This window comes from Apodemus sylvaticus, chromosome 1 (genome assembly GCF_947179515.1).
Source record: "Apodemus sylvaticus chromosome 1, mApoSyl1.1, whole genome shotgun sequence".
NCBI classification, from domain to species: Eukaryota; Metazoa; Chordata; class Mammalia; order Rodentia; family Muridae; genus Apodemus; species Apodemus sylvaticus.
Window position 1 is genome coordinate 140,877,658 of NC_067472.1, and position 60,948 is coordinate 140,938,605.

Here is a 60,948-nt window from a genome sequence, read left to right on the forward strand (position 1 = left end):
TCCCGTCGCATGCGTGTGCATGTGTTCTGTGTGCTTGCTTACATACAGGTCTACATGTAACCCGTGCGGAGACCCGAGGGTGATGCTGGGAATCCCCCTCTTCTTCACCGAGGCAGGGGCCCTCAATCAAATCAACAGCTCCCAGATAAGGCTCTGAGCAACCTTCGCATCCCCTTCTAGGCTGGGGTCACAGGCCGGCCAGCGTGCCCACCACCTATTTACCAAGCTTTCTGGGGACCTGGACTCAGATCTGCACACGTGTGTGGGAAGCGCTTTAACCACTGAGCCATCTCCCTGGCTCCACTTTCTCCTTTCTGTTCAGACCAAGATGCATACCAAGGAGTGGTCTACCACAGTGAGCGGGCTCTTTCTACAGCTGAGGTAGTCAAGACAACCCCTCAGGCTTTCTCACCCACTGGTCTTCCAGGAAGTCCACCAAATCGGCGATTAGCATTAGCGCTCACGAACTCCAACTCTAGAAGGTCTGTGGGCTGCTCTCAGAGCTGGCAATGCAGACAGAAGTACCACACAGCCAACAAACAAACGCGCCTGCGCCTGCGCCTGCGTGTGGGCGGGGCAAGGGCTATCTCTTCTGCTCGCTGAAGCATCTGCCTTGGAAAGCTGAGGTTCCAGTCTGAGGTCCTCAAAGGCCGTGTGGCATCTTGTGGCCTCAGGCAGTGGCTACACGTGCTGCGGCAGACTCCAACCAACCATTCCTCCGACCTGACGTTCACAGTCTCGCCGTCTCTCTGTTGTGTTGTCATCTGCGGTTTGCCATTGCTTTTAATAGACCTTCAAACATCACCTGGCCCTGTGTGTTTTACAGTTCCAAGCTGGGGCTAGGTACAAATCGGGACAAAGACATTCTCTGCTCAGAAGTTCTTGATGAAGCCACAAGGCCAGTGTCTGGAGACGGGGTGCTGAGGGTTGAACGAGGAACTGTGTCACATGAGTGTGATGGTTGGTCAGGTCCACTTGATTAGACTGAAACACACCTATGAAATCAGAAGCTCACACTCCTCGGTGTGTCTACAGGGAGCCTAGAGATAGGCCGAGGCTAAGGGCTGTGAGCTACTGGGTGGTTTCATTCAGAGTTTTAATAACTTATAAGGAGATGGTAGACTGTGGAAGACAGGCCTTCGGGGAAGTGGGGCGCTGGGAACATAGCTTCTGAGAGTGGCTCTCAGTGTCCCTCTCTGCTTCCCGGATACTACAAGGACAACCACTCATTGTCTCCTACTGTTCCTTGCTTCGTGACAGCCACCAAACAACAGAGCCAGCCAACTGCGAGTTAAAACTGGGTCCAGGAGCCAGAGAGAATCATTCCTTCCTTAAGTTGTTTATTTCAATTATTTTATTGCGGCAGAGAAACACTGAGCGGCGTGGTGAGTTTGGAAAGCTTTGCAGAGCGTCGCCGTCTTTTGAGTGACCGTGCAAGCACGCAGGCGTATTAGAGGCTCTGAGAAGGTCCTGCAGGAAAAGGCTTTTGTTTAACAGTCTTACCCAGGACTTCCCAAACTGATTTGACACTGGAACTCTGGGTTCCAGATTGCCTTTATAAACATCCCAGGGAACTAGAATCTGGTGGCACACCCTGGGGCAGTGCTTTTAGGATACCATCCAGTGCATTGGTGACTTGAACTGAAGAGAGCTAACTCATCACCCAGCAGTCACCCCCTGATTGGAGCTAAGCTGAAACTTAGCTTCCATGGCTTTCCTGACGTAACCCACCATCAGCTCGCTGGAGTCTCCAGTTTGCTTACGGCGCTATGGCCTCCTCAGCCTCCATAAATCCATTATCCAATTCCTCGCAATCGATTAATTATTCACATTCTACTGGTTCTGTCTTCTCTGGAGAATCCTGACTAATTGGATTTGGATAGAAAGGTCCACCGGGCCTTAAAGCTCAGACTAATGAGTGAACGGATGGCCGCGAAGGTTGTCTCACGTCCATCTTGGAGATGTAGCCAACATCAGTCAGGAGTGCTCGAGCTGGCTTCAGAAATCCAGAAATTACACAACCCACCAAACTGAATTTATTATAAATTTTGATGGAAAAAAAATCCAAATGGCAGAAACACCGATACAGTGATTGCACTTTGTTTTAAAGCTAATTTTATTACAAAAATTGTCTTGAAGTTGTTTCTCTGGACTTTGCCCATAATCACTGCACGTTGAGTTCTTACAGGGAATCAGCAGATGGCTCTTTAATGAACCAACAGTGCACGACCAAGAAGTGTGGAGGCTGGTGTTTATTTTCAGATCAAAGGGAGAAAAATTAAGCCCAGAGGTACTTGTTTTCCGGAAAAATCACACTCTTGTGTGTTAGGGTGACAGGAATCTTCTTGATTTCACAATTTTCTCCTACCCGCCCCATTTACTCCCACACTAATCTGAATCTATAAATAGGGCTTAAACGTTGCTCTTCTGAGGCCGGGTGTGTTGCTCTGTGGTAGAGCAATTCACTTAGCTTGCAAGAGGCCTCGAGTTTGATTCCCGAATGAGCAAGTCAGTGATAAATACATAGTGCCTCTTGGCTATTTGCAACAAGGCGAACTAGCTATTTTTAATTAAAAGGTTTCCAAAAAGTCGCTCTCCAAATAAAGGGTGTGGTCTTTCCATAAAGAATGCCTTGCTGTAATTTACACCCAAGAAAAAGAGGTATGCCAGGAAGAAGAGAGAGACCGCCTCGCTTCGACTGCGGGTCGAAGCCCCGCAAAAGCCAGGGTTGAAAAGATCTGACGGGTTCGTTCCTTCCCTTTCACCTTTCTGTGCCCCTCAGAACTTAAAAAAAAAAAAAAAAAAAGATGTCAGCCAACGCGGTCTAGAATCACTCTCTCTCCTAGCTTCCTGCTTGCCCACCGAACCGTTCTGGAAACACCTGGTAGTTGAAATGCTGTCGTGTAGACAATCCGCCATCTAGTGGCCAGAGAGAGAATTGCAAAAACAGCTTTTGGGGTCATTTGCCAAAACTGGCCTTCAGACCAAAGTTATTTATGCCAATAATTCTTAGGCTTTGCTTCACATTATAACGTCTCAAGGAGCTTGTAAAAGTCTGATGCCAAGGCTACACCCGCATACCAATTATGTTGGAATTTCTGGGAATTCCAGTCGGTCGTGCTTGTGAGCTGGGATCTTTGCAACCATAGCAGTTGATTAAAACAAAGAAAGCGTCAGACAGTATCCAGTGTTTATGTGAGATACTTCGTGTGCTGATTTCTTCTCCCTTCTCTCTCCCCCGCTTTTTATTTTCAGACAAGATCTCTTGTGTCCTGAGCTGGTCTTGAGTTTCTGATAGTCTTGGCTCCACCTGCCCCCTCATTACTAGGATTATAGGTGTGCACCACCATGCATGGGTTTGATTTCCTCCCTCCCTCTTTCCTCCCTCCCTCCCTTTCTTTTTGTTTCATCGTTAAACATGGGACCAATATACAGAATACTAGATCGATCGTTGGCAAGCACAAACTTGAAGTTTGACTCCTTGGAGTATCAAACATGTACTTTACCTAAACACATTTGCTATGGGGAACTTTGGTGACTGGTTCTTATGAGTCCCTGGATCATTGTGTAGGTCCCATGAGAATCACTGTGTGTTATGGTTTGAATGTAAAATGTGGACCCCTGTCCCACCTCCCTTGTGTGACTGAATACTCAGTCCAGAGACAGTGGAGCAGTTTGTGGGGGCTCTGGAACTTTTCAGCCATAGGTCTAGTTAGCATAGGCCCCAGTACCCCATGGGCAGAGCTACTGAGGTCTAGCACACAGTTACTTGACCTACATGGGGGTGTAAGGAACTCATGCTCCAGGTTTCCACCACTCCAATCTGGTGTCAAGGGCTGACGGGCAGCTCTCTGATGGCCTGTACCCCTTAAAGTGTGAAGTGAAATATATCTTCTCTTTCTTCCATTGCTTTAGCTGGGTATCTTAACGAGAAAGTTAACCACACACAATGAACTGCTTAGACCTGACCTGACTGCACAATAAATTCTATTTAGATGAATTTTATTAAGGGTTTATAACATTACCTTTCGCTCGCTTTTTTTAAAAATATGTATTTTTATTTTTAAATTACTTCTATGTGCGTCTGCACACAAGGGTGCAAGTACCCTCAGAAGCAAGAGGTGTCGGATTCTCCTGAGCTGGGGCTGCAGGCACTTTGAGCTGCCCAGTGTGGATGCTGGGGAACTAGGCATTCTATAGTCTCTTGACTGTTGGGTCATCTCTCTAGCACTTTAATTTTGATTTTTTAATATGTATTTTTATTATATTTACTTATTTTGTGTGTGTGTATGCGGTGTGTGTGTGTGTGTAATGTGTGCATGCATACACATATACTGGGGTAGGTAGGCAGAAGTCAGAGAACAAATGAGGAAGCTATTTCTCTCATTCACAACCTGGGTCCTGGGGATTGAACTCAGGTCATCCTGCTTGGTGGCAGGCCCCTTTAACACCAAACCATTTCTCTGGCCCACTTTTGGGAATTAATGTTATGGGCATGCCATAAAGCAACAGTAATTTCAACTTCTTTCCAACAGGTGTGTGGAAACTATCTATGGACATATGTCCCTTGAAGTCCAGCCTCCACCAGGACATTGCCTGGGTTAAATCCCACATGTGTCTGACCCTGATGCCAGTACTGTGAGCCTCCTTCAGCTAAAGCAAGCCCCCCTCCATCTCTTCTGTCACTTCCTGTGTACTGGGCTCATGGAGCAATTGAAATCTTTCAAAATGGTCGTCGAGGGATGTGAATGTGTTTGTCGGTGTACGTTGTATTTCCCTGGCAGGCAGATCAGAACATCTTCCCACAGGATGGTGAAAACTTGCCTTCTACTTCCCGAGGACTTGATGATTAAGTCCCTGAGATCTAAAGCAAAAGACTCAACAAATGGCAGACTTTGTAATTATGTTCATACCTGTGCGTGTTGCATAGAACACTGGGTTCATGAGTTGTGTGGTTAAAGCAATATATGTATATGTGTATGTGTATATATATGTGTGCATATATACATACATAGCATGTATGCATTATATTATGTTTTGTTATGTGTTATATGTTAAATGCTATATATACATATATATACACATATATACACATGTATATACATATATACACATACACGTATACATACACATATACATAAGACAAGGTTTCACACTGTGGTCCAGGCTGGCCTAGAACTCACTATGTAGCTCAGGGTTGCAACTGATGGATTAAAAATGGCACCCACTAGTGAAGCGGGATGGTGGCATCAAACTCATAACGCTTCTGTCTCAGTCTCCTGAATGATAGGGTTACAGGCAGGAGCCACCCCATCCAACTTTGGTTAAAGCCCAGTGGAATCCTGAGCTATGAAAAGGAGAGGGGGCAGGACAGTGACAACTTAAGGCAGGGCGAGGGAGGAGTTGTCTAATGAATAAAGCTCTGGTGTGCGGAGAAAAAGTGTCTTGCTTAGACAAACCCTTTCTCTAATGTCCGCTTTTCTTAAAGACCTAAGTTTCTTTGACCCAAGGAAACCTCAGTGTCTGCAGCCAGAGTTTCTCAGATAGGCAACTCTAAATGTGCAGCAGAGCCTTGTTTTAGGGGAGTGTATCTTGCTACATTTTAACCTGTTTATTAGTAGTGTGCAGCAGCTGGGTCTGTGTGTTGCCCAGCACCTCCCACTTTTCTAGTGGGCACCATTTTTAATTCATCAGTTACAAAGAACTGGTGGAATTATAGTCCACCAGTCAATAGTGGTGCAAAAGGCTGATTTTATGTTTTAATGTTTTATCGACAAATTTCTATTTCTTCCTTATGAAATCTAGCTTTTCTGCATTTTGCACTCCCCCTATCTTGAGCTTTTGTCAATTTGATAGAACGGAGTGGCAGGAGAAACATGGAGCCAATTCAAATTTCCTGATCAAGGCTTGAAGTTTAATGGGGGTCTCCAAATATATAGGCGGGGGTGGGGGAACCCTTTACCCAAAGGCTGGAAACTCACAGAACTGGTTTGCTTGCTCCGCAGGTGGCTAGTGTCAGGTGGCTAGTGCCTCTCAGGAAACTGCAGGTCCTTGGAGAACAATGAGCTTCACCTTGGTCTGAGCACTCCACCCTAGGTGGAGGGGACTGTGACTAGCACAGGAATTCCCGCTCAAAGGCTGCGAGAGGAACTTTACCTTGGTCAATGTCAAGTTCCTGCCAAGTGGCATGGCACTCCAATACAGCTCTCTACACTCCTAATTCTGTTCTTTTATTTATTTATTTATTATTTTATTTTTTTATGTTTTAGATCAGGGCTGGTCCATTCAAGGTTTTACTTGTGCCTGATGTTATTTTTCAAGTCAATGACCAATTACAGCAACAGCACTAATTAAACACACTGTTTCTCTGATCTGCACAGGAATGCCATCTTTCCTGTGTTTTACCTCCAAATGGACTGGGCATGGTGGCACATGGCTTTTAGGCCAGACCTCTGGAGGCAGAATCAGGTGGAACTCTGTGAGTCTAAGGCCAGCGTGTCTGGAATGAGAGTTCCAGGACAGCCAGGAATACACAATGAAACCCTGTATCAAAACACAACCAACAAACAAGGAAATGGGTCTTGAATGGCTTTTATAGTTCTTGGTCTCCAAATTTACAAACTTGCTGTGCCAAAGCCATGCTGCTTTTCACGTTATTACATCAGCTTGGTCCAGAGTTTAGCATCTGGCACAACCATTCTACATCAGTGTTTTTCCCAGATAAAATGTTACTCATGAAATGGAGATATTTAGAACTGCTTCGACATAAATGTTAAATGCTTTTATAGGACCCAAGGAAAGCCCTGTTGATGTTCTGATTAAAATGAAGACTCTTATCCCTTTGGGAATCTCTGACACTCGTGGTTATTAATCTCTCCAATCCAGGGGCATTTCACACTTATCCCGTTAGTTCAAATCTGGCTTTTATAACTTGTAACAAAATGTCATGATTTTCTCTAAGAAGCTCCTCTAACTTTTGATATTTTAACAGCTAACTTTACAATGTAATAAAATAAACATTTCCACAAAGAACTGAACACAAGAATCCCATGCTCTCCGACTGTGTTGGGTGTCATTACCGCCATTATATCCGTTATTGTTTTTACTTGTCCTTATTAAATACAATCATAAAAATGATAAATCTTTTAAAAACTGCACAGTAGTGAAACTTACCACAGTGTCAATATTATGAAAATCTTATTTCTCCCCTAAGTGGCTCTATCACTGCACTGTAGTAAAAATTCTAGGCGACTATGTTTATAAATTCACACGTTGATTGTAAAACATGTGGAACTACAAAACACCAAGAGTAGCCGCACAGATCCTGACAGGGTTTTACGCTGAAGGGTGCCAAGCTTCGTAAAGATGCTCTCTGAATGAGGGAACACAGAGTCTAGACGAGCAAATCTAGACAAGTGTACAGCCGAGCCAAGCGCTGTGAAGCTCACACACTGTTCAGTCTAGCAAGGTGACACGATGACATTCCAGTCTCACTTATTGCTGGGATAAAACTTGGAGACCTAAAGTAACTTTAGGGACAAAGGGATTGTTTGACTCAGTTTCAGGTCCCGTCTGATCCCTGAGGGAGGTCAGGACAGAAACCGAAGGCAGAAGCCTGGAGGAGGACCATGGAGGAGGCCTGATGCCGGCTCGGTTCCTGGCTCCCCAGAGGCTCATGATAGGTAGCTTTCTTGGTTATTTTTACTTAATTTTTTTTTTTTAGAAAGAAATATGTTTTTAAGCTGGGTAGTGGTGGATCATGTCTTCAAGCCCAGCACTCAGGAAGCAGAGTTCAAGAACAGCCTGGTTTACAGAGTGAGTTCCTGAATATCCAGGGCTATACAGAGAAGCTCTGTCTCAACAAACAGACAAAAAAAAAAAAAACAAAACCAAAATCATTTAAAATGAAATAGAATTGTATCACTCCCTCCTTTCCAGCACCTTCCAGCTATCTTCCTTCAAAGCCCTTCCATGGTTCTCTACTCTGGAGTTAATAGTCTTTTTATTAGTTATGTGTATGTATATGTATGTGTATATATATGTGTGTGTGTGCATGTATATGTATGTACATGTATATATGATATATATGTATGTGTGTATGTATATGTATATGCATGTATATGGTATATGTGTGTATGTTTGTGTATGTATATGGTGTATATGTGTATGTATATGTATATGATGTACATGTATATGTCTATGTGTATGTATATGTATGTATATGATGTATATGTATACATATATGTATATGTATATATGACACAAATATGTATGTATATATGTGTGTGTCTGTATGCACAAATTCATATATAAATACAATCTGGTGGGCCTTTTTGTTATTTGTGTGAATATGGTCTCAAGGCTGTCCACTCAGCCGTGGACAACCAATCAGAGGCTCATCCCTGGGTAAGGCCGACTCCCCTTCTTCCAGTAGCCATTAGCTGTCCGTAGTTCTTTGTCTAGGGTGGGACCCCATGAAAGTTCTCTCTTTCATATTACCTTTCCACTCATACTGCCACTGTTCCTGTCTTGCATATGCAGACATGTCTGTGAGAGGCTGTTTCATATCAGACTTCCTAGTGTTTTGGCCCTTGGAAATCTTTCTGATTCCTCTTTTATATCCTCGAGCAAAAGACTCAGGAGCTGGGATGCCGATGTATGGACTAGGGTTATGTCTCCCCTCCCCCCAGTCTGTCTCTCCCTGCAGTGAAACCAGTTGCAGTTGTCTGTGACATTCTCCATTTGCTCTAAAGAGAGGCTTCTTTGATAAGAGGTGGTAGCTACACTTACCTGTGGGCATAAGGAGAAGACTTAAAGTGTAGGTTGCCCCGGTCTAGCAAAATGATGATGGCAGATTATTTTCTAAGGTCCATGACGTCACTAGCTCTGGGTAGTTGGCTAGGTTTCCAGTACCAGGTGTGGTTTCCTCCTGTTGATGGAACCCTGAGTCCAATAAGGTAGCTGTTGTTGTCAGCAAACCTTTTCATTAAGCAGGACTGGGTCAGTTCAGAGTCGGTGCAGACAAAAGCGGCGTCTGCCTCCAGGAATACTTTCAATGAAAATTAATCCCAGATTGATGTGGGTATAGATACAAAAGCTCAAAAGAGAAGACAAGTCACATCTTTGTGATCTTGAAAGAAGCAGCTATTTCACAATCAGAATACAAAACCAAAATCTCTAAGATAAAATATTGGTAAACTGTTCTATATTAAAATTAATATTCCTTAGAGCTGGAGATATAGCTCAGTGGTTAGGAACACTTGCTATTCTTGTAGAGGACCCAGGTTCAGTTTCCTGTACCCACACAGAATCTCATAACCACCTGTGACTCCAGGTCTAGGGGTTCCAATGTCCTCTTCTAGCCTCTATGGGCACTACACTCACATGGTATAGTGTGTGCGTGTGCATGCAAACACACACACACACACACACACACACGTCTCTTTTTATAAAACGTTTTTTTTGTTTGTTTGTTTTGGGTTTTTTTTGCCTATCAAAACTTGATTAGTTGGCTCTCTGCTCCTCCCTGTTCCAGAGACAGCCACATCTTCTTGTGCAGTGCCAGCCAGTCTCATGTAGTAGACAAGATGGTGAAGGTCGGTGTGAATGGATTTGGCCGTATTGGGTGTCTGGTTACCAGGCCTGCTTTCTGCTCTGCATCTGGCAAAGTGGAGATTGTTGCCATCATTTACCTCAACTACATGGTCTACATGTTCCAGAATGATTTCACCATGGCAAATTCAATGGCACAGTCAAGGCTGAGAATGGGAAGCTTGTTATCAATGGGAAGCCCATCGCCATCTTCCAGGAGCGAGATCCCACTAACATCAAATGGGGCAATGCTGGTGCTGAGTATGTTGTGGAGTCTACTGGCGTCTTCACCACCATGGCGAAGGCCGGTGCCCACCTGAAGGGTGGGGCCAAAAGGGTCATCATCTCTGCCCCTTCTGCCCATGCACCCATGTTTGTGATAGATGTGAACCACAAGAAATATGACAACTCACTCAAGATTGTCAGCAATGCCTCCTGAACCATCAACTGCTTAGCTCTCCCAGCCAGGGTCATCCATGACAACTTTGGCATTGTGGAAGGGCTCATGACCACGGTCCATGCCATCACTGCCACTCAGAAGACTATGGATGGTCCCTCTGGAAAGTTGTGGTGTGATGGCTATGGGGCTGCCCAGAACATCATTCCTGCATCCACTGGTGCTGCCAAGGCTGTGGGCAAGGTCATCCCAGAGCTGAACGGGAAGCTCACCGGCATGGTCTTCTGTGTTCCTACCCCCAATGTATCCGTTGTGGATCTGACATGCTGCCTGGAAAAACACACCAAGTATGATGACATCAAGAAGATGGTGAAGCAGGCATCCAAGGGCCCACTGAAGGGCATCCTGGGCTACACTGAGGACCAGGTTGTCTCCTGCAACTTCAACAGTAACTCCCACTCCTCCACCTTAGATGCTGGGGCTGGCATTGCTCTCAATAACAACATTGTAAAGCTCATTTCCTGGTATAACAATGAACATGGCTACAGCAACAGGGTGGTGGGTTTCATGGACTACATGGCCTCCAAGAAGTAAAAAGCCCTGGACCGCCCACCCCAGCAGGAACACAGTAAGAGAGAGGCCCTCGGTTGCTGAGGAGTCCCTGTCCCAACTTAGCCCCCAACACTGAGCGTCACAATTTCCATCCCAGACCCCCACAATAACAGGAGGAGCCTAGGGAGCCCTCCCTATTCTCTTGAATACCACCAATAAAGTTTGCTGCACCTCACACACACAAAAACCCTCAATTAGTTGGTTCTACACTTGGAGATGAAGTATGTGAATGGTTATATATCACCATATTTTTAAAAGAGTTGTCTTTATGTTTATGAGTATGACTATTTTGGCTGTGTGTGTGTGTGTGTGTGTGTGTGTGTGTGTGTGTGTGTTTGTGTGTGTGATATATATTCCTGATTCTGTTGGAGGCCAGAAGAGGGCATTGAATCCTCTGGAATTGAAGTTACAAACAGTTGTAAGCCACCATGTATTTGTGCTGGGTGGTGTTCTAGAAAAGAAGCCAGCGTCCTTAACCATTGAGCCATCTGTCTAACCTTGTATAAAACATCATATTAATGGAGGGAGCTAATGAATTATTTCGATAGTTCAGGAAAATCATTTAACAAAATCCACCATCATTTTATAAGAGAAAGAAAACACACATACAGAGAGAGAAGGAGAGAGACAGAGACAGAGATGGAGACATAGCAACTCAACAAACTAGCAATAAAAAGTGATTATCTTTAATCCAATAAGGAACACATAAAAATCCAAAAATTACATCAAACTTAAGAAAGACCTAGTGGTGAGGATGACAGAAGCTGAAAGATTCCCCAAAGATCAGAAAGAAAAGAATGTTGTCTCTCTCTGTTTCTACTCAGTGTTGTTCTGAAGTCTGTAGCCAGCAGGACCAGCAAGCAAGAAAGTGAAATTGCACAGACGTGGTGTTGACAGAGAAGATCTGAAGGAATGTATCCCAGAGCGAGACACTGGAGTAATTGTTTCAATGGCTTCACAGGATGTAAGATCAATGAATAAAAAATCCAGTGGTGTTTCTACATACTAATGCTAATGGATCTGAAAATGAAATTAAGGAAACAATTGCCTGGATGTTGGCATCACAGAGATTGACACTTAGGAGCAAATTAAAGGAAAGAAGGGCAAGATTTGTATCACAAAACCTTTAATATCCTGACAACTATGCTAAAGAGGTTGTAAAGAAAGATGACATTGAAAGCAACCTCTCCTCGTGGACTGAAACATCTCATATTGTTGAGATGCAACAGTCTCCAAATTGTTCACTATATTTTTCTTCAGAAGTTAAAAATCTGGAAATCGGTGTGGAATCTTACGTTTCAAAACAGAATAATCAGAAAGAGTTTGAGGAAAAATAAAGCTGGGAGATTTAGTTCCTCATCTAAAAGCTCATGACAGAACGTTAGCAACAACTTGGTTGCTCTGATGCAGGGTGGCTGTGTGTATCAGTGAGTGGAATTCAGGGGCAGGAAAAATAGATCTATAGCTTATCATGGTTTTTGTTTGTTTGTTTGTTTGTTTGTTTGTTTTGCACAAAGTTGACTAGGTAGGAAATGGTGGGAAAGTAGGGCCCTTTCCAAAATAATGCTGGGACTCACATACAAGGAAGAGATTAGATCTCTGCTGTGCTAGTTCGGTCAGTCATTGCTATGACAAAACACCAGAGTCAAACCAGCATAACAGAGAGAGTTTATTTTGGCTCACAGTCATTGTAGCCAGGAAAGCATGGCATCCAAGCAGAGAAATGTGGGTGCCAGCCCTCTCGGTCTCTCCTTTTCACTGAGTCTAAGGCCCCAGGCTACAGCGCTGCGCTTATCCTGTGTCTTCTTTCTATTGCAGTCAGGTCTCCCTGCAAACGCCATTGTGGGTCTCTTCGGCCAGACCATGTTCAGTCAAGCTAACAACTTTAACCATCATGCTTACCTTACATTATACAATAAATAACTGAAAATAGATCATAAAGCTAAAACGCAAAACCCCTTAAAATATAAAACCTAAAAATCATGGCCACAATTTCTTTGATATGATGCTAAAAAAAAAAAAAAAACCCACAAATAAGCAAAGAACAAGATAGATATGTTAGATTTCATTAAAATGAAAACCTAGCCCATGACTGGAGAGGTCGCAGGCCCTAGGAGGGAACCTCACATTGTCTTGCTAAAAGGACGTGTTGTCAAACTGCCTCCCAAATATTGATGCTCACACCCGTAGATTAGAGCTGCTCTCAGCCTTTGCCAGGGAAGCTTTCTGCAGGTGACAAAACGCAAAGACTCTCATTGTCACTGTAGTGAGAGTAAGTGAGTGTTGAGCGCTCGATTCTAAACGAAACATCTGTGTCAACTCTCGCAAGGCTCGGGGGACATCTCGGAAGAGTGGACGGGAGATGCAGAGTCACGTGAGATACTAACTTCTGCATGCCCATGATGAGATTGTTGAATTCGTGGACTTACAGGGGCCATTGCTCCCTACACACAGTGAGAGAACAAGGCCCACCGGCACTCCCGCAGGCAGTGCTAATGGACTCCTGGGTTACAAGGAATAGAAAAGAGGACATGACCTTTTAACTCCCTGGGAGCACTTTAGAGGCAGAGGCAGGCAGATCTCTGAGTTCGAAAATCAACCAACATAGAGCAAGTTACAGAGCAGACTATGGGGCTGCACAAAGGAAGAGACCCTATTCCCTGTCTCCCCCCTCCAAAACCATGAAGGTGGGGGGAAACATGTTGGGGGTGAGTATGATTAAAAAAATAAATCAAACCATTCTAAGAATAGATTGAAATATTTGAACCTTTTATGCTTCCATGAATATTATCAACAAAGTAAAACAAGAACCCACAGAATCGGAGAAAACATGTCTGGTCCTGGATGTGATAAGGAACTTGTGTACAAACCTTACAACTCAGCAGAATAAAAACAAACATCCCAATTAAAAAAGCAGAGAATTTCAACAAATATTTCCTCAAAGAAGAAATGAAGTGGCCAATAAGCGCCTCCCCCCAAAGACATTAAATATCATGAATTAGAAAACTGTAAATGAAAACAACAAAAATGTCACCTCATGTCTTCCAGGATGGCCAAACCTTCTAAAAGGCAGTTACGAATGTTGGTGAGGACAGGAGAAGCTGGAACCTTCTTGCTAGTGGGAATATCAAATGTGGTAGCCATCTTGGAGAACAGTGTGGCCACCCTTTTGTTGCTATTGTTTTGGGGTTGTTTGTTTGGTTTTGGTTTTGGTTTTGTTTCAGACAGGGTTTCTCTGTGTAGCTCAACTCACTCTGTAGACCAGGCTGGCCTCAAACTCAGAAATCTGCCTGCTTCTGCCTTCAAGTACTGGATTAAAGGTGTGGGTCAACACCACTGGCTTGGCCACATCTTTGAAAGTTAGAGTTGACATAAAATACAGAGGCTCCATTCTCAGATATAAATCCACAAGCAATCAAAACATACACTACACAAAGCCACAGTCATGACTGTCACAGCACCGTTATTTATAATAGGAAAAAGACAGAACAGACTGAGATGCCCATCACTGATGAATTGGTAATCAAAACGTATTCATCTCTAGAATGGGGATGAACATGGAGAATTTGACACATGGAGAATTTTTGAAAATATTTTATTTGTGAAGTAATAGAAATAGGACACAAAAGATGGCATATTGTATGGTATGATTTATAGAAGTGTCCAAAATAGGCAAATCCACGATGATTAAATATTATATTCGTGGTTGGGAGGGGTGGAGGATCCGAAAGAAACAAATGCTGGCAGTTTAAGGTATGATTTTCTCTCTGAAGTGAATGATACGTTCTGGGTTAGTGGTTCATACAGAACTCTTGTGAATACATCAAAATAAACTGTGAACGATGCCTCAATTTCAAAGCGGAAATATTGAGAAAGGATCAGCAATCTCTGGAGTTCTGGGGAGGTGGCTCAGTCATTAAAGCTCTTACCACATAAGCACAAGGACTTTACTCCAAATACCTAGCACCCACATAATAAGCCAAGTATGGTTGCTTCCAGCCCTGGGAGGCAGAGGCAGGGAGATCTTCAGTGCTTACTAGCTAGCTAGTCTAGCCAAATGGGTGAGTTCCAGGTTCAATGAGAAACCTTGCCTTGAAAGATAAAATAGAGGACAATGAAGAAAGACATCTAACATCAACTTCTGGCCTGTTTACTAGCACATACAGGTGCACACACCCATACAAACATGTGCACACACACACTGCTGTGTGTGATAAAATACTTGGAATCCACATCATCAAAGGGATATAGCCATAGGTACACAAGAGGAATTGCATGCAGAACATACAAAGGCAGACCGATGAACAAGGAGAGACAGAAGCATCATCTACAGCAGGAGCTGCAGGGATGGCTCAGGGACCAAAGCTGGCTTCCTACCTTCATTATTGGCTCTTTCCACATGAAAGTCTAATTCTGCACTCCTCTCCTCCAGTGATGAAAACAATATACATATAGCCTGTCTTAGCCGGGGTTTCTATTCCTGCACAAAACATCCTGACCAAGAAGCACGTTGGGGAGGAAAGGGTTTATTCTGCTTATACTTCCACACAGCTGTCCATCATCAAAGAAAGTCAGGGCTGGAACTCAAGCAAGTCAGGAAGCAGAAGCTGATGCAGAGGCCATGGAGGGATGTTTCTTACTGGATTGCTTTCCCTGCCTTGCTTGGCCTGCTTTCTTATAGAACTCAGGATCACCAGCTCAGGGATGGCACCACCAGCCCCTAATTGAGGAAATGCCCCACAGCTGGAACTCATGGAGGCACTTCCCCAACTGAAGCTCCTTTCTCCGTGATAACTCCAGCCTGTGTCAAGTTGACACACAAAACCAGCCAGTCCACAGCTCCATGGGTGTGTATGGGGGAACAACAGGAAAACCATATGGATATATATACTGTATATCCATATATATATATGTTCCACCTTATTAGTAGCCAGCAAAATGTAAAATCCTGACCCTAGTTCTATTAGCACTTTCTATTCCCAGCCCTTGGCTCTAACTGCTGGCTGCCCACTGTGGTTAACTGTGATATAAGATACCAGCAACCTCTGTGGCACTGCTGATGATCCCTGTACCTGAGAAGGGAGTCACAGCTCTGATCTCTAGCCACACAGCTCGGTTGTGTTTCGTTTTTAATATGTCTTTTTTTCCGCTCAGCCTTGACATCCGTGGACGTCACCTTCTCTTCTGTGTGAGATGACGGGTCGTTTATTTGGGTTTATTTGGAGCGCTATGCTGGATCCCACCGGTCTGCCTGAATCACCATTTGCTTGTTTGTTGTGTCTGTTGTCTAGATCATTCCCAGTGTGTGGCTATGACAACGCTCTCTTGCTGACTGAGAGGAGTCTGATACGTGAGAATGCGTGGTTCATGGCTCCGTTCTATAGGCTGAGCTCCTCTGCGGTTTAGGAGGAATCACGCCGGTGGCTTTTGGATGTTTCTGGGTGGAGCATGAGTGTGAGATCTCTGGCAATGTGGGCAGTGAACACACTTAAGATTCAAGCGCTTCCACACATCAAGTACAGCCTACTTAGGAAACTTAAAACCCACTTGGGACCAAACCAGGCAATATATTTTCCTCGCTGTCCACGAGCTCCTGAAGCTACTTTACAAAGGCAGGCAAGCAGCGGCTACTCTGGGGAGAAGCTGGTCCCAGGGGCATTGGTCTCGGCGTAGTCCCAGGCCGAGCACTCCTACTAGGCTCCTCTGCCTTTTGGGTTCCTTCCAGGAGATCCTTTTTTTTTTTTAATTTTTTTTATTCGATATAATTTATTTACATTTCAAATGATTTCCCCTTTTCTAGCCCCCCACTCCCCGAAAGTCCCGTAAGCCCCCTTCTCTTCCCCTGTCCTCACACCCACCCCTTCACACTTCCCTGTTCTGGTTTTGCCCTATACTGCTTCACTGAGTCTTTCCAGAACCAGGGGCCACTCCACCTTTCTTCTTGTACCTCATTTGATGTGTGGATTATGTTTTGGGTATTCCAGTTTTCTAGGTTAATATCCACTTATTAGTGAGTGCATACCATGATTCACCTTTTGAGTCTGGGTTACCTCACTTAGTATGATGTTCTCTAGCTCCATCCATTTGCCTAAGAATTTCATGAATTCATTATTTCTAATGGCTGAATAGTACTCCATTGTGTAGATATACCACATTTTTTGCATCCACTCTTCTGTTGAGGGATACATGGGTTCTTTAGGATTCCCCACCATGTAATAAGGATACATGCTCTACTATGTTCATAACTTCCAGGAGATCCTTGATTCACAGGAGACATGCAGTACTTCTTTGTGTCTTTGCCCTTTCCTCAGAGCTGTTGGTGATTGCTTTTGAAAAGATATCCCAAACTATATGTACTGAGATTTCATCGTCCAAACGAAAGCTGGGTCTCCCATTTTTTATGAACTTCTTCTACTGTAAGGAAACTCTCAGCAATGACAGACATTGTTAAAATGGCCTCAAGAAGACCAGATTTTCCTTCTCCTCCTTCTGCTCTTTCAGCTCTAACTTCCTCCCTTTATTTATTTACAGTGCTGGGGTCAAACCCAGAGCCTTGTATATGCTAGCTAGCAGGTAGTCTACCACATAGCTACATCCCTACCCCTGAAAATGTCTTCATTTATTGACATATATTTTGAAAAGATCTTTTTATTGTTTTTAACTATGCTTTTGCAGGGGTTGTATGCCCTAGAGTGCAAGTTCCTGCAGAAGCCACTTGGCTTCCAAGGTCTGCTTTCTTGTCAGGGTGTCCAGGCAGGAAAGGATAAAGTGGGGAGGAGAAGGCCTTCCCCAAGGATTTAGATGAAATGGCTCTCTTAGGGGATATTTAGTGAAACAGCTAGTGCACTTTATTTGGGATGAATAAGGGCTATATAAACCTTGGGGAGAGGGAAGGGTTTTTAAGGGTAAATAGACATTGACTGGGGCTCAAGCTACTGAGAATGTCTCATCTGCATGGAGGGACATTCCAGGTGCTTGCCAGACAGGTTCTTACCTGGAGAGAGGAAGTTGAACATGTAATTTCCAACAAGGACTACGTGATATTCCTCAGGTAGAGGATGTGGGGGTTGGGCTCTCCAGATAAGGTCAGGAAGAGACCAGGAAGCCCCACTGAGAAAGGTGCTCACTGAAGACCTTAACAGCAGGGTTTTCCAACACGCCAGAGGTGTTGGATCTCCTGGAGCTGGGGTCACAAGTGATTGTAAGCCTCTTCACGTAGGTGCTGGGAACTGAGCTCGGCTCTCCTGCAGGAGGAGGTACGGGCTTCGTCACTGAATCCATCTCACCAGTGACCCCCTTTTAATTCTTCGTAGCTCTGGGACTGAACCCACCGCCTTTGCATGTGATAGGCAAGAGATGATGTGGAATTGTATCCACAGAAGGAACATGTCATAACTCCTAAATCCTGTTACACAGACACAAGATAGTTGCCCTGTTGTTATAAATTTTGAAAAAAGTCAGAATTAAAAGCCCCAGAGCAGCGTTGTTTCTGCTCTGAAGGACAGTGCTCTGTGGGAGCACCTCCCAGTGTCTTCACGCACAGGGCCCCTCTCTGCTCTCCCCACTTGACATCTAAGATGTTCCATCGTATATTTTATTAGAACAAGTATTTTTAAAGCCGGTGACTGTAAATGCAGCATATGGGTTGACTGTCATTACACAGTCATGTAAGACAATTCACTGTTCTAAATTTGCTGTCTTCCAGAAGACACACTAGCCCTTTGGAAACTAATTAAGCTCATTTTATTGCACAGTCATATCTCAATCATGCCTCAGATGGGTGAGCATTTACTAAGAACATGAAGTATTTTTAGCTCCAAATGGCCCCAAATCTTTGCAGACACCTTGACTGGTCCTCTCCTCCATTTTTGCTCATAATGTCCACTGACCACTTACAGCCCCACCCCACCTCACTCCCATCATGGCCCCGAGATGATGCCTGACGTATGCTGCTGGCTGCTAGTCTATCCTTTAGAAGATGCAAGTCACCCTGGACTCTCTTGATATCTAATGTCCAAACAACTGAATGAATGGATCCCTAAGCTATGCACATTAATTTTCTTTGCCCTTCTAGAAAACTGCCCGTGTGTTTGAACAACTGGACCTTTTGCCTGGGTCTTCAGGGCTCGGTATTCACTCATTCTCAGAGTATAAAGCAGGACATGCTGGTCAGCTTGCTGCCCCACTCCCTGCTCCCTTTGAAACTGGGATGAAATAGACATCCGGTTCACTTTCTATAACACGTTTTACTGAGTTCAGCAAAGCCTAAGAAATAGCTTCAGAAGGATAACAATGGACACAATGGGGGAGAGTTGTTTTTTTTTTTTTAAGGAGTCAGAGAGGCACAAAGTGGACTGACTGGTCACCCACTGGAGGTCCAGCCTCAAACTGCAGCCCAGAGCCACACCTGATTACAAGGGCAGCTCATCACTGCCAGGGCAGTGTTATCTGGAGCCAGGTGCCAGGTTTTACCCTCAATCTAAACCCAAAGCACAGGAGCACAACATGTACCATCATCCTCTACACGGCCATCAGAGCTCTTCTCCTGTTCTTGAGTATTGCTGGAGGTGAGGCTGGCAGATGTGGAAGTGAGCCTAGGTAGCAGAAACCAGGAACAGAGGCTCTTTCAGGGCACTAAGGAAGATGTTCCCTTGTGCCCCCTCTGGGCATGTGTGTGCATGTGGGGGGGGGCATGCACACATGTGTGCACATGTGTGTACATGTGTGTGTGTGTCTATGATAAGACACCATGACCAAGGTAACTTAGAGAAAGCAGAGTTTACTGGGACTTACCATTTCAGAGGGTTAGTTACAGTCTATGACCATCACAGAAAGGAACAAAGCGGCAGGCAGGCAGGCAGGCAGGCATGGAACTGGAGCAGTATCCGAGCGCATATTGTTATTTGTTTTTGTTTTGAGGCAGGGTCTCTCTATGTAGTCCTGACTGTCCTGGAGCTCACTATGTAGACTACCGTGGCCTCAAACTCACAGAGATCCTCCTGCCTCTGCTTCTTGAGCTCTGGGATTAAAGATGTGAGACATGATGCCTGGCTGGGAGCATACATCTTGACCAATAAGTAAAACACAGAGAGAATGGAATGGGTGGGCTTTTGGAAGCTTGCCAGTGACACATATCCTCTAATAAGGCCAAACCTCTTAATCCTTTCCAAATAGTTCCACTGACTTGGGACCAAATATTTAAAAAAAATGAACCTATAGGGATTGTTCTCAGTCAAACTATTACTACTATTTCTTCTTCTTCTTCTTCTTCTTCTTCTTCTTCTTCTTCTTCTTCTTCTTCTTCTTCTTCTTCTTCTTCTTCTTCTTCCTCTTCCTCTTCCTCTTCCTCTTCCTCTTCCTCTTCTTCCTTCCCCTTGTCCACCTCCTCCTCGTCAGCTTCTTCCTTCTCCTTCTCTCCTTCCCTCTCCCATCACTGCCTCCCTCTTTCTCTCTCCTCTTCCTTTCTCCCCCTCTCTCCATCTTTAGAAATAAGATCATTCGGTGGCAGTCTGGGATCCAGCTCAAGACCTTTCTATACACATTCATTTCACAGTGCTGCTTTCCATCTGAGATCCTGCTGCCATTCCAGACTGGTCCCCCATCTTCCAAGAAACAGCAGCTTCGTGAAGGTTCCTCTGCCCAGCACGCTGTCCACGGAAACAGGGCCCAGAAGCTCCTCTTGGAAACTACGGCACTGCTGCTGACCTTCACAATAACACTTCGATGACTCCATCAAGTGTGGGAAACTGTCTGGGCTGGGGGCCGAGGGTGAAGGGCAAGGCAGTCCACTGGACCTCCGGGACTGTCTCCTGGGTCTACAGCGTGTGTGTGGACCCTTCTGTGACTCTCAGTCACCAGTCACTGACAAACCTTAGGCTGCTGCCTGGATCTGGTTTCCCTTACATCTGCAGTCTTGCTTCCAAATGGCATGGCAAGCCTGCTGGTACAGTGAGGAGGAAAAGATTTGACTATTACTTCAAATATTACACGCATGTTCCCCAGGATAAGCCCTAGACCCTTCGTGCCTGTGACTGATTAACTGGCAGGTAAGGGCGGGGCCCAGCTGACCCAGCCATTGTTCTGGCTTCCTGCTTTATGAAGCCTAACACGAATGGCTTGACTTGAGCTGTGGCCACGGGCATTTCTGTACCAGGAGCTTACACCAGCTCTGCAGAGGAAGCTATGATGGTGGGTGGTGGTCTCTGTACCTCTCACTGAGATCCCTGGGCCCAGACCCTCCATGGCACCAGTGAAAAAGGTACAGATGGGACCCAAGATCTCTTGGAACTTGTCTGCACGTCACTCTCCCCAAGATCCTTTGACACGGAACATGTTGTTTAAAACCCCAAGGCTTGGTCCTTGCAACATGAATAACCTTTGCGTCTTCCCTTACTGACAGCTATGTGGCAAGAGTCACCGAAATGCCAGGTTTATTGGACTCAAGGTGCTTTGGTATCTATTGCCACAGCATATGGCCACGTGGTTTCACTCCCCATGCACAACTTTATCACATTCACAAAGGAAGACCTGCTGTTGCAAAGCTAAAGTGTGTTCAGCACCATGTGGGGCAGTCACCAGAAAGAGAAAGGGCTCTCTGTAAGGAGCTGGGACTGCCTCAGTGGTGTGGTGTAGTGGACAGAGAGTTGGCAGCTGAGCCAAAGAATTCTCTGGTCTCAAGTGCCCTGAGAAGTGAGATCCACAGGCTGGGCTTCTCTTGGCTGCTCACACTGCTCCTAGCCTCACACAGCTTAACATCTGCCCAGATTGCTTCTTTATTCTGTATAGCAAAAGGTCCTAAAATCCCACCTAGCAAAGAACACTTTGGTCCTTCCTCCCTCCCTCCCTTCCATTATTTCCCTCCCTCCCTCCTTCCCTCCCTCCCTCCTTCCCACTTCTTTCCCTCTTTCTTTTATTTTCCTCCTAGGTCCTGAGGATGAAACCCATGGCTACCCCTAAGCTAAGCCTGTCCTCTCCTGGATTCCGTTCCCAGCCCCCACTGACCTTTCATCAAATCTACATCGAGGGTCCCCTCCATGATGGTCTAAATCTGGAGACACACTCGACAAAGAAGACTCTGGCCTTCTCAATGCCCGCTCCTCCACGCCTTCCCAGAACTGCTCTGTAGTCTCCCTAAAGTCTTGACAGGTTAACCCTCCCTCTTCGAAAACTCTGGCATCTAGAATGTTACAAAATCTAAAGTGTTTTGAGCACTAATGTTATGCAACAAGTAAAAAAAAAAAAAAATTCACCCCTGACCTTGTGTGGTGAGTTTTGATCAAACTACAGATAAAAATATTGTATAAAATTACCTCCAGGTTATGCATCTAAGAGGGTGGGGGCACAGAATACAGATCCGAGTCAGTTTTAGACTTAGGCCTCACGTACCTGATGGCCGTCTGTGGGCATGCAAAGCTCCCCATATCTCTTGGCTCTGCGAGCATTCCAGATAAAAGAAACTTGAGTCTGCTCTGCTCACTCTAGGAGCCACCACCTGCTCATTTCATTGAGGAGTTCTGTCAGAGGCCCCACCCACAGCCAGAGGTGACTAAGTGGGTCTCCTTAACTAACCCTCCGCCTCTGGATTTTCTTCTCCACAGAGTACTTCAAGGCCTCGTAGAACTCTTTCCTCTAAACTGAAACATTCCTTTCTGAAGGAATGAGGGAGGCCCACAAGACATGGAAAATAAACTAAACGTACATGCGTTCCCCTGATGCCATCCCCAAGGGTATAAAGCCAGTAAACAATTGCTGGGCAGAGGAGACGCTGATTGCTGAGCCGTCGTCTGCCTGTGAGCTGTGTAGGGAGCTCCAGGCACACGGTGCTCACGAATCTTGGCCCATGGAGTGGGCTTTTCAGTCATACATCTGACCCCTCACCCACGCCCCTGAAGCCACCCTAACTACTCACTGGCTCCATTCCTCTCGGATGAATAGATTCTTTGGTCTGTGGTAGTCTGTTGTCTGGGCCCTATCTGGGATGGATAGACAGACATCTGTTCACAACACACAATACATGAGGCAGTAGTCTCATGTCTAATGTAACATTTCTCTCACTCCTTCTCATGCTGTCAAAAGTCTTCTCTTCGTCCATCCTGATGTGGCAGTTCCAGATCTGGCTGTCTCTCTGGTCATTTCTCTAGAACCTCCTTTCTTCCCTGGGGTCTTGCTGGTCCCTAGGCTCCCTGTGGGGGAAACGTGCACGCATCACACTCCACCAGGATAAATTTCTAGAGACGCGACTCAACACTGAAAACATGCAGATATGAGAGGATCGGCATGATCCCAATTACTTAATGTATCTGGATTCCTCCTTTTGTGTGGGAAATAAGGAACTCAGCAAAGCAAAATCAATGGAACAATGAGAAAACCCTCTCAGATGAACATCGTCACCCCCAAATCCATTTAGATACGCTTGCTGTTATCTTTTTACTGTGGTCGGGGGAGATGGCTCAGGTAGTAACATGCTCACTATGAAAGGCTGAGGATCTGAGTTCACATGCCCAGCACCGACATAAAGGGCAGGCTATGGTGGTGTTTGCCTCATCCCATAGGTGAGGAGAGGGAGGCAGGAGGAGCCATCTCAGTGGCTTTCTGACTCACCAGTCTAACTGAACCAGGTCCAGTGAGAGGTCCCATCTCAAAAAGTAAGGTGGGAAGCAATTGAGCAAGACACCTGCATGACATTAATTTCTGGCTTGCACATATGCGTGCACACCCATATACAGTGCGCACATGAAGATATGCGCATACACATTGGAAGGAAAGGAAAAGAAAACATCCTTTGTTGGTTCTGACTGAGCCCAGGAATCAGTCGTTGGAAATCGGCCTTTCCCCAAATAAGTGAATGGTCTCATTGCAGGGTCTCAGGTTCTGTTGTCTGCACTAGTCATCTGTTGACTCACAATAAATGACTCAGATCAACAGCTTACTACGTCAGAGTTTTGGAAGCTGGGGATGCAGGTGCGGCCTGCTGCATTGATTTAGACTCCAGGGTTCCTTCATGAAGTGGCAACCATGTGGTGGCCATCTCGAGGACCGGCTGGGGCCAGTGACTTGGTCCCCAAGCTCACAGTTGTTGGCAGTTTCTCAAGGTTATTGACCAAGGGTTCCAGTTTCTCACTGTCTAGACCTTACAGAGGGTTGTCCATGTGGCATCAAACTTCCTCCAGTGGATCTAAAGGAGAAGCAAGGTGACCAGAAGGAAACCACTGTGTATATGCATATCTGGAATATATATATCCCAATCCATATCCAGGAATAGATACAGAAATAGACACACACACACACACACACACACACACACACACACACACACACACATTTTAGATTGGTTCCAATCTTGGAAGTAATGACTCAACCATCCCTGTGTTCCAGTTTATTTTCTGTTGTTATGATAAACACCATAACCAAAAGTAACTTGGGGATGAAAGGATTTATTTTGTTTTATGCTTTACAGTCCATCCCTGAAGAAAACCAGGCAGGAACTCAATCAAGGCAGGACACTGGCGGCAGGAGCTGAGGCAGAGACCATGAGGAGCACTGCTTACTGGCTTGCTTCCCTTGGCTTGCTCAGCTAACTTGTCTACATAGCCCAGGACCCTCTTCTGTTATACAGCCCACAGTGGACTGAGCCCCCTCCATCAATAAGGAACCAAGAAAATGTTCCACAGAGAGATCCAGGTCATTCTAAAGGAGACAGTTTCTCAGCTGAGATTCCCTCTTCCCAGGTGTATCTGAGCCTGTGTGAGGTTGACAAAAACTGACCTTCACAACCTGGTGTGGTAAGGGTGTGGATAACACGGATTGGACGTTACTGGGGTCCATATTGGAGGTTGGGAACCGTGAAACCTTAGAGATGTCAAAGTATAACTCCCTCCATAGCAGTCAAGAAAGCTGAGGTCTAGAGGAGTTGCATTGGCCAAGATCACATACCATAGGTTAATATCCAAACCAGGACTTGGACTCAGATTGTCTATAGTTTAGGACTCTGTAATTTATAGACTATGTTTTACTTATTCGTGTGCTTATTGAAAGCAAGAATTGGAGCAGGCAGCCTGGAGATTCTGGGATGAAGAATACACCATGGTCCTTACCCACACTGCCACAGCCCTGGTGTGGCAGCACCACACACATACACACACACACACACTCACACTCACAGATTTAAATGTATTATTTGAGATTTAATACATGATGTACTTTATTACTATCTAGCGTCCACTGTCCCCCTCTAACTCCTGAAACTCCCCAACATATCCTCTTCCCAGGTTCATGTCTCTCTTCATATTTAACCCATTGAATCCAGTCAGTGCTGTGTTATGCATGGGCACAGGGCCATCTGCTACATAATGGGCAACCCCCCTAGATCACCCTCCCACCCCATAAAGTTCTCAGAATATTTCTATGAGTCAGAGGTCAGGGAAGACTGTTGTGAATCAGTGTCCTCTACATTCACAGCATCCATGGCTACCTAACTAACACACATCGGTTACCCACACAGGCTAGAGCCGGTCAGCATCCAGCGTGGATAGGGAGGGGCACACAAGGCCACCACCATCTTCACTGGCCGTGCTAATGTTTTATGACGGAGAAATTTAAATCAGCATCCTGACCATGCTTAGCCAATGTCATCAAAGCAACCTCCAAGATCAGTCAGGGGAAAATGTTCTTTTCAGAGAATGATCCTTACCCACTCCTGTCGATGCCCGGGAATTTATGTGTAACTCTCTCATGAGAAGATGGTAAGAGGCTAGGAAGGGTAACCTAGGTTGGGTGCCACATTATCCCAACCGCAGTTCAGGAGCTTGAAGAAGCTAAAGAGAAGCTGGTGGACTCTTATAGAATGTGTCCACCTGCTCTATTCACCATGAAGTTTAGGGAGCACACAGGTGTTGATGGATGCTGGGCCAGTGACTCTAATTAGAACAGTAGCTTGCATCAATTAGTGATGACTTGGAGATTAGAAGTCTGCACTATGTCCTAAAATGTGGCAGCACTCTAACCACTGAATGGCCTCCATGGCCTCTCTGTTTTTTGATGGGTGATGTCACCAGACTCTGCCAGGTGACTCCACTGTTAACAAACCTGGGCCTCTTTAAGGAATTTAAGGAATACCAGATTCCTTATCTGCCCCACACCTGCATGGTGTGGGACCCTGTGTTTCTGTTCAGGGCACCTTGGCAGGGCCAATGAGAAGGAACTGGAGGGAGGAGAAACCAGGGAACTTCCTGGTGCCTTAGATTTTCCATATCTTTTTGTGTTTTGATTTTTAAGACAGAGTTTCTCTGTGTGGCTCTGGCTGTCCTGGAACTCATCTGCCTTTCCCTGCTGGGATTTACTCTGCCGGGATTAAAGGTTCACACCACCGCCGCCACCACTACCATGTGGATGGCATTCCACATCTTAACAGTGGAGACACAGTGTGCACGTCTTCCAAATGCCTTCTACTGCACGCTTCACTGCTCTTATGTTGGATTATACACACACACACACACACACACACACACACACACACACACACATAAAGACTAGGTCTCATTCTGCAGCCCAGGAGCTAGCCTGGAGCTCTGTGTACCTGCAGGCTCACGTTCAGTTCTTATACAGTGATCCTCTTTTCCCAGCCTCTTAAGGGCTCGGGGTATAGGCATGAGCCACGATGTCCCAGTAGCTTCCGTTTGCCTGTCTCCTTACAGCTCTGCCCAGGACAGGGTCACAGACCCTCTGTGCCAGGCGCAGGTCACCACACCTTCTTCATTCCACTTCTTCAGGTCCGGAAGAGCCCAGCTCCCCTGGGCTCCTGTACCCAAGATCTTCTCCCCACTTCTGCCTAGCCGAGATCTTCCCTAAAAACTGTGCCAAACTTAGTTAGGCTCTTCCTTTTTGACGTTTGGCCTGGGACACAGCACTTTCCTATGCTGTGAGCTGGAGTGAAAGGGAGAGCGGCTAAGATCCTTCAACTGGGCCAACTGGGCGTGGTCTCGCAAATCCTCCTCTTCCTAGCTTGGAAAAAGACCCCATATTTCTGCTTCCCCAACCCAGCACAGAGGCCACTCTTGTTTCTAGAGGCTTTCCATTACTGGCTAGCTGTGGGAGCCCCTCCAGCGAGCCTAGCTCTACTCTCGAGGTTGTGGAGCAGGTGGCTTGGAAAGCCACCACGAGCCCGTCCTTGACTCGATGCCGGGAGGTGTTGTCACGATGTCACGAAAGCCCACTTCTTCACTCTGCCCTAGTACCGACATCTCTTTCCATTAAAATGAACAACAGGTTAGATAGATGGTTCTTGAGCGTTTGCTTGCCAAAGAGGATTATAGTAAAAACAACAATAACAAAATTTTAAACCATCGCCTTTAACGGAGCCTGGTGGGAAGGGTGCAAGTTGGAGGCCTGAGGCTACGTGGTGAGTTCAAGGCCAGCCCCAGCCTGAGAAATTCAAAGTGGTTGGGGCCTAACAAACAGACACACACACACATACACACACACACATACACACACACACACACACATACACACACGCACACACACACACGCACACGCACACACACATACACATGCACACACACATGCACACAGCCCCAGCTCAGTCCCTGAGGCCAGCAATGAACAAAATAACCCAAGAAATGCCATTTTTACATTTTTACAGTGGTAAAAAAACAAAACAAAACAAAACAAAAAAACTGTTTTCTGTTAGGACCGTTCTAGAAAGTAATATTTAGAGACCTGTGTTGTTTGAGATTGGCCTCCATAGGCTTATAAATTTGCGTGTTTAGCCTCCAGTTGATGAGCTGTCATGGAAGGATTTGGAAGTGTCCTATTGGAGGTTCTTATGGAGGTGGTGCGTCATTGGGGAGGGGGTGGACCTTGAGGTTTCACAGACTCAAGCCAGGCCAACCCCCAGGCCCCTTTGCTGGACATCAGGATGGCTACACCTCAGCTACGTCTCTGGCACTGGCGCCTGCACCTGCCTGCACCCCGCCAAGCTTCCCCGAGGGATGATGGGCTGAACCTCTGAAACTGTAAGCAAGCGCTCCAGGAAATGCTTTCCCCTTTAAGGGCTGGTGTGGTCCTGGTGCCTCTTCACAGCACAATAGAGCAATAATTAAGGCAAGACCGTCAAAGTGAAAAAAGCTTTTTAATTCCATGACGAAATATAATATATATTAACTTTCTGATATATGTGCCTTTATTTGCGCAGTTTAGATTACCTACTCTAATGAAAGAATGAAAACCAGAAACGGAAGTCCACAAGGATTCTTTTCTAGTGAGATATTAATTAAAGTGCATACCTTTTTATGTCGCGGCGCCATTGAGACAGCATTCACATTTTTTATTATAAGCAATAGCAAAATATCCAATATTCCTTATCATAGATTTCATATAATTAATTCTTATAGAATTTTTTGTGGCTTTTTGAGGACTTGGGTATTGTTGCAATTGGTGAGAAGGTATAGCATGGTACGAATTGTTGTTAATAGTTTTGTTTATCAAGCAAGGCAAAATAGTGAAGAATCTTCATTCTGAACTTCTTTGCTGAGCTGGCGCATAGTTCTGAGACACTGAAAAAGGTGTTACCCTCCTTCCCAGTTCAATAGCCACAACATCACACAAACAAACCTGTAGTCTTTTGCCTTGTTTTTGTTTTGAGACAAGGTTTCACTATGTAGCCTTGGCTGTCCTGGAACTCAGTCTATAGACCAGACCGGCCTCTAACTCACAGAGATCTGCCTGTCTCTGCCTCCCCAGAGCTGGGACTAAAGATGTGCACTGTTGTAGCTACCACGTGGCTAACCCACAGTCTTTTTTTTTTAAGATAGATTTCTTTACTTATTTAATGTATTTGAGTACGCTGTAGCTGTACTGATGGTTGTGAGCCATCATGTGGTTGCTGGGAATTTTGAATTCAGGACTTCCACTCTCTCTGGCTTAAAGATTTATTTATTGTTTTATCTAAGTATGCTGTAGCTGTCTTCAGATGCACCAGAAGAGGGCGTCAGATTTCATTAAGGATGGTTGTGAGCCACCATGTGGTTGCTGGGATTTGAACTCAGGACCTTCAGAAGAGCAGGCAGTGCTCTTAACCACTGAGCCATCTCTCCAGTCCCTAACCCACAGTCTTTTTTTTATTTTAATTTTTTATTTATTGAAAAGGGAAATAAAGGGAAGTTAAAACACTTTATGATAAAATTAAAGATTTACATGGAAAATATTTCAGATAAACACGTTAAAATTGACAATTTTCATGGAAAATTAAGGAGTAAAGTGGTAGACATGTAAAACATTGCTAAATTAATTGAAATACGAAATAGAAACATTTTATGATAGAATTGAAGATTTACGGGGAAAATATTTCTGATAAAATTGTAGAAAAATGTAGAAAGACATGTTAGAATTGAAGATTATCATGGAAAATTTTATACAGATATAATAATGGTAGGCATACCTAATCTGCAGTCTTAACAAAGGTACACAAGAGGTAAGACTAAGGCTAGACAACCCACAGAGCAAGGACCCAACCAAAGGTGACTCTACCCCACAGTCCTTTGCAAATAGTCCCCTCCTCCCCCCACTCAGTAATTCTCTTCTTTTTGAATGTGCAACCTCTGCCTGCTCAGGCTGGCTCCCCTGGTCACCTCTAATGTGCTTGCTTCTTCTGACACTTTGCAGTCACGTATTTAAGGACATTAACCTGCACCTCCGAGTCTCAGTTCTGAAGTTTGGGTCTGATCATTGGGATATTGCTTTGCAATATTAAGCAAAAGCACACATTTTGTTTGTTTGTTTGTTTGTTTTAGTTTTCTTCTGCTAAGCTATGCCCCAGAGCAGTCGTTTCTTTAGTTATGGGTTTATAGCAAAAGTGAGAAGTTCTGAGTTTTAAAATCCAACACTCTGCAGGTATGGGGCAAGAAAAACCTAAGGAATCAGTGCAAAACAACCCCTTAACGGGGCCACTGGTGTATGACGACTTCCCACCCCCAGCCAGAACTCCTGGCAGTGTGGACGGCCAAAGTGCTGAGAGCTAATGGTTCCAGCTGAGTCCTTGTGACTCTATGGCTGCCCCAGGAGGGTCTGCTATCGTGGGGTGGCCATGGACAGGATGCTCAGAAGGGGTGAGCAGGCAGGTCTCGTGATGATCATCAAAGGCCAAGTGTCAATGTGCCCTGTGAATGGGAGAACAGGTGAGAACAGGAACCCGGGGCTCCCAGCCCAATGTCATGGTGCTGAATATACCCCACCTCACCTAGCCTCAGCTGAAAAAGTGAGGGAATTCTGATCTGGGTGACACATGCATGTGACACACGCATTTCTATCTCCTAAAGAGTGGCACCTTAGAGACGGAGAAGTAAAGGCCCCCGGTTGTTTGTGGACAGACTTTTATCCTTCACAGGGACAGCCCTGAGAGCGTCCTCAGGTGACCGTGTGCCATCCATCTTCCCACCTCCCTGCAAATACCACTGACAGGTGGCCACTGGGTGACTTCTCCAGACCTCCTCATTGTTCTTGTCCCATGCAGCCACAGGGCCAGCTGTGCCTATTTCTGTGCTCTGTAATGCTACTGACTCTAGTTTCTGTCCTTTGTAACTTAAATAACTGCAAGTATGCAAAAACGGAGAGAGCTGTGGTTTCTATGGTAATTAAACTGAGTGTTTTCTTAAGGGCAAACTGCTGAAAGAAAAGAAGGCACCCCCTCCCCGGCTGTCACACTGGGGGTGTGTGTAAGGCAGTTGCAAAAGTCTGGAGAGATGGTAGGTGTCGAGAATGTTCTGTGCTCAGAGCACTTCAAAGTCTTTCTAGGTTCTTTCTCCACCAGAATGATGCTAATATCACAAAGCAGGAAGTTTCCATAAAGGCAGTTTGTGCAAGTAAAAAGAGAGCAGGGTTTCCCACTCTGCGTGGAAAGGAAATCTTACCTAAACATGAAATATTGGCAAATGGAGATGCATTCATGCCAGAAGTTAAAGATATATATGTAGGGCTGGAGAGATGGCTCAGTGGTTAAGGGCGTCGGCAGCAGAGGCGTGGGTTCAGTTCTCAGTACCCACATTTTGGCTAACGACTGCCTTCAACTCCAGTTCCAGGGGCATCTGACGCTCTATTTTGGCGTCTGTGTGCATGGATGTGGTACAAATACACACATGCAGGCAAAACACTCAAACACATTAAAAAATAAAGACAAAATCACTGAAATGATCTTACTCTAAAAACCATAATGGGTATATTCGTATAGGTGGATGTGCAATATACTTGTGCAAAGTTGTTTTGTGGTGGTGAGTATTGATAACTAGGCCAGGCACATTCTTTATCTGGCAAACACTTTACCATTAAACTACAACTCTAGTTTAAAGAATTCACTCCTCCTGCCCGGGCCCTCTGAATCTCCAGAGCAACCAATTAAAAGCATCCTCTATGTAAAGGATCTCTCACTTACTTTTCATTAAATGAAACTTATTTTTCATTAAGGAAAGCTGGGATTTAGGAGTGCCTTAGTAGTAGCAACAGGGAGCCTCGTAAGGTGTCCCAGATAGCCAGTACATAGTAATCAGACAACCCACATGGGATTACTCTAGGCCACCAGGGGGCCAGTGCGGGGCAGCCTCTCCATGCCGCCATCATTCCGGCAGGGGGCGCTGTCCGACCGCAGTGGCCGCGCGGGCCGCGTCCTGATTGGCTGGAGGCGGTGGCCAAAGTCCACGGCCGCGCGACCGGGCCACTAAGTGGGGAAGCTCGCCAGTCGGTGCGCCAGTCCAAGGGCCTCCGAGGCAGCAGCAAGGCGGGCGCGGTGGGGCGGAGGGGGTCAAGATCAGGGCAGAAGGCAAGCGGTTAATCGAAAGGGCCCGGCACACCCAGCAAGATGCTGTCCTGGCGGCTGCAGACGGGCTCCGAAAAGGCTGAACTCCAGGAGCTCAATGCCCGGCTTTATGACTACGTGTGCCGGGTGCGAGAGCTGGAGCGCGAGAACCTGCTGCTGGAGGAGGAGCTGCGCAGCCGGCTGAGCCAGGAGGACCGCTGGGCCGAGGATCAGGCGCTCTACGCCGAGGAGGCACGCAGCCTGCGACAGCAGCTGGACGAACTGAGCTGGTCCACCGCGCTGGCCGAGGGCGAGCGCGACGCGCTGCGGAGGGAGCTGCTGGAGCTGCAGCGGGAGGGTGTGGAAGCCGGCGCTGCCCGCAGCCGCCTGGATGCCGAGCTGGGAGCACAGCGACGGGAGCTAGAGGAGGCGCTGGGCGCGCGCGCCGCCCTCGAGGCGCTACTGGGCCGGCTGGAGACTGAGCGCCGCGACCTGGACGCTGCCCACGAGCGCCAAGTGCGGGATCTGCGCTCCCGCGCCGCCAGCCTCACCATGCACTTCCGAGCCCGAGCCCCCGGCCCTGCCGCGCCCCCGCCGCGCCTGCGGGACGTGCACGACAGCTACGCCCTGCTGGTGGCCGAGTCGTGGAGGGAAAGCGTGCAGCTGTACGAGGACGAGGTGCGCGAGCTGGAGCAGGCGCTGCGCCGCGGCCAGGAGAGCCGGCTCCAGGCAGAGGACGAGGCGCGGCTGTGCGCTCAGGAGGCAGACGCGCTGCGGAACCAGGCGCTGGAGTTGGAGCAGCTGCGCGCGAGACTGGAGGATGAGCTGCTGCGGATGCGCGAGGAGTACGGGATGCAGGCGGAGGAGCGGCAGGTCCGTGGGCAGGGACCGCGCCCCTTCTCTATAGGCTGTTCACGCACCCCTGCGCACCCAGTGGGCAAGCGGCAGGGGTTCCCAGGACTTGCAACCGGTTCAGCCCCACCCAGGGAAGCGTATGCTGTCAGCAGCTTTCCTATTTATGAGGCCACAGGATTCTGGTGTATAGCTAGTCTAAGAATAAGGAGTTGGTGCAATGATCCTTAAATCGGAGGGCTGACACCATGTGACAGGTCCCGATGACTAGCCTAGTGCCCATCATCTTGTTAGTGTCACTTTTAGATCCAGACGTGTCTAGGCACATCCTGATCAACGATCTTGCTAGTTCTGTTTTTGTTTTTGTTCTCTCTCTCTCTCTCTCTCTCTCTCTCTCTCTCTCTCTCTCTCTCTCTCTCCCTCTCTCCCTCCCTCCCTCCCTCCCCTTCCCTCCCTCCCTCCCGTCCTCCTCCTCCCCTCCTCTTCTCTCTCTCCCTCCCTCCTTCCCTTTCTCTGTCTTGTCTTATCTTTTCCCTGTGCTTTTGTAGAGCTAGTAGCCTGAAATCCAAAACTCAGCCCAGACTTCAGACCCGAATAGGCAACGCATTGGGAGGTTACAAGGCACTGCCAAGCCCTTATCTGGAGGCCTGCCATGCTTAGAGGGCTCCAAGCACCTTTTTCATTTCATTTTTCATTATTTTCCAGCTGGAGGCAGCTGCGTGCAGCTCCTGGGTCAGCTGTCATATTTTTCTGGTTTTTGTTTGTTCCCTTGAGTAACAAGTAACTGTCGTACAGAAAAAGGTACGACAGAGCTGGTTTTGCTCACAGTATGGGCTGAGGGCAGATCTCTGGGTTGTGTGAAAACCAGGAGAAAGCAGGTCCCTGTGGTGAGATGCTATTACAATGACAAACTAATATAAACGGTTCTTATTTCAGAGCGGCTGAGCTCTAGCCCTCTGACACTGTGTGCGTATACCTGTGGCTGATTTGTTGTCCGTACGCTCAGTTCGGCCCTAGTGTTTGGCTCCCAACCTAGCCCAGCCCCAGCCAGAATTGGAATTACTCCCAAATCACACTATTAGGGCTTCTCAGGAAGTTGGTCTGAAGGAAGACAAGCACAACTTCAGAAATTATTTTAAGAGAAGAGTTTGCAGCTAGGAGCTGAAGGTTGGAGATGTTGTTATGCCATTGTCTTAAAAGTCGCAAGTGAACATGAGATGTGGGGAATGGATGGTTGGGGTGATGTGGCAGGTATCAGGGAGTCAGCATTTCTTGTGGGTCCCCAGTGATGGGCTAGGAGTTTGGTAGCCAAAGAGCTGGATCGTGGACCTTGAAGCTCTGGCTAATAAAATATCCAGGGGCAAATCTGAGACAGAGAGAAGCAGAGTTCCCCAAATGGAGAATTGGAAGTGGGTATAGAATCACTGTCCAGCCCTTCCACGAGGACTCCAGACCATGAGTGAATTCATACCTGAGATCACACCTGACTTGCAGTAGGACCCCACATTTCCCCCTGGAAATGAGAGCCGGGACAGTATTAATGAGGACTCGGATTTCATCTTCACTCCTTTGTCCAGGTTTTGTTTTTACTAAATGCTACCAGCTGCAATCTTAGCTATATTATAACTCTTTGTCCAGTTATCTTAAAGCAACTGCATTTTAGGTCCCATTCTGAAATATTTCTCCCCAACCACAAACAGTATTCAGAATTATGTTAAGGAGAAAATATTGTCTCAACCCCAAGTCCTTACCTCTTTCTTTTTTTCCCCCCCAAATTTCTTAGATACTCAGTCTGGAGAGACTGAAAATATAAAGACTGGCTTAGCCAACTTTCTGTAAAAATGTTGCATTACTAACAGCTGTGGAGGCGTCAGGCCTAGTCTATGTATTCACTCTTAGTTGACACACCAGTCTCAGAAGGTGGCTACTAGCAATCGCCCTGTTGACAGATGGTAAAGACGAGAGTGGGCCACCAGTCAATCAGTGGCCAGGACAGAGTTGCATACAGCCTCCCGTGAGCAGCTCGCCACTGGGTCATGCTTCCCCCCTCGCACCTTTAACTCTGCACAGGCGGAGTGATAACTGCTCTTTCTGAGGGTCAACCCAGAGGCAGTCTGCTGGCATGGAACTGGAGGATGCTCTCAGACCCTTCATGATGTATGAGTCTAGCTTTTATCTTTATTTTTTGGCCTTTTCTGTATCCTGGTGGCAGGGAGTGTTAGAAGACTGCCAGGGGCCTCAGAAAGGCCTTGAAGATGTTGTCATTTACCCTAGAAACACTGGCTTTGCTCGGTGATGGGGACTCTTATCGTCCAGCTCCAACTGTTTGTGAACGATCCCACAATACGAAGGAGACATTTCTTCTGGAAAGAAGGCAGACAGGATTAGCTGTGTAGTCAGGGCTCAGCTTTCTTGTAGACTTCCTGATTTGGGCTGAATTCTGACTCTCAGACTGTAAGATTTCCTCAAGATTAAGCCCATTAACCTTTGTGTGGGCTTGTTTCCTCCCGTGTGGAAAGGAAAAGCAGCTCACCTGTAGCTGTTGGTTGGGTGGCTTTAACTAATTTATCCAATTAATGGCCGGTGGGCCCTCAGGGGCCAGTCTCCTTTGTGGCTAGGGATGAATCAGTGAAAAATAACAAAAGGGAAGAGGCCACAGGAGGCCATGATGGGCCTCCCCACATGCCACCCCCCCACCTACCCCCTACCTCCTACCCCCTCCACCCCCCCACCCCCCCACCCCCGAGATCCTGGGAAGCCAGCAGGACTGGGGCAATGAAGCAGAGGGTGGCTGTCATTGTTGCTGTCTTCAGACACACCGGAAGAGGGCGTCGGATCCCATTACAGATGGTTGGGAGCCACCATGTGGTTGCTTGGAACTGAACTAACCTCTGAGCCATCTGTCCAGCCCAAGGGCCCTCTTTTTAAATCTGAGTCCCACTAAAAGCCACCAGGGAGTCCTGAGCAGTGACAGCGGTAGTGGCTCAGTCTTTGCCGTGCTGAGCACAGTCTTCATGGACCAATGTGGGAGCGGTGGTGCAACAGTCGAGGCCACGGGAGGCTTGAAGAGAAGGCAGAATGGTAGACTGAGGGAAGGCTCTTCTTTCAAGTTGAAGGTTTGCTGACAGGTTGGATATTGTAGTAAGGGGCCCAGGGTGGGCTTGGGGCAGGGTGTCAAAGTTGACCCCAGGACTCTGAAGGGCAACCAGAAAAAGGGCACTCTTTGCAGAAGGGCATGTAAAGGTCACAGGTCTGAGTCCAGGCTACCCACAGTCAGTTTGAGATGCCTCTGAAATGCCCTGGAGTGTATACTGTGCTGCCTGGTACAGCTATAAACACACAGAGAACACACACTTCATGTTGCTGCTGCTGCTGCTGCTGCTGCTGCTGCTGCTGCTGATCCTGCTCCTCCTCTTCCTCTTCTTCCTTGTTTTAAGATAAATAGTCCTGGATTTATCCTAGGATAAATAGGATATAGTCCTGGATATCCTAGAACTCACTATGTAGACCAGCCTGGCCTTGATCTTACAAAGATCCTTCTGCCTCTGCCTTCCAGTTGCTGGGAGTAAAGGCATATATCACCACACCTGACTCAACGCATGCTTCTCCTTAGTATATTTAATTTTGGGTGTGAATGAGCTATCCTGGTATTCAAGTTACCTTGAGCTCTAACGTTTGAGACCCGAGGTGACTAGGACATTAGCAAGCTCTGGCCATTCTACCCGATGTGTTCAGCCAGGGAGGGCTCACGCTCCTTGAAGAGAGAGCAGCACACTGTCCCTGAGGCAGAGCTACCGCTTAGCATCGCTGATGGTGTGGCTGGAAGGTCCTCTGCGTGGCAGCCGAAAGACTGGGCTTTCCCTGAGTCTTTAGAGCCTTGGGTAAAACTGCTTCTGTGTGGGTTGGAAGCACTACCCTGTGGGGGAGGCCCCAGGACTCCTGGCCTGGCCCTGTGGCATGAAAAGATTTGGCAGAGCAGAGCCGGAGTCTGAAGCTATCTCCCACTGGCAGCGTTGGTTGTTATTTCATTCCTGCCTCCAAAAGTCAACGGCTTTTCCTTTCACCGTTTGGGAGGAGTTGACTCATGGGGAAATTTGCTTGGAACTGTATTTGTTTGGACTTCGGCACAGTTTTTAGTTTCCTGTTCATATTCTGTGGGGTGGGTTACAGAAAAATAGCCTTAGTACTGGGGGGAGGGAGAGCGTCTTCCTGGGCAGCGCTGTGGCTGTGGCGTGGCTCCATAATTTTGAACTGTGGGTGGAGAACTGAGTTCATCTGGTATATTTTTCCTAGGCAGTTTAGCATCACTTAAACTTCTTTGCAAAGCATAATTGATAAATCCTCAAGTTTTAACGAGTAGGTCAAGTTTCTTGTGGTAGAAAAGATAGCAAGCCAGGTATGGTCATGCACATCTATAATGCCAGCACTCTGGAGGCTAAGAATTGTGAATTGCAGGTCACCCTGGGCTGTAGTGAGACCCTCTCTTAAAAAGGTTCAACATGTACACACACATGTACACAGTACACACACACACACACACACACACACACACACACGATCTCTTACACACACTTTCATAGAAAGGGAGAGAGAGAGCATTTTAGATTCTAACTCTGCATCTGAATTTCTATTCCCTCTAAAGCAGGAGAACAGAGATTTTTTTTTTTTTAACATGGAGACTTAACTATGGAAGGAATACATATTACTGCCAGATCTGAAGTCTCTGTCACTGAAGACTGGAAGGAGGTCTGCCTTGGTGAACTGCTTCATCTGCCTATAATGCCATCTTTAGGATCCGTTAACATGACATACCCTGAGATATTAATGGTTCTTTTTAAAGATTGTTTTATTTTATGTGTTGTGTGCCACATGTGTGCCTGGTACTCTCAGAGGTCAGAAAGGGCCACTGGATCCCCTGGAGCTAGAATTACAGATGTCGTGAGCCACTAAGTAGGTGCTGGGAATCGAACCCAGGTCCTCTGCAGAGGATCAAATGCTCTTAACCTCTGAACCATCTTCCTAGACCCCATATTAATGCTTCTTAAATGTATTTGTTTGCTTTGAAACTAAATGAATTTTGCTTTAAAAATCTTTTAAACTGAGAATGGAGGTGGCTCAGAGGTTAAGAGTGTGTGTGCTGCTCTTACAGATGATGGGAGGTCAGTTCTCAGCACCCGTGTCAGTAACTCACTTCTCACCTCTGTGAGCTCCTGCCCTCACGTGTGCGTATTCACACACACACACACACACACACACACTCATGCACTCTCACACACACAATTTAAAAGAAAATAAATCTTTAGGAAAAATGTAAAAACTTGGCACCCTTTGTAAACAGAAAGCTTAGTGCAATCATTGGCTTAGAAATGGAAGTGCTACAAAAAACAAATTTATCTACATAATAACATTTTTTTTAAAAATGATTAATCCAGCTGGACAGGGTGAACACCTTTAATCCCAGCACTTGGGAAAAAGAAACAGAAGGATCTCTGTGAATCTGAGGTCAGCCTGGAACTATAGAGTTCCAGGACAGCCAGAGCTACATAGGAAGACCTTGTCTCAAATAAAGTAAGATAATTGTTTTTTGTTTTTTCGAGACTGGGTTTTTCTGTGTAGTCCTGGCTGTCTTGGAATTCACTCTGTAGACCAGGCTGGACTTGAACTCAGAAATCCACCTGCCTCTGCTTCCCAAGTGCTGGGATTACAGGCGTAAGCCACCATGCCCAGCTAAGATAATTGTAAAACATACATTAATTAAAAGATAGTATTGGCTTGAAATGTACATTTTGAAGAGGGTAACATTGTCTTGATCATTTAACCTTAAATTTAAATTTGTGTACAAGATTGTAATACAAGCTGGTGTGTATTATGTGACTGGTCTGTGGTAGTTTCTGGTTAAGAGTCCAGTTACAAGGTTAGCAGCGTCTCCCAGCTTAGGAAAAAACAGATCCAATGGAGGAAACCAAGCAGGTTGGGGGAGGCTTATTAACTACATTACAAAAGGAACATTTATGTATAGGTCTGTGTTGGGAATTAGCTCTAATGCTTTGTCTCATTTTGGCTCCCAAAAGCTGTGCTTCCATACCTGAGGGTCCCTGCCCCCAGCTGGCCTCCATAGACAATAAAGAATTGCCAGACAGCCAATGACTGGGAAGGGAGATGGGGCAGGACTTTTAGATTGCGTGGGCCAGGGACTGGGGGGGGGGGGGGAGGATGAAGTCAGAGACTTGCCATGACAGGGAAGCAGAAAGATAAAACTTAAAGGCCCAAGGCCTGCCAGCATGTAGGAATCTGGGACTGCGGCCCTAGGGGCCACTTCCCCGATTGGGTCTGGAATGGCAGAGATGAAATATAGATTTTAAAAGATGTTAACTCAGGAATATGGGAGGGAAGTGTGTGCTAGGCGCAGGGAGGTTTGGAGGTGGCCAGACATTAAGCTAGTCAAGTCAAGGCATATCAAAACGAGAGAGAGAGAGAGAGAGAGAGAGAGAGAGAGAGTCCCAGTTCTTGGTTGGGTACAGCACTTGTGCGACCCGCCAGGAGCCAAGGTCTGAGTTTGTTCATTTATGCTTGGAATATATTTCTCCCCAGATTATTTTAAAATATCATGTCTAGGTAAAATGAAAGTATTTCTGTTCACTTATCTGCTGGTATTGGGACAATGATGAGTTTGGGAGACATTTTAGTTCATATGAGAGTGACTTCTGTGTGAAGTATTATAAAAGATTTCCAGTCATGGCTGACATTTAAATAGCATCTTAGTTACCTAGTTGGGTGTATTTGGATCTCCTATGTGTCCTGAGGTCTGAAGCAGAAATGATTTTAATAAAATATGCCTTCATTTTGTGAGGAACTCCAAAGAGAAAAGCATCTGCACTATAAAAATCCTCCACTCGAAGTAAAGAAAAAGCTTCCACTTGCGAGAGAGTCGTTATTTGAAGCTGTCCTTACCCAGGCTCCGTCTCTTTTTTTTTTCCCTGCACTGTTGGTATGCTTAATTCTGCTTACGAAGCTCCGAGGTATGGATCTAAAGGTTCTCTGTTCTCTTCAGAGAATGATTGACAGCCTGGAGGACGAGAAGGAAGCCCTTACCTTGGCCATGGCTGACCGGCTGCGGGATTACCAGGAGCTCCTGCAGGTGAAGACCGGCCTGAGCTTGGAGGTAGCCACGTACAGGTGAGAATCTGTGCTGAGTCTGTCTCCATGTGGCCCTTGAGGAGTCCCTGTGGCTCTGCGACAAGGAGAGAGCAGCCCTTGGTAAGGCGAACACAGAGTCAAAGGGAAGAGAGGGGAAGGGAGAAGTTAGGCTTGCTCGAGGTCCCCTGGCTTGCCGTAGCCAAGCTGTGCATGTCTGCCATGTCCTGAACCTAGTTTAAGGACTTGGCCTATATCTGCTTTGATCCTGGGAGTTAGCTGTCTTGCTTACAGAAGAGCAAGCAAAACTCAGAAAAAGTTAGAGGTAGATGTTAGACGTCTTGACCTGCCCACGTGGTTCCTTCAAAATCTCAGGGAACTAACCTTCTGGGACTCTTGGGTTTGGTTTTGAAAAACAGCATTTGTGCTCTGAGAGCAGCATGGGACTCCAGGGTAGTTTTTCTTTACCAAGATGTCACCTTTAATACAATCAACACAGACATAAAGCTCATGGTGTATTTGGTGGGGCCGGGTGTGGACAGCTTTCATAGACAATGAGGACTGCCATTGAGGGAGGCAGACCTTGGAAACCTAGGGTGGAAGGTCTCATTAGTAAAGATGGTGGCAGCAACCCAATCACTATGGGTCTGTGCTGCTGGTCAGGTCCCATGCTGAGTAACCTCTGGTGCCAGTCACTGTCTGAGTGGATGCATGTGCCCCTCTTACAGGTGTGAGAGAGATGTTTGCAGCCCAGGGCTGTTGGTGGTAGGGAGTAATCCAGCCAGATCTGGCTGAAGACCTGTGCCTTGCCCACCAAACCATGTAAAGGGGGCATTCTACCCACTTCATCCACAGAACTGTGATCGGAGGTCAGTTACAGGTGTGATGGGGCTTTGGCCACTGACCAGGCCAGTGAAGAGGACACCGTTGTCAGTGGGATACTGCAATGGTACCACCCTTAGCAGAGGACAGAGAGAAGCCTAGAATGGATAAGGAGGACTCTGGCTAGGGACAGAGCAGGTAAGAAGCAGGCCCAGCTTACCACTCCCTGCAGGTTGCCTTTGCCACATCTGGTTTTTGGCTACCAGAATATCAAAGCAACTTGGGTTGCTTTATGTCCATTGAAAGACAATAGCATCTGCCTGGTGTGTGTTTGAAGTTCACCCCACAGCCTTGGGCTGGCCTTGATGCCCTTCCTGAATGGAAGGAAGGCCAGCTTCGCTTGGCTCTAATTTCTATTAATGAAGTAGTAGGCTGTGAGCAGCTCGGGCACAGAAGGTTGCTGAGAGACAGAGTCTTCCCAGGGGTACGGCTGCTCTTAGAAGAGCCTCAGCTGAATCGAGGCTAGGTCCTGGGGCTAGGCCTTGCTACCCTCCATGCAGAGGGTACCTGGACCCAGAGCTCAGAGATGGGGGTTGTTGGGGACCTTCCCCCCATTCCTCCCCTAGGCCCTCCTCTGGATGGAATTAACAATGGAAAAATTAAGCTAGCTGGGCATTCACATAGATGCTGTGAAAGAGTTCTGAGTCTCCCTGGTAAGGGAGAGTGTAAACAGGTGGGCTTTACTGGAGAGAAAGAGAGTATTAATACGGAATGTTCTTCAGGTGTGGGTTCTTCAGACCGGTTTGAGTCAAGGAAGGAACATGTAACTCATACAGCTGAAAAAGTCCTGGGTTCTAGGCGTGGTCAATCCATATGGCTGTCTCTGTGGCTTCCATCCTGTCTTCATCCTGAGACAGCTCTAGGCTTATGACCTTCCAGCCTCCTGTTCCTGAGCCAGACCTCCAACTTTCTGAGTTTCCTAGCCAGGGGAAGCGTGCTCCAGAGTGGGGTGGGGCCGGCCTCTGGTGATGTATGTAGACTGGAGATGACCCTTTGGGGAGGGAGTCCAAATTAGACGCTGTTGTCTGGCACATGCCAGGCAGCCCTAGAATTTGACTCCTGTGTCCATCTCAGCTCCCATCTGATGGGGTGGGTGGGGCGGGCGGGGCGGGTAGGGCGGGCAGACTTTCTTGTTTCCTGTTCATATTAGTTCATATAAATTTCACTTTCATGTGTTGCTTCTCTGGGGTTTTGAGCCCCTTTTTTCTTCTCCTGCGGTGCCTCTGGTTCACAGTTTACCAAAAAGCAAGAGTGCACAGGCAGGCTGCTCGCCCAAGCATCCAGAGCCGGCCTTTGGGCTACAGTGCGCACAGTACTCCCAGTTTCACTTTTCTAAGCACATTCATCATGAGCCATTTCTGGTCAGCAGCCTGACCATCTGCAGAGATACAACTGATTGCTTCTGCCTGCTGCTGCAGTGCTTCTAAACCCATTATGGGTGAACCAGGCCATCTTTTAGGTGCTTAAACGTCTCAGCGCTTTCAGGGACTGAAGGACGGCTTTCACCAGACCCCTTTGCTACTGTCCAAGTTTGCCCAGGGGAAATCAGAAGCCTCAGCTGCCTCGCTGGAGGCTGGCTGGCCCTGGTGCTCAGCACGGCTGCACTTCCCGCATTCCCCATTTAGGTTTAGTCTCATAGACACCCATAGACGCTGAAGACACACAGACTGTTAATATAAAACATTTCATTCTGTAAGTCAAACGCCTGGATTTTTTTCCCCTTTCTTTATCAGCAATGGGTGTACTGAAGCAAGTTCACATCACCCTCCAGTCAGTTCTTTCTCAGAAAGCCGTGTGGGGCGAGCACGGGGGGGGGGGGGGGGGGGGTCCTGTACGTGTTAGCACCCTTGCCATCTGCCGACCTGGGCCCTTCGTTGTGCCCTGTGATCTTTACCAACCCATCTGCCAATTTCAAAAGTGGACTCTTCAACTGCCCTCCTTTCTGAAGGCAACAGGATAGAACATTTGGCCCCATGGGGTAGAAGGGTGACAGCAGCGGACATTGAGACAAGAATTGTCTCCTTCAGGGGCCCATGTGACCTGCCTCAAGCCTCCCCTGTGGGCTCCCAACCACTCCCAGATTGTCACTGTCCTGAGGTTCCTCCGACCGAACAGGTCACAGGAAAGGAAAGGTCCTGTGCCCCTTTAAAGCTACAGACACGTTTCCCTGCAGTTCATCTGCTGACCAAAGCCAGCTCTCCAGGGCCCTGGATACTTTCTAACCCAGATATTTTGCCCCTTTCTGGGACCTTCATGGTGAAGGAGAAATGTAAGTAATCATAAAGCAGGTTTGCTTTAATCCCAGCACTTGGGAGGCAGAGGCAGGTGGATTTCTGAGTTCGAGGCCAACATGGTCTACAGAGTGAGTTCCAGGACAACCAGGGCTATACAGAGAAACCCTGAAAGTAGGTTTGCATGTTTACAGATTTCCCCCCAGTGTAGGCTCATTTATAAATGACTCTGCATGTTTTAAAAGTAAATGTAAGATAGAATGAAAAACCACGGAAGCTCAAGGATGGAGGTTTTCTCCATTCTCCGTGGTCCACCGGTAGCCAGGCCTGGCCTGCGTGTCAGCTTCGTGTGAGGATGAAGCCTCAGGCATCACCAGTCAGCCAGCCCTGGCCTCCTGCACTGCAGTTGGCTGTTGGCAAAGGCTCACAGACAGACAAGGGCTGTGCTGGATTCTGCCTCGGGACTGACTAAGCAGTGGAGTGCTTATCGCCCCTGCTCCATCAGCACCAGATTTTCCCAGCAGCCAAGCGGTGAAAGGAAAGATGCTCAGATGCAGAACAGAAAATTCTCCAGAGCTCTTGGAGGCCCCTGGGGTGCTAACCCCGGAGATTCTGTTAAGCCTGCAAATTGTGAGATCATCCAATTAAAGCAAGCTTTATTAAATTCTGGCCAGGAAGATAGATGGACACTGGCCCAGTCTGTGCCCAGAATTCCCAGAAAATGGCACTGAATTAGGTTAGTCAGATGTTCATAAAGGCAGAACCCACAAGGCTAAGGGACCTCCCGCGTTTGTCCAGTAGGGTCAGGCATATACCCTGACATATTTCCTGCCTACATACCTCCTGCCTATGTATGCTCAAGCACATCCCGTGCTGTTGGGGCAACCAACCTTGTTTACTGAAGTAAAAACACATGACTTGTTATCTTACAAGAATGACAGCCCCCAGCATTTCAGGAAGTTACCTGTCCTTGGGCCAGTGAAGTTTACAGGTTAACTTGAACCCTTACGATTCCATTAGATCGGTGCAGAGTGGGAGTGGGTGTGGTGACTTTAATCTCTCTCCAGGTGATTGTCAGGTGCCACCAGCCTGGAGGACCTTGGGCCCAGGGCATCTTGGGGGTATGCACCCAGCATCTCCTAAAGCACAGAACATCACAAACTTATTGGAAATGTGGAATCCCAAGCCCAAACCCAACCTGCTACATCCTAGTGGCCTTCTGATAAGATCCAAAGCAACGTGTGTGTGCAGTGCTGTTGGGAAGCGGTGTACCATCATTGTCAGGCTTAGACCTGTCCGGCAGCATCATGGAAGAGAGCCCAAGAGTAGAACATTATATACCAGGGGGACAGGAGGATATTTTTGCAGAGTCTTATTTGGTCCTGCTCGTCGGCCTGGTCAGTTTGAGCTGATGTGGCCGTCCCCACGGGGCCAGAGTGGCTCTGTGTGAGATCACAGAGTCCTGTGGACCCCCTGGTAGAGACCCAATTTGGAAGGAATGTGAAGCTCATCATTCTAGATGAGTCATGTAACTAACTCCTCCTCCGGATCCTTGCTTGCAGATTTGTGTCAACGTGTAAGGTCTCATCTTCTCAAAGATGTCTCATGAAAAATTTCAGACAGAAAGTTAACATAATTGGAAGTGCTGCTGTGTGCCTTTTAGGTACATTAGCTAAGTTAGCTTGCTCCATCTGTTGATTGTCTGCCTGTCTGCCCATGTATCGTCATCCATTCCTTTTTTTTTTATTCGATATATTCTTTATTTACATTTCAAATGATTTCCCCTTTCCTGAATCCCCCCTCCCCGCAAGTCCCATAAGCCCTCTTCCCTCCCCCTGTTCCCCAATCCACCCCTTCCTGCTTCCATGTCCTGGTATTCCCCTGCACTGCTGCACTGAGCCTTTCCAGGACCAGGGCCCTCTCCTTCCTTCTTCTTGGGCATCATTTGATATGTGAATTGTTTCTTGTGTATTCCAAGCTTCTGGACTAATATCTGCTTACCAGTGAGTGCATTCCATGTGTGTTCTTTTGTGATTGGGTCACCTCACTCAGGATGACATTCTCCAGTTCCACCCACTTGCCTAAGAATTTCGTGAATTCATTGTTTTTAATAGCTGAGTGTAAATACACCACATTTTCTGTATCCATTCTTCCATTGAGGGAATCTGGGTTCTTTCCAGCTTCAGGCTATTATAAATAGCGTTGCTATGAACATAGTGGAGCATGTATCCTTATTACATGCTGGGGAATCCTCTGGGTATATGCCTAGGAGTGGTCTAGCAGGGTCCTCCGGTAGTATTATGCCCAGTTTTCTGAGGAACCACCAGACTGATTGCCAGAGTAGTTGTACCAACTTGCAACCCTGACAGCAGTGGAGGAGTGTTCCTCTTTCTCCACATCCTCGCCAACACCTGCTGTCTGAGTTTTTGATCTTAGCCATTCTGACTGGTGTGAGGTGAAATCTCAGGATCGTTTTGATTTGCATTTCTCTGATGACTAAGGATGCTGAACATTTCTTTAGGTGTTTCTCAGCCATTAGATACTCCTCAGGAAAAAATTCTTTGTTAACTCTGTACCCCATTTTTTTAAATAGGGTTATTTGGTTCTCTGGAGTCTACCTTCTTGAGTTCTCTGTATATATTGGATATTAGCCCTCTGTCAGATGTAGGATTGGTAAAGATCTTTTCCCAATTAGTTGGTTGGTTGCCGTTTTGTCCTTTTGACAGTGTCCTTTGCCTTACAGAAACTTTGTAATTTTATGAGGGCCCATTTGTATCGTCATCCATTCTTTTTTTTTTTTTTTTTTTTAAATGTATCCTAAAGCAACCTGCTTGGGCTTCTGACCGATAATTCGATAATTCCTGACAGGTTGTGAGAGCTTGTGTTTACTATTTGCCACCTCCTGAGTGCTGTGTCATAGTATCCCCAAGTTCATACAAAAGGGGTGTACATTGATGATGAAACTCCAGTTCAGGGGAGCAATTACTTAAAAGATCACATTGTTGGTAAGTTGAGAGTCCAGGATTTGAACTTCAGGACTTTCCCTCTGTGGAACTGGGATCTGGGATGCTGTGGGAAGTATATGGACACAAGGACTGCAGCTGGAGGAACCTAGGGTGTGTGGAGAGGGGTTTCCAGAGGCACCGTCCTTGGTTCTTGTGGGAAGGGAAGTCGGGAAACCACTATGTGGGATGGGGCGAGAGTTCCAGGCAGACTAAGCAACTGGCATGATGGCGGAGGCTGGGGCATTTGTGACGATGCCCGGGGGTATTTGTGACGATGCCCGGGGCATTTGTGACGATGCCTGTCATTTGAGGGCCTGACCTGAAGGACTTCAGGCCATGCATGAGGCAGACATGACCTATGGGGCTGTGTCTTGTGACAGAGGGCCTATGCCTTCAGTCTTCCCAAAGACACTTGGCATGCAGTGTGCCATGCTCAAGGTGGCCTCCGTGTTCGGGAATACAAGCTGTAGTTGAGGTGGCATAAACCCTGGTGGCCTTCTTCATGGTAAGAAAGATGCCCTAGGAGACACTCAAGTGCAAGGTTTCTAGAGCTCATAGTTGTAGAGTGTGTGTATGTGTGTGTGTACAAAGGATTTGGGTGGAAATGAGATTGGTCAGAATCTGGGAAGGGTAGGGGCATTTGAACAGACATTTTGGGACCTAGGGTGCAGGAGAAGGTTGAGGTGATGGACACGTCATTTTATCGTTATAAAATGCAATATTTGGAGGAAATGCTGGAGTTGGTTTGCTCCCAGTTGACAAGTGGTAAAGGTCCACATAGCCTGGATCTGAATTCACCGGAGACTTTGCTTTCTATGTTCTGGGCATGTGATGGTTTGTGTGAGGATGATCCTCACAGGCTCATGTGTTAGACTGCTTGGTCCCCATTTGGTGAAATTGTTTGGGATGGATTAAGAGGTTGTGGCTCTGTTGGAGAAGGCGTGTCACTGGGGTGGGCTTTGAGGTCTCAGAAGCCCACAGGAATCCCCATTAGTTCTCTCTCTTCCTGGCAGAACTTGTCTCAAAATGTGGCTCTCATTTCTTGGCTCCATGCCTGCCTGCTGCCACACTCCCTCCACGATGGTCATGAACTCAACCTCCGAAGCTGTAAGCAAGCCCCCAGAAACGCTTTCTTCTTTAAGTGGTTATTGTGTCTGTGCAGCAACAGAAAAGAAACTAAGGCGAGGGGTGGAGGATTTACAGTGGTTCTGTGTCTCACCTGGGTTGTGGTGTGGAAGCATGGCCTGGAAGGCTCACGTGTTCATGGAGGTTTGGTTGTCTGCCAGCGGGCAGCTTCTGGAAGTGATTGGATCCTCCGGGGCTCTGACCCAACCTATATGGATCTGACCCAACCTATATGGATCAATCCACCGGGCTTACAGCGGATAGCAGTATTGGGAAGACGTGGGTGGGACCTGGAAGGAGGAAGGAGGCCACTTTTGTCCCTGGTCACCTCTCCACTCTTTTTGCTTTGCCCCACCATGGCAGTTCATCCCCTCAAGGCAGTGAACTGCCCTAGTGTTGCATAGAAACAGGGTGAAGAGAAATTCGGGAAACTGAGGCACAAAGAAGCCTTTTGTCCTCTAAACCATTTCTCTCACAGTGAACACAATCCAAGAAAATAGCAACAGCCCATCTCCCCAGCTGTGGTTATATAATATGGAAATGGACTGGCCCAGTCTTTAGGGCAAAAGCCCTTTTCAAGCTAGGTCAAGTTAGGGCTGGCGAGGGGGTCTCACTGGGTAAATGTGCTTGCTTTCAAGCCTGAGTTTGATCCCCTGGAACTAATATAGTAATAGGCAAGAAGCAACTCCCAAGGGTTGTCTGATCACACAGATGAGGTGGCACATGTGTGTTCACATACATATCCAAAAATAAAAATAAAGATAATGCATCATTTAGGAGACACAGGTTAGAAACAGTCCCACCTGGGCTGTGGAGATGGCCCGGTGGGTCAGAGAGCCCTCCCTGTGCAGACATGAGGACGTGAGTTCTTATCCCAGGAGCGACATAAAAATCCACGTAACCAGTGCTGGTGGGGGGGACGCAGGGTCAGGGGGGTCACTGTAGCTTGCTGGCTATCAGCTCTAGTTTCAGTGAGATATCCTGACTCAAGGGAAAAGCACAGAGTGTGGCTTCTGTGCAGGCACATACCTGTACACACGTGCAGACAGCCGCCCCACCACCACACTAAACAAACAAAACCCCAGTCATACAATAATGGCCGCATAAAGTTCCCATTCACACTTTTTGATGACAGAGAATGAAGGTGAGGTTTTTTAATGGAGAATGCTAGGGTATGGTCTCTAGCCTGCTAGTGAAGCAATGAGGATTGACTCCTGGTGTTGATAGCCTCATGAGAATGGTATTTCTGGCTGTCCCATTATTTCTCAGGATACCTGTATTCAAAGAAAATATTTCTTAGAGCTTCTATAAGATTTCAGTAAAGTACATTTTGCTTATTTTTAAAGTTAAATCCTACCTTTGGTAGGAATCTCTGTTTCACTCTAAGAGTTGGTTACTAGGCAAAATGAATGGACAAAATCTTGCATTTTAGGAATAAATAGCTTAGAAGATCTGGGTATATGTCTGTAAACCTAGTGCTTGAGGGACTAAAGCAGGAGGATCTCAAGTTCAAAGCCACCCTGAGCTACATTGTGAGACTCTATCTGAAAAACAAACAAAAGTAAGTGAAGACAATATATTTGGGTGCTAGCTTGACTTAAAAAACAACAATCCCCTCCTGCCTTAACTGACTTTATTAGCTGAAAATCTTTTCTTCAAGGCCATAGAAGGAGGGGGTGATGGTGACCATGAGAATAGTATTTATCAAACACTTATTTAGTGACAGCCATTCTTCTATGAATGATCTACTGTTTACTTAATTACCATCGTAAACCTAAGCGTTCTTCCCATTTCAGGAATGCGGACAGTAAGACACCCAGCCACGATGGCCTTTGGAGGCTATGGAACTAGGTAGTGTCAAGCCTAGGATTTGAGTCAAGGCCACCTGCTTCCAGCACTTGCTTGTGTCACCCACTGTCAGTGATTCTGATCTCTTCTGATCTATCAGCATCCTTTGCTTGTCTGCTAATTACATCATGGTTTTTTTTTTCAGTCTCTGGTATTGGTCTGAAGTTGGTCTTTGGCATACAATTTAGAACTTGTCATGTAAAGAAAGACCACAGGTGGCTAGCACTGACTGTCTCTTTCCTGTTACCTTTACCCCCTTTCCATATCCCGGATTCATACATTTGTTTAACAGTGTGTTTCCTGTGAGTGGAACTCAGCTTGATTCCTGGCTGTGGATCAGTGTCCAAGGGGACCCATGTTTCCCTTCTCCTTCTGAGAAGCTCAGCTATGCACAGTGGACAGGCTGAAGGGGTGATCTCAGGGGGACTGTGGCTCCGTTTGCTTCTCCCCAGGTCCCACAACTGCTTGGATACATAATGTGAACCATCCATTGACCCTTGAACCATGGCAGGCTCTTCATAGGTGTCACTCCTGGAAGTGTCCCCTTCTGTCCCCTTCCCTGGTCTTATCCTCATGTCCTGCTCATCATCATTGTACCCACAGTGCTGTGCGTTAGCAGATATGTCCTGAAATTCTATTCGCATCATCTCTCCCAGACAGGCACCCCCACCGCTGGCTGGTTGGGATGCTGGGTGGCCCATTAGGGCCTGGAGTGGAGCCAGAGGCCACATTACAGCTCACTTCCACGTCATGGAGTTGTATGAAGCTCCTAATGAGGCCAGGGACTGGTCTCCCTCTTGTTTGCCCATTTTCCTGTTAGAGAGCTGTATGAAGTTCTCTCTAATAGCCAGTGACTCAGGGGGTTGGCATTCTCACAGTCTCAGTGGCCCGGAGGCAGCTTTCCTACCCTGCTCTTAAAATAACCAGGTTTGGTGGGAGCCTCAAAGAGCTCGCTCTCCATTTCTTAAAGTTGTACAACCCTGTCCCTTTGCTGTGCTTTGAAGGGGTCATGGGAAATCACCCTATCAGTTTGGTCTTGTACTTTGCTGAGTTAGTCTCTAGAACTGTGTTGGCAGGGCAGGATTCAGTGCTGTCCCTGAAGGGCATACGCTTGCTTCAGTAGCATGAATTGAGAACCCAGGGGCCAACTGTCCATCTCAAGCTCTGTGTTGGGCGCTCAGGCTCTGCAAGATGGCGTGTGCCCCTGCCCTCTAGGATCCAGCCAGTGACTGGGGCACAGATGAGTAATTCATACAGAAGACCCAGATGGAGGAAGTTGGGCGAAATTGCTGAGAGGTTGAATTTGCTGTTCTGAATGTTGTATGGGGGGGGGGGCTAGTGGCAGAATGTGTGTGTTCTGACATTTGCAAAGTAATGTCACCATCCCTGTCTCATGGGGAAGCCTAGTGGCTGGAGAGTGAGGGTCTGGGAGAGAACCCCCTGGGCTCAAGGTTCTGTCTTTAGGTATTCTGTGGCCTTTTGACTAAGACACTGTCTTCATGCTGGCCTTGTGTCCTCAGACAAGGAGCTGGGCAAGGCCCGGTGCTCTGGGCCACTTGAGTAAGTGGATACAGGAGGCGACACTGTTGCGTTCTGTGCTGGCATGACTGCAGTAGAGATGGAGAAGGCTTTGGATTTCCCCTGGAAGAGAGACAACCATTCTCCATTGAGGGTGGAGAAAGGCATAGCTTTTCCCGGTCATTGGTCCCCTGGGTCCATCTGTAACATTTTCTGCTGACCAGAACTTCCAAAGGTTCCTTCTGGCCTGAGTCTGGCAGCCTGCGTCTAAGTCCAGCCTGTGGCGTGTCAAGCTTGTAGGGTCTAAACTTGGCCTTCTCCCCAGGCCCTTCTCTGCCTTTCAGCTGTAGAATGTTGCTCTGCTGTGCAGACCTCAGGGTGTAGACCTGAAAAGTATTCTCCCCAGAGCAATTCTCCTTTTATAAAGACCTCAGGGCTTTTTCTGTTTTTTGTTTTTTGATGATGGAAGCTGTTTGTGTTCCTGGAAGCTAAACTGCTTGGTCATGAGGGTGTGGGATTAATGGGTTGGTGTCCTGTTTCCTGGCCTTCATCCTGAGTGGAAGGGCTTCAGCTCTGGCCTTGCTCTTCTTGTATCTCCACATGTATACTTCAGTGGCTGCTTCTGTGGCCAGGCCACCAGTGTGTGCCTGGGATGAGTCCCTTATGCCCCCTTTGTTTTCTTCCAGCAGACAGAGGGCTCCCCTGACACATTTAACTCAGTGGGCATGTTGAGCCTTGCTGTAGTTCTCCCAAACTGACAAGCCCAGCTGAAACCTGGGCTCCCCACCCCATTTCCCTGCCGGCCGCCATTTCCCTGCCGGCCGTGGGTCCTGACATCAGCAATTCCAAGTGGGCTGTGGTTTTCATTAGCCTTTGGCCTCTCTCTGGGAGCTGTGGTTAGTGACTTCACACGTTGCTCTGCCAACCACACAACTGTTACATCTGCAGTCTCCAGTAGTCCTGTAGGTCTTTGGCAGTGACCAACTGATTGCCACCCCACTGATAACCCTTACCCCCCAGCCTGTTGTTCTGTTGGGGCCCCACACCCTCTTCAGCGTCTGTCTGAAGTGGCAGAAGCAAATGACGACTTAATGAAGAATACAATTTTAGAAATTTGGAGCTAAACCTAGCAAAACACTTTCCACCTTGTGTTATTAAGGGAGGCAAAGGACACCATCTTGGTGAAACTGTATGCCCGTGGGGGTCCTGGTCTACTTGCTTGCCTTTATCCCTGAGATGTCCACACAGGCCTGCAGATATAGCTCTGTGGCAAGAAATCACCTAGCATATATGTGGCCCTTGGTTTGATCAACTAGATAGACAGAAAGACAGACAGACAGAGAGATAAAGGCAACACCAGCTTCCACCTAGCCTCCTGTTTGCAAAGAGTGTCTGTTACAGCTCTATGCTCTCCTCTCTGTAGACACCCCTTCTGTGTGAATGTGTGTATTGGGTTGCTCGGGTGTTCTGGGGCCCTATAGTTTGGGTAAAATCCTGGCCCAGGCCTCTCTCTGCTGCTCAAGAAGCTAGGATGGAAGGTCCTGACCTGCCATTCTCTGTCAGTCTCCCCAGCATTACTGCCCCTTTCTGCCTTGGACAGGAAAGGTTTTCTTTTTTCTTTATAGGTGTTTGGGGAACTTCCTAGAAAGGCCGAACTCTCTGGTACTTCTGAAGCCCAGCCCATGCATTTTCTTCATTCATCTGGTGTCACTTGAGCATCTGTCACATAGCAGATGCTATGTTGGACATCAGGGGCATGACAGTGAGCAGAGCAGTGTACCATCCTGGTACAGCCCCCTACCCAAGCCACATCTCCAGGCGCAGGTGTTAAAATGCACGGGCCTGTGATGGTGTGGTCACTGACAAAATGCCACCCAACATATTTGATGAGAAGTCCCTCCTCCCCCACTGCCCTTTCATACTATAATAAACTATTTTTTAAAAAATAACTTTCACAGGGCCTTGTTGGAAGGAGAAAGCAATCCGGAGATATTGATCTGGACTGAGAACATTGAAAACATGCCACAAGGTAAATATAAGAGATTGTGTTTGTTAAAATTGTATTGCTAAAATGCTTTCTCTCTGAGCTGCTCCCTCCACAGATGGAGGAGGGCAGGCACATCTTATCTAGAAGGAGAGGGTTTGGTTGCCCCCCCATCTCCCCCAGATGATAATAGTTTGTCGCTCTTTTAAGTACCAGGTGGACTTTAGTTGAATGAGATGTTAAATTAAATTACAGTGTGAATCAGAATGACCTCGGAAGTCTTCAACAGACTGATTTGCTCATGGAGACAGTACTTTGAGGCACTTTCTAGCTGAGGAGCAGCAGTTAATGACGGACCTTCTGAAGGATTGTGCAGATCTGCACACACTCATTACATCCTTGGGAGGGACATAGTTTCTTTTTCCAGACCAAACAGTTATGGCTGTAACTAACAGACAAAGTTATCACATTGGACAACATGCAGTCAGCATTCTGGAAACTGTAGCCCTACTAGGACAATGACACTACCACGCCATCTTCAGTTGGAAAGGCAAGTCAGGAGAGTAGCCAGGTACCCTGTCTTAGTTTGGGCCCACAGCTTTGGATCAGGGCTTAAGAGCTTAAGATGCTTATCTGAAGACCTTAAGAAAATCTATAAGATAATGTTTAAAATAAATATTTAAACCTGCTGAATCTAAAGAGATTCTGGCAAAGCATTGTCAGCCTAAAAGGCATATAGTGTGTTCAGCATGAAGTCTTCCTATCTCCAGGACATCTATTCATACCCATGTCTGCAGATGCTCAAGTGCCTTGTCTACAACGTTATAGGATTCACATATCCTCGTACAGACTTCAGATCCTCCCTAGATTACTTAGAGTATGTAGAACAACGTCTGTGCCATGCACAATTCTGTCACACTGTATTACTCAGAGGAAAGTGACAAGAAAAGGGTCTGTGTGTGTTTAGTACTGATACGCTATTTGAAATAGTTTTGACCTTTAGCTGACCGAGGGTGTGATCATAGAGCCCACAGGTGGGACACCCTCAGGCCCACTATTTACCCTCCTCAATGTGGCTGTGTATGTTTTCATTGTTCCTGCTGGTCAACCCTCAGCTTTGTTAGGTCCCAGGGCTCATCTTCAGACTTTGGGTCTGATCATCTAGGACCGGAAAGGTTTTGTCCTTAGGTAGCATCTAGCAAGTTTGTGCTCTCATTTTGAGAGTAAGTCTGGGAAGAGATAGGGAGGGTGGGGAGGGAGGGGGAGATAAAGTGAGGGAGAGGGAGAGGGAGAGGGAAGGAGGGGGAGATAAAGTGAGGGAGAGGGAGAGGGAGAGAGGGAAGATTCATGCAAGTGGGTGTTGACTGGCCTTCCTGGCATCCATTAGCATCTGACATCTAGAAAACCAGAGTTGTTCACCCACCCGGGAGACCAAACTCCAGGTAGACACTGCCTTTTAAGTGTGGGAGTTGCTGATGCTTTACTAGCCATAAATTTAGAATCAGGAAGAAGGCAGGTGGGTATCTCTGTTCATGTGATTTACTCATCCACTGTTCTTCAAGCTTCTTAAACAACATATGTACTTCACATGTATACAATAAATTTATCATAACCCTTAGGTATTAGGCTGAAGAAAGACACTGTAGAATAAAGGTGAGTGGTTGTAAATCAGCCTGTATGTGACTAAGTAGTTCTGTTTCTTTCATAGTGTAGATGCCCATTAACTATTTATGGCATGAACCTCAAGATGATTTCCTAGTAAACGGATCAATATGTATTAGAGCTCTTAGTCACCTTTTATAATGTGCCCAGAAATAATATTGGCTGCTTCCTATGACCTAAAACTACTCTGTGACCTTACATATTTCTTATTGACCTTGAGAGTTCATCTTCTGGGGTTTCTAGGTTAGGGTCATAATATTAACCTAAAAATGGAATCTTTGTTTTTAAAAAAATGTTCTAGCCTGATCTCTTTCCCTGTATCTGGGGGACCTGTCTCAGTGAGACCTCTAGCTTTCCTTTGTCATGAGGAAGGAGTAGAGGGGTGCCCAGCCAGGTGGGGTGGGGTGTGGTGGACACTAAGAAACGCTCTCAGAGTGGATGGTGCTTTGGCCATGTTCTAACTCAGCTACCATTCCAAAGAGCTGGTTACCCCAGTGGAGTTTGTGCACCTGAAGAGTAGCACTCTCTGAGGGGGATCCTGAGGAAAACCAGAAGCCCTAAGGTTGCCTCCTGACTTCAGGAGGATGCCATTAGGACAGGGGGAGCTCTGGCTTGTGTGTGAAACAATGAATTGTCAAGTGTAAACATCCAAGGAAGCTTAGACACTCTAAAGACTTTGGTAGCTGCGGCTCAACAGAGGGACTGATAAACCCTGTCCTTAAGATGGAGAGGTGTGCTGTTAGGCATCCATACCCTTGGTAGTTATGGGCTCTTCTCTGCTGAAATAAGCAAACCTATCTCATCAAGGCCAAAATTAAAGATTCTGAAATATCATAATATTGTGAAAATTTAATCAGAAAACCCAGTACCTCTGGCCTCTCTGGCACACTTGGCACTCTTTGCATTCAGACTCTTGACAGTTCTCTGAAGGGAGGGAGGATTCTGGGATCAGCAGCTTGAGAAGAGTGCCCGGCTGAGGTGTTTGTAGGGTGATATTTCACTGTGACAGGAATTCTGAAACAACCAAAAGATAATATGGAGAATAACAGTATTCTCTTGAAACGACCTTTCCCGTAATAACAGTGTATTTTATAATAATATGGGCTTTGACCTACAGCAGTGCTTTTATGGTGAAAAAAAAATGATGGCTGTCATCTAAATGAACTGTTTGTTCCATTTCTACAGAATCCAGAAACAAATCCTATCACTATACCAACTCAGTATTACAGAGAAAAAATGAGAAAAATCTCTTTCCAAGGCGAAAAACACCTTGGGCAGCTGTAAATCACAGCTCGGCCTTGTATTCTCACAGGCCAGGGTACCTTGACTCACAGACAACCACAGCTGCTGGAAGTGCTGCCAGAAGGAGTTTCCTGACCTCCTGCTATTCTTCCTCAGCTACAACCTCACAGCAAAAGCCCCTGGAGAAAACCATTAGCAGTCAAACCAGTTTAAGACCAGTTGCGCCAACCCATGGCTTTCTAAGAAACACTGACGCTCAAGTGAAAACATTCCCCCATAGATCCAAAGTTGAAGGCACAGGGGACACCCACACACGGAGGACCACGGAGTCCATTATTACCAGAGAGTCATACAGAGGTCACCAGGGCAATGTGGCGGCAGGTGTCGTGAACAGCACTCAGTCAGATGAGAAGACTGTCATTCTAGGAAAGAAGTTAGACGTGCAAGCCACTAAGGAGCAAGAAAGGCACAGATCAGGGGTCATCAAATTAAAGCCTGAGGAGAAAATGTTTGATTCTAAAGAGAAGGCTTCGGAGGAAAGAAACTTGAGATGGGAAGAGCTGACCAAGTTAGATAGAGACGCAAGGAACAGAGAAAGCCAGCCTTTTAGGGACGAGGCCAAAGAGAAGGAACCACTGAAGGAGAGGCGTGTAAAGGAAAGAGAAGTGCCCATCAGTCTAGAAGGATCCGGGGGCAGCAAACCAGAGGTGTCCACAGTCCACTTGCGCTCACCCGGAAGGAAGGATGTCAGTCACAGTAGGGGAAGAGAGTCAGAGACCAAAGAGACAAAGTTCCGGTTGGACACCCAGGACCCTACCAGCTCTCTGCAAAGTGACTCTACAACAGAGACTATAGCTGAAAACATTGTCACCACCATCCTTAAGCAGTTCACCCAGTCTCCGGGTGCCGAAGAGAATGTCAGTTCTTTCCCGGACACCAAGGTCACTTATGTGGACAGAAAAGAATTTCCTGGTGAGAGGAAAACCAAGACAGAAATTGTTGTGGAGTCGAAGCTGACAGAAGATGTTGATGTTTCTGATGACGCTGGCCTGGACTACCTTCTAAGCAAGGATGTCAGGGAAGTTGGACTGAAGGGGAAGTCAACAGAGACAATGATAGGGGAGATGATCAACCTCAGTCTGACAGGAAGGGAGGGGAGAGGCAAAGTCGTAAATGTGGAGATTGTGGAAGAGCCCATGAGCTACATAGGTGGTGGGAAAATAGAGTTTTCTACCCCCTTTCAGGTGGAAGAAGTTGATGATGTGTCACCCAGCCCCAAGGGGTTTGTTGAGGAAGAGGATGGTGAAGGAGAGACCCACATATCATTCTCAATGCGTCAACATCAAAAGACCAACCAGCCCCAGGCAAACGTGCCTCACGTGGAAGAAGTGACAGAGGCGGGCGACTCAGAGGGGGAGCAGAGCTATTTCGTGTCTACCCCAGATGAGCACCCTGGGGGACATGACGGAGAAGATGATGGCTCAGTGTACGGGCAGATCCACATCGAGGAAGAGTCCACCATCCGCTACTCATGGCAAGATGAAATTGCACAGGGGACTTGGAGAAGAAAAGTGAGAGGTGACACAGGGGACGAGAAGCACATGAAGGTCCTGGAGGTTCCGGCACCTTCCCTGGGTGGTGCCGTTGGATCTGCTCACTTGAAGGAAGAAGCCAGTGGTGAACTCCATGCTGAACCCACAGTCATTGAGAAAGAGATCAAAATACCGCATGAATTCCACACCTCCATCAAGAAGGGCGTCTTCTCCAGTGAGCCCCGGCATCAGCTGGTAGAGGTCATCGGGCAGCTGGAGGAAACCTTGCCTGAACGCATGAAGGAGGAGCTGTCTGCCCTGACCAGGCAGAGTCAAGGAGAGCCAGGGAGTGTCTCGGTGGACGTCAAGAAAGTCCAGAGCTCTGCTGGCGGTTCTGTGACCTTGATGGCTGAGGTCAACCTCTCGCAGACTGTAGATGCTGATCAGTTAGACCTGGAGGAGTTGAGCAGAGATGAAGCTGGGGAAATAGAGAGGGCCGTGGAGTCGGTGGTAAGAGAGAGCTTGACCAAGCGCTCCAGCCCAATGCCTAGAAGCCCAGATGGAGAAGATGGAGAGGAGGTGCCTGCCGGTGGCATGCTCTTCAAGCGCTGGGCCACCAGGGAGCTGTATAGCCCATCTGGCGAGAGGGATGACACTGGCCGGGTCTCTCACAGCTCGGAGCAGCGTGTCACCCAGGGCCCAGTGTCAGCCACAGTAGAAGTGACCAGCCCAACGGGTTTTGTACAGTCTCATGTGCTGGAGGATGTAAGCCAGCCTGTCAGGCATGTTAAACTGGGCCCCACTGAGATGTGGAGGACAGAACAGGTGTCCTGTGGAGCACCCACCGCACAGGTGGTGGAGGTAAGTGGAGACTTCAGCGAGGCAGTTGGCTCTGAGGGAGCCGGCCGCTCTGTGAGGCACATCACACTGGGACCCCACCAAAGCCAGATGTCCACAGAAGTCATTCTCCGAGGCTCTGTGCCTACCTGGCAGAAAACAGGAGACACAGAAGAGCCTGGCCCAGCAGCACTGTCTGTGGAAGCTGACATCTCAGGGAGCGGCAGGATGCCTGGCTCTGAGCAGTCTCGCATTGAAAAGGAAATTCACTTTCAGGGTCCTATTTCTGGGGCAGCCCGGGTTGGAAGTAGCATTGTAACTGAAGAGTCAGTGGGTACCCAGACTTTTGTGAGGCATCTCCAGTTAGGCTCCAAAGAAGGGTTCAGAGAAGAAATCCAGTTCATCGCTCCTCTCCCAGACAAGGTAGGGCGGGGAGAAGAGGGTTCTGAGCACACCACAGTGTATCTAGGGAGGGGTACATCCATCCAGCACATTGACATTGTGCCTCAGAGGCACCCCGCTTTCAGGCAGATGGCCCCACAGACATTGGAATTTAGGGACTCAGAAGGCATGGTCCTGGTGGGGGGTTCGGCAGGCATGACCGAGACCACTCACAATTTCACCTCGGAAATCCTCAACAACAAAGAGAACACATTCCAGAGGGTCATTTCCGGGTCTCCTCCAGACAGTGTGGGCAATTCAGGAGCAGAGGTGACAGCAAACATCAGCAGATCCTTTAGGCACATTCAAATAGGTCCTACAGAGGAGGATGCATTGTCATCCTCTGAATGCATTGTCACCGGTGGACCCACATCTAAAACATTTGTACTTGATGGTTCTGTGGCGTCCCCTGGGCTGGGTGGGGTAGCAGGCGGTGGTAGCACACCGCTTCAAATTGCGCTGGGGCCCAAAGAAACTTCATTTACTTTTCAGATGGATCTGAGCGACAGGAGAGCGATCCGCAGCTGGACCCGAGACACAGGGTCGGAAGTGGAAGCTCACCGTGGCTCTCACCATGGTGGCTGGAGGATTTCTCACAGTAGGGATGAGCAAGTGGTCAGCACCGTCTCTCAGACCTCCGCTGGGGATGCACACCAGACCCCTGGAGAGACAGGCACAGAGCAGGCTGGATTTGACCAGACGGTGCAGCCACAGAGAATGCTAGACCAAAGGTCGGTGGCTTCAGATGAGAAGAAAGTGGCCCTTCTCTATCTAGACAATGAGGAGGAGGAGGAGGAGGGTGAGGGATGGTTTTGATTAACTATCTTGTCCTGAATGGCACTCTGGAAACATACCAATGTACAACGCCTTCAGAATACCGACATGCAAGCCCTTCACTAACCCTTCACTAAGTGGAGGGAGGCGGCGCTGCCGGTCATCCAGAGCTTTATTTTGAGAAGCCTAGGCCGAGTTAGTTTGCTTTAGAACACATTTGTAAAGGTTGGAGACTTTACATTTGAGCTGGAACTTTCACAGACTTCATCCTTTTAGTCTTAAAAAGCTCTTTTCTCTAAACTTTTCTCTCCACACGTGGAGACAGTTTATTGGAGTTTTACACCAGGTCACAGGCGTGGCTTATATCTGTTCTGCTATTTATCTATAGGCAAGACGCTTTAACATTAACCAGATTAAAATAATATATTTAAGGGGAGGTTGTGTTTGCATGTGCTAATACCAAACAGTAAGCTAACACTGGAAAGGAAAATAGGTGAATTTTTCTCTTTCCTAAATCTTTTTCAAAAAGAAATTATAGAAAGTAAGCAAGACTGTATGTTTGGGGGAAAAAACCTTACTAGATGATTTCTTTAAGAAAAGGTTACTTATCAGAGATTTAAAATTATTTTCAAGTGGAATGAATTGCTTTCTATGTACAGAACTTTAAAAAAAAAAAGAGGGCTTAGAATTAATTACGGACATACAGCTGTGGACTGCTGTCGGTGCTTCAGGTCCATGTATCTGTCCTGATTGTTCAGATTTGCTGTCCCTGGTCACAGGCAAGGGCAACCAAGAATGAGATTTGCTCACAGCATCATTTCAGGACTCTGCTAGGCTGTGAGGTAGCAGATACCTTTCTGTCCTGACCTAAGTTGGAGTACTTACCCCCTGCTAGAGCACGGGTTCTCGACACGTGGGGTCGTGACCCTTTCAAGGCATCACCTAAGAACATCGGGAAAAACGCCGATGTTCACATTACGATTCATAACAGTGGCAAAATACTGTTATGAAGTGGCAATGACATGATTTTACAGTTGGAGAGGTTGCCACAACTTGAGAAACTGAATTAAAGGGTCATAGCCTTTGGAGGGTTAAGGACTGCTGCTCTTAACTACTGAACCATTGCTCTACCCTGTACAGACCTCCTTTGTAGGGTTTTCTGAGCTTCTAGAATTAATGACCAAAAAAGCAACAGCCATATACAAACCTTACAAACGCTTTTTGCACTTTGGATAGAAATTGTGATTGCGGAGGTCTTTAAGTTGAAAATGGGTAGTACTTAGGGGAAGGAACCAGGTGCTCCCCATGCAACCCAGCATCTAGGCCTCCAGGGCAGACTGACAGATGACAAAGGCCCCACCTGTGCAGGCCACAGATCATGGACCTGAAGCTGTGTCCCACTGAATTTAATAAGGATGGGTGTGCTCATTTGGAATCGTTCTTCTGCACGTGGACATTGATTTTAAAGCTCCCATCTCTGAAGATTTGGCATCACACAAAAAGAAAAAGGGCCTCTACAGCGCAGTGCTCTGTAAGTGCAGGACAGTAGCTTTCACGGGTCTGAGCTGTGCTTTAGAACCCAGGCCACAAACCTGACTGTGGGGCGCTGAGGAAGAAGGATCCTAGGTGATACCACCTTCAGGCAGGGGAGAAGCGTGGCACAGGAGGGCCTCCCTCGCCAGGTGTTTCGCAGGGCACATCTTCCCTTCCGGTTTCAGCAGGTGGGCGAAGGAGAGTGGGATTTTTTTTTTTTCATTGCTAAGTGAAAGAGAAATGCGGATGGCTTAAGATGATCTTTTCAAAGGCCGTGCATTGGGGCACAGGAAGGAAGCAGATGTGAACGGAAAGCCTTTGTTACCCACCTGCCAACTGAACTCAGGGTTGTCAGACTGAGACAGGTTACTGCTGTAGCTTGTCATCTCTAATACTGTCAGAGATGCACTGATTTATTTTCACCATAATCAGAAAACCTGAGTGATTTGTTAGAATGTGGCCGAGGTGGTACAGCCTTGGTGTAATAAATGCAAGACGTGGTGACAATGTCGAGTTTATTGTGAGTCTAAGTGACCTTAGCTGGATGTCCTAGTTCATGATCTTGTCCACGGATGCTGGTGTGAGCAGGTTATAAATATCGTGGCACTTCTGCTTTGAAAAATAAATGTCTTAGAATACTAATTTTCATTTCTAAGTTGGAATCCCCATCAAGGCAATGTCCTGTTTGAAGAACTTACCAGGAAGGAGGAGTCCTTAGCTGTCATTGGCTTCTATGTCTCCACCTCACTAAGAGTAGGGCCTTTACCCATGACATTGTAGCAGGTCACCCCCAAAACTCTCTGAGGTTTTTGAAATCAGTCACTCTGGAGTCAAACCAACACTGTGGTAGGGCAGGGAGGGACCCAGTCTCTCCCAGTTTGTTATTGTTGAGACTACAAGATGCTGACTGTTTCTTAGCTTTCCACTGGTTGTTTTGATAGTTTGCTTTAAAGTGTTTATTTAGAA

General features: G+C 47.0%; 1 protein-coding gene and 2 pseudogenes across 3 annotated transcripts; 2 read left to right on the forward strand and 1 right to left on the reverse strand.

Moving 5' to 3' along the window:
* LOC127688417 (60S ribosomal protein L15-like) overlaps positions 1-454 on the reverse strand; it is a 4,282-nt pseudogene extending 3,828 nt beyond the window's left edge.
* Positions 455-9,587: 9,133 nt separating this feature from the next.
* LOC127681799 (glyceraldehyde-3-phosphate dehydrogenase-like) lies at positions 9,588-10,582 on the forward strand (annotated as a pseudogene).
* A 20,708-nt stretch (positions 10,583-31,290) lies between these two features.
* Synm (synemin) lies at positions 31,291-60,202 on the forward strand. Of its 3 annotated transcripts, XM_052160876.1 has the most exons (5): positions 31,295-32,255; positions 39,286-39,410; positions 51,936-52,006; positions 54,809-57,258; positions 58,168-60,202. In XM_052160876.1, the coding sequence occupies exons 1-5, from the start codon at positions 31,446-31,448 to the stop codon at positions 58,489-58,491; spliced, it is 3,780 nt and encodes a 1,259-aa protein (XP_052016836.1). In that variant the 5' UTR covers positions 31,295-31,445; the 3' UTR covers positions 58,492-60,202. The 3 variants fall into 3 exon arrangements, with proteins under 3 accessions (XP_052016847.1, XP_052016825.1, XP_052016836.1); XM_052160887.1 differs by lacking the exon at positions 54,809-57,258 and having other exon boundaries at positions 31,291-32,255; positions 58,168-58,277; XM_052160865.1 differs by having other exon boundaries at positions 31,294-32,255; positions 54,809-60,202.
* Positions 60,203-60,948: the final 746 nt, after the last annotated feature.

Coding starts and splice junctions, on each gene's coding strand:
- Synm (XM_052160865.1), top strand. CDS start 31,446: ATGCTGTCCTGGCGGCTGCAGACGGGCTCCGAAAAGGCTGAACTCCAG. Junction 32,256..39,285: donor TGCAGGCGGAGGAGCGGCAG/GTCCGTGGGCAG, acceptor TGTTCTCTTCAG/AGAATGATTGACAGCCTGGA. Junction 52,007..54,808: donor CATTGAAAACATGCCACAAG/GTAAATATAAGA, acceptor CCATTTCTACAG/AATCCAGAAACAAATCCTAT.